Source organism: Hyperolius riggenbachi, chromosome 10 (assembly GCF_040937935.1).
Source record: "Hyperolius riggenbachi isolate aHypRig1 chromosome 10, aHypRig1.pri, whole genome shotgun sequence".
NCBI lineage: Eukaryota > Metazoa > Chordata > Amphibia > Anura > Hyperoliidae > Hyperolius > Hyperolius riggenbachi.
The window spans coordinates 252,858,786-252,930,874 of NC_090655.1; the positions used below are offsets into that span (position 1 = coordinate 252,858,786).

Below are 72,089 nucleotides of genomic sequence, written 5' to 3' on the forward strand. Positions count from 1 at the left end.
AAACAGCCCAGATACCCCCACAATCAGAAGCTCCACCCCCCCTGTCTCCCCCAGTATATATATATATATATATATATATATATATATATATATATATATATATATATATATATATATATACACAGTGGTGTGAAAATCTATTTGCCCCCTTCCTGATTTCTTATTCTTTTGCATGTTTGTCACACTTAAATGTTTCTGCTCATCAAAAACCGTTAACTATTAGTCAAAGATAACATAATTGAACACAAAATGCAGTTTTAAATGATGGTTTTTATTATTTAGTGGGAAAAATAACTCAAAACCTACATGGCCCTGTGTGAAAAAGAAATTGCCCCCTGAACCTAATAACTGGTTGGGCCACCCTTAGCAGCAATAACTGCAATCAAGCGTTTGCGATAACTTGCAACGAGTCTTTTACAGCGTTCTGGATGAATTTTGGCCCACTCATCTTTGCAGAATTGTTGTAATTCAGCTTTATTTGAGGGTTGTCTAGCATGAACTGCCTTTTTAAGGTCATGCCACAACATCTCAATAGGATTCAGGTCAGGGCTTTGACTAGGCCACTTCAAAGTCTTCATTTTGTTTTTCTTCAGCCATTCAGAGGTGGATTTGCTGGTGTGTTTTGGGTCATTGTCCTGCTGCAGCACCCAAGATCGCTTCAGCTTGAGTTGACAAACAGATGGCCGGACATTCTCCTTCAGGATTTTTTTGGTAGACAGTAGAATTTATGGTTCCATCTATCACAGCAAGCCTTCCAGGTCCTGAAGCAGCAAAACAACCCCAGACCATCACACTACCACCACCATATTCTACTGTTGGTATGATGTTCTTTTGCTGAAATGCTGTGTTACTTCTACGCCAGATGTAATGGGACACGCACCTTCCAAAAAGTTCAACTTTTGTCTCGTTGGTCCACAAGGTATTTTCCCAAAAGTCTTGCCAATCATTGAGAGGTTTTTTTAGCAAAATAGAGCTGAGCCTTAATGTTCTTTTTGCTTAAAAGTGGTTTGCGCCTTGGATATCTGCCATGCAGACCGTCTCTTTCTTATGGTGGAGTCATACACAATGACCTTAATTGAGGCAAGTGAGGCCTGCAGTTCTTTAGATGTTGTCCTGGGGTCTTTTCTGGCCTCTCGGATGAGTTTTCTCTGCGCTCTTGGGGTAATTTTGGTCGGCCAGCCACTCCTGGGAAGGTTCATCACTTTTCCATGTTTTTGCCATTTGTGGATAATGGCTCTCACTGTGGTTCGCTGGAGTCCCAAAGCTTTAGAAATGGCTTTATAACCTTTACCAGACTGATAGATCTTAATTACAGTACTTTGTTCTCATTTGTTCCTGAATTTCTTTGGATCTTGGCATGATGTCTAGCTTTTAAGGGGCTTTTGGTCTACTTTTCTGTGTCAGATAGCTCCTATTTAAGTGATTTCTTGATTGAAACAGGTGTGGCAGTAATTAGGCCTGGGGGTGACTACAGAGATTAAACTCAGGTGTGATAAGCCACAGTTAAGTTATTTTTTAACAAGGGGGGCAATCACTTTTTCACACAGGGCCATGTAGATTTGCAGTTTTTTTCCTCACTAAATATTAAAAACCATCATTTAAAACTGCATTTTGTGTTCAATGATGTTATCTTTGACTAATAGTTAACGGTTGTTGATGAGCAGAAACATTTAAGTGTGACAAACATGCAAAAGAATAAGAAATCAGGAAGGGGGCAAATCGTTTTTCACACCACTGTATATATATATATATATATATATATATATATATATATATGTGTGTGTGCATGTGTGTGTTTTCAACATTTCAACATTTCGTCATGTTACTGCCAGAAACATGAATCAATTTTATTGGAATTCCACATGAAAGACCAATACAAAGTGGTGTACACATGAGCACTAGCGTCGTGCGGGGGGTGCGACCCCAGCCGCCCTAGAGGGGGTGCGCTGAAATGGAGAGGAGAGCCGCAGCCGCGGGGAGGGCAGCCCGACTTCTCCCAGAGCTGCCCTCCATGCTCCCCCCTCCAGACTGCAGAGTAATGCGCAGGGAAGCCTGTACTAAACTACTCACCTCCCTGGTTGTAATCGCCGCTCACTAGCCGCCAGTCTCCTCTCTGCATAGACGCTGATATACATGCTGCTTCCGGCTAAACAGGAAGCAGCGTGTGTATCAGCGTATGCAGAGAGGAGACTGGCGGCTAGTGAGCGGCGATTGGAACCAGGGAGGTGAGTAGTTTAGTACAGGCTTCCCTGCGCATTACTCTGCAGTCGAGTGGGGGGGAGCACGGAAGGCAGCCCTGGGAGAGGTCGGGCTGCCCTCCCCGCGGCTGCGGCTCTCCCCATCATTAGGGGGGGCACCTACCTAATACTGGGGGCAGCTATCTAACCTATACTGGGGGCACCTACCTAATCTAACCTATACTGGGGGGCAGCTACCTATCTAACCTATACTTGGGGAACCTACCTAATCTAATCTATAATGGGGGGCACCTACCTAATCTAACCTATACTGTGCAGCAGCTACCTATCTAACCTATACTGGGGGGCACCTACCTAATCTAACCTATACTGGGAGGCAGGTACCTAATCTAACCTATACTGGGGGGCAGCTACCTAATCTAACCTATACTGGGGGGCAGCTACCTATCTAACCTATACTGGGGGGCAGCTACCTATCTAACCTATACTGGGGGGCAGCTACCTATCTAACCTCTATTGGGGGCAGCTACCTATCTAACCTATAATGGGGGGCACCTACCTAATCTAGCCTATACTGGGCATCAGCTACCTATCTAACCTATACTGGGGGGCAGCTACCTATCTAACCTATACTGGGGGCAGCTACCTATCTAACCTATAATGGGGGGCACCTACCTAATCTAGCCTATACTGAGGGGCACCTACCTAATCTAACCTATACTGGGGGGCAGCTACCTAATCTAACCTATACTGGGGACAGCTACCTAATCTAACCTATACTCGGGGGCATCTACCTAATCTAACCTATACTGGGGGGCAGCTACCTAATCTAACCTATACTGGTGGGCACCTACCTAATCTAACCTATACTGGGCAGCAGCTACCTATCTAACCTATACTGGGGGCAGCTACCTATCTAACCTAAACTGGGGGCACCTACCTAATCTAACCTATACTGGGGGGCACCTACCTATCTAACCTATACTGGGGGGCACCTACCTATCTAACCTATACTGGGGGGCAGCTACCTATCTAACCTACACTGGAGGCACCTACCAATGTAACCTATACTGGGGGCAGCTACCTACCTAGCTAGCCTATACTGGTGGCAACTGTACTGGCTACCTATATTGGAGGCACCTACCTAACTAACCTATACTGGGGGCACCTACCTATATAACCTATGCTGCGGGCAACTTCTGGCTACTTATATTAGCCCACTGCCTTACTGTTACAGTTACATTAACCTCCTTGGTGGTTTGATTTTTTGCATTTTTTTATCATGTAGCTAGCTTAGCACTATCTACATGATTCCCCCCTCCCTGCGGCGTCCCACCCACCCCTCCGATCGCTGCCGGCACCTATGCCCGTCAGGAAATCCCGTTCTGAATGGGATTTCCTTCAGGGCTTCCCCCGTCATTATGGTGACGAACGGAGTGACGTTGTGACGTCACAGGGAGTCCCGATCCGCCCCTCAGTGCTGCCTGGCACTAATTGGCCAGGCAGCACACGGGGTCTGGGGGGCCCTACTATGCAGCCGGTAGCGGCGCATCGGTGGCGATCGTAAGTAACACGCAGCTAGCAAAGTGCTAACTGCGTGTTTAAAAAAAAGATTATTAAAATCGGCCCACCAGGGCCTGAGCGTTGACCTCCGGCGTCTGTGAGCTCGTCCAGAACGCTAGGGAGGTCAAGTTACCCCCACCTATGTGATGTCATGTCCACAGCCATTTTTTGGCCGCTGCGCGCTTCGCTTTTTTTTTGGGGGGGGGGGGGGAGGGGGGTGTCGGTAAATTATCCGCACCGGGTGTCAAACACCCTAGCTACGCCCCTTTTGGTCTGAGTGCAGTCAGTTGCCCATAGACATTGTCTGATGAGTGCTAATGATTAAATAAAGTGCACCTGTGTGTAATCTAATGTCAGTACAAATACAGCTGCTCTGTGAAAGCCTCAGAGGTTGTCTAAGAGAATCTTGGGAGCAACAACACCATGAGGTCCAAAGAACACACCAGATAGGTCAGGGATAAAGTTATTGAGAAATTTAAAGCAGGCTTAGGCTACAAAAAGATTTCCAAAGCCCTGAACTTCCCACAGAGCACTGTTCAAGCGATCATTCAGAAATGGAAGAAGTATGGCACAACTGTAAACCTACCAAGACAAGGCCGTCCACCTAAACTCACAGGCCGAACAAGGAGAGCTCTGATCAGAAATGCAGTCAAGAGGCCCATGGTGACTCTGGACGAGCTGCAGAGATCTACAGCTCAGGTGGGGAAATCTGTCCATAGGACAACTATTAGTCGTGCACTGCACAAAGTTGGCCTTTATGGAAGAGTGGCAAGAAGAAAGCCATTGTTAACAGACAAGCATGAGAAGTCCCGTTTGCAGTTTTCCACACGCCATGTGGGGGACACAGCAAACATGTGGAAGAAGGCGCTCTGGTCAGATGAGACCAAAATAGAACTTTTTGGCCAAAATGCAAAACTCTATGTGTGGCGGAAAACTAACACTGCACATCACTCTGAACACACCATCCCCACTGTCAAATGTGGTGGCAGCAACATGCTCTGAGGGTGCTTCTCTTCAGCAGGGACAGGGAAGCTGGTCAGAGTCGATGGGAAGATGGTTGGAGCCAATTACAGGGCAGTCTTGGAAGAAAACCTCTTGGAGTCTGCAAAAGACTTGAGACTGGGGCGGAGGTTCACCTTCCAGCAGGACAACGACCTTAAACATAAAGCCAGGGCAACAATGGAATGGTTTAAAACAAAACATATCAATGTGTTAAAATGGCCCAGTCAAAGTCCAGATCTAAATCCAATCAAGAATCTGTGGCACGGTCTGAAAACTGCTGTTCACAAACGCTGTCCGTCTAATCTGACTGAGCTGGAGCTGTTTAGCAAAGAAGAATGGGCAAGGATTTCAGTCTCTAGATGTGCAATGCTGGTAGAGACATACCCTAAAAACTGGCAGCTGTAATTGCAGCACAAGGTGGTTCTACAAAGTATTGACTCAGGGGGCTGAATAATTACACACACCCCACTTTGCAGTTATTTTTTTTTAAATGTTTGGAATCATGTATGATTTTTGTGCCACTTCTCACGTGTACACCACTTTGTATTGGTCTTTCACATGGAATTCCAATACAATTGATTCATGCTTGTGGCAGTAATGTGACAAAATGTGGAATACTTTTGCAAACCACTGTATCTATCTATCTATCTATCTATCTATCTATCTATCTATCTATCTATATATATATATATATATATATATATATATATATATATATATATATTATCTACCTATATATATATATAATATATATATATATATTATATATATTTTATCTATATATATATATATATTTTATCTATCTATATATATATATATATTTTATCTATATATATGTATATATATATTTTATCTCTATATATATATATCTCACCAGATCGGGGACACTTTGGCGCAGTTGGTGAGCTTAAACGCGTTAAAGCGTAACCAAGAGCCCCTGTCACTATTTTCCTGTTGTGTGCTGCAGCACCCTCTGTATTTATATATTTCTTATGGGGATTGGGGTTCTCCAGTGCTGCGTGCATGCTTTGCATAGTATTGCATAAAAATCGGTTTGTGCTGCTCATCCCTTGGCTTATATTATTTTCCCCTGTGAGCGTGCATAACCACACCCATCTCTAGCACAGTTAAGCATATAAATGAGCGGTGCTCATAGTTCAGTTAGTAGCTAGTAGAAGGTGAGGTGTTTTTAATTTCATTTCTCCCATTTAGCTGACCCCTGGGCTTTTGGCATGGTTCCCACTAGAACGCTGATAAAAACGAGCATTTTTGCCTGGTTAGAGTAGGACTCACCAGATCGGGGACACTTTGGCGCAGTTGGTGAGCTTAAACGCGTTAAAGCGTAACCAAGAGCCCCTGTCACTATTTTCCTGTTGTGTGCTGCAGCACCCTCTGTATTTATATATTTCTTATGGGGATTGGGGTTCTCCAGTGCTGCGTGCATGCTTTGCATAGTATTGCATAAAAATCGGTTTGTGCTGCTCATCCCTTGGCTTATATTATTTTCCCCTGTGAGCGTGCATAACCACACCCATCTCTAGCACAGTTAAGCATATAAATGAGCGGTGCTCATAGTTCAGTTAGTAGCTAGTAGAAGGTGAGGTGTTTTTAATTTCATTTCTCCCATTTAGCTGACCCCTGGGCTTTTGGCATGGTTCCCACTAGAACGCTGATAAAAACGAGCATTTTTGCCTGGTTAGAGTAGGACTCACCAGATCGGGGACACTTTGGCGCAGTTGGTGAGCTTAAACGCGTTAAAGCGTAACCAAGAGCCCCTGTCACTATTTTCCTGTTGTGTGCTGCAGCACCCTCTGTATTTATATATTTCTTATGGGGATTGGGGTTCTCCAGTGCTGCGTGCATGCTTTGCATAGTATTGCATAAAAATCGGTTTGTGCTGCTCATCCCTTGGCTTATATTATTTTCCCCTGTGAGCGTGCATAACCACACCCATCTCTAGCACAGTTAAGCATATAAATGAGCGGTGCTCATAGTTCAGTTAGTAGCTAGTAGAAGGTGAGGTGTTTTTAATTTCATTTCTCCCATTTAGCTGACCCCTGGGCTTTTGGCATGGTTCCCACTAGAACGCTGATAAAAACGAGCATTTTTGCCTGGTTAGAGTAGGACTCACCAGATCGGGGACACTTTGGCGCAGTTGGTGAGCTTAAACGCGTTAAAGCGTAACCAAGTCACTATTTTCCTGTTGTGTGCTGCAGCACCCTCTGTATTTATATATATATATATATATATATATATATATATATATATATATATACATACACACACAATACTGCCCTTAAAGAGAGTCTGAAGTGAGTTGAAACATGGCTTTCAAGCTTATAGTCAACCGGGGCATGTTTGCCCCTGCTAAAACGCCGCTATACCGCAGCAGAACGAGGGGTCTTTACCCTCCAAATCCCCTCCGTGGTGTCCGGGGATCGCTTCCTGTTGAGGCAGGGCTAATGGCTGCAGCTCTGCCTCTCAGCGTGTCTGTCAGCCCGGATCGGCGCCTCTCCCCCGCCCCTCTCAGTCTTTCTTCACTTAGAGGGGTGGGGGAGAGGCGGAGATCCGCCGCTGATAGACGTGCATGGAGGCAGAGCTACAGCCGAAAGCTCTGCCTCCATGAGCAGCAAAATCTACGACCAAGTTGGTCGTGGATTTTGCAGGGGGGGATTTGGGGGGGAAAAGACCCCTCGTTCTGCCGCGGGATAGCAGCGTTTTAGCATGGGCAAACATGCCCCTGTTGAATATAAGCTAAAAAGCCATTTTTCAACTCACTTCAGAGTGTCTTTAATGATTCATACCCCTGGCAAATTTTGACTTACAGTTATTTTTATTCAACTAGCAAGTAACTTTTTGCTGGGAAATGACATAGATGTCTCCCAAAAGATAATAAGATGATGTACAAGAGGCATTATTGTGAGGGGGAAAACATTTCTCAGCTTTTATTTACATTTGAGCAAAAAGTGTCCAGTCCAAAATTATTCATACACTTCTCAATAATCAACAGAAAAGCCTTTATTGTCCATTACAGCAATCAAACACTTCCTTTAATTACAGACCAACTTTTTGCATGTCCCCACAGATATTTTTTTTCCATTCATCTTTAGCAATGAGCTCCAAATCTTTCAGGTTGGAGGGTCTTCTTGCCATCACCCTGATTTTTATCTCCCTCCACAGATTCTCAATTTGATTCAAGTCAGGACTCTGGCTGGGCCACTCCAAAATGTTAATAATGTTTGCTAGCCATTTTTCACCACTTTTGCTGTGTATTTTGGGTCATTGTCATGCTGAAATGTCCACTGGTGCTCAAGGCCAAGTTTCTCTGCAGCCTGCCTGATGTTGTCATTGAGAATCCTGATGTATTGCTCTTTTTTCATGGTGCCGTTTACAGTGATTAGGTTTCCTGGTCCTTTAGCTGATAAACACCCCCAAAGTATTAGGTTCCCTCCACCATGTTTGACAGTGGGGATGGTGTTCTTTGGGTTGAAGGCATCTCCTTTTTATGCTAAATGAAGGAAACATAATTGTGACCAAACATTTTTTGTTTCATCTGACCGTAACACAGAAGACCAGAAGTTCTCTTCTTTGTCCAGATGAGCATTTGCAAAAGCCAAGTGAGCTTTTGTGTCCCTTATCTGGAGAAGTGGCGTCCTCCTTGGTCTGCATTCATGGAACCCAGCAGTGTGCAGTGTCTGTTGGATTGTCCGCCTTGAGACATTGCCACCAGCAGAGCCCAGATTCACCCAGGATAGCCTTGGTAGTGATCCGTAGATTATTTATTACCTCTCTCACTATCCTCTTGGCCAGCACAGGTGTCACTTTTGGCTTCCGACCCTGTCCTCTGAGATTTTCCACAGTGCAGAACATCTTGTATTTTTTAATAATAAGTCACTGAAACTTGAAAACATTTAGAAACAGCCTTGTAGCCCTTTCTTGACTTGTGAGCAGTCACAATGCACAGCCACAGGTCCTCACTGAGCTCCTTTGTCTTCGCCATGACTTCACAAACTAGCTGCAGAAAGCTGCTGTTTTTCACCCGTTGAGTTGATTAAAACAGCTGTTCCCAACTAATCAGGGTAATTATGATGCTTTAGAACAGCTAGGACGATTTGCAATGGTATAGAACTTTGGATTTTCCCACAGACTGTGACAGTTTGTGAAAGCTATTTTGAACTGGACACTTTTTGCTCAAATGTAAATAAAAGCTGAGAAATGTTTTTTCCCCCCACAATAATGCCTCTTATTATCTTTTGGAAGACACCCATGTCATTTCCCATCAAAAAATAGATGACATTCCTATGGGGTGGATTGGAGGAGCACTGTGCTGCACTAGCCTCTGTATCCAGACATCCTAGGTAGGGAGTCCACTTTAGTTTATGATGCTCTATGATAGAGTGACCAGACGTCCCGGATTGCCCGGGACGCGTCCCAGATTCGGGGTCCGCTGTCCCAGGCAGCATGAGGTCCCGGGAAACGTCCCGCTTTCAGCAGCGGGACGTCCCGGCCTCGGGACTCTGGCCACTCTCTCTTCATGAACTGGCAGCGGCGTCTATAGACGCCGTGCCAGTTCATTTCCTGCAGCCCCGCTCCAGCCTCCTCTTCCGGTGTCTGTTCCGACACCGGCAGGCGAGCAGGGCTACGGCAAGATGGCCGAAGCCCTGTACTGGAGACCTATTTGTGTCTCCAGTACTGGGCTTCGGGCGCCATCTTGCCGTAGCCCTGTCAGCGCGGGAGACCAGAGAGAGCAGGAGGAACAAGACGGTCCCGGGACAGAGCAGCGCGCCAGAGGAAGACTTCTGCCAGGTGAGTAAATGGTTTTTTTCCAGGTGTACTTTGCCCGCATTGCGTTTCATTTGTGGTGAAATGTTTGCCCACATTATGTTTCATTCCTGGTGAAATGTTTGCCCGCATTGCGTTTCATTCCTGGTGAAATGTTTGCCCGCATTGCGTTTCATTTCTGGTGAAATGTTTGCCTGTATTGCGTTTATCTTCTGGTGAAACGTTTGCCCGCATTGCGTTTCATTTCTGGTGAAATGTTTGCCCGCAGTGCGTTTCTTGTCTAGTGAAATGTTTGCCCGCAGTGCGTTTCTTATCTGGTGAAATGTTTGCCGCAGTGCGTTTCTTGTCTGGTGAAATGTTTGCCTGCAGTGCGTTTCTTTTCTGGTGAAATGTTTGCCCACATTGCGTTTTATTTTCTGGTGAAATGTTTGCCTGTATTGCGTTTATCTTCTGGTGAAATGTTTGCCCGCAGTGCGTTTCTTTTCTGGTGAAATGTTTGCCCGCAGTGCGTTTCTTGTCTGGTGAAATGTTTGCCTGCAGTGCGTTTCTTTTCTGGTGAAATGTTTGCCCGCAGAGCGTTTCTTTTCTGGTGAAATGTTTGCCCGCATTGCGTTTATTTTCTGGTGAAATGTTTGCCCGCATTGCGTTTCTTTTCTGGTGAAATGTTTGCCCGCATTGCGTTTATTTTGTACTGACATGTTGCCCGCATTGCGTTTATTTTGTACTGAAATGTTTGCCCGCATTGCGTTTATTTTGTACTGACATGTTGCCCGCATTGCGTTTATTTTGTACTGACATGTTGCCCGCATTGCGGTTATTTTGTACTGACATGTTTGCCCGCATTGCGTTTATTTTGTACTGACATGTTGCCCGCATTGCGGTTATTTTGTGCTGACATGTTGCCTATTGCGTTTATTTTCTGGTGTCCGGGGTAACTTTTACTGCATTTATTATTTAATGGTCATAGATGGCTATGTTTGCTGTTTTGTGGTTACGGTATACTATTAGCATCACACAGTTTCTGCACACCCATGATGCAAAGTCTCGTTTGTCCACATCATGGTGTAAACACTGCTTTCTTATGCCTCGCTGTTACATCATTACATTAGCTCCGCCCATACAATGTCATGGCCACGCCCATTTTTCGCCGCTGCGCCGCAAACCCCCCTGCCCCCACGCCCCCCTCCCCGTCCCAGGTTGGACCCACAAAAATATGGTCACTCTATCTATGAGGGGACAGATAATTGTACCTACATGTGTACAGATATGCTTTCAGGCAACTTCAAATAAATTTGACATTATCTACATCATAGAGCAGTGGACATGCTTACCACAATCTGTTTCCTCTCTTACTTCTTTCCCATCTCTAATTTCTGATGCCTGCATGAAGCTTGCCACCTGAATGGTCATGTCTGTCCAATAGTGTCCATTGTATTCTACATCTGAGCTGTCACCCATCCAGTCACCTGATTTCCAGGATACTTTTCATAAGCTCAGTAATGGTGGAGGGAGGAGAGGGCTTCCATTTCTGATAGCTGCTGGGGGGAGGAGCTCGGCCAGAAGAGAATGGGAGTCCCAGGAGAGATATGGAGGAATTAAGTGGACATCCCAGTCCAGACGATTTCTCCAGTAATTCTGCCTCTTCCACTGACACTTCCTGTAACTATGGAGCCACATCCATATGGCAGCTCAACCTCTCCAGGAATAAGATGTGTCTGTAAATGAGGATGTTGTTAAGCAAAAGCGTACAATGATTATGATATTCAAAAGTTTGGCTGAGTGCAGTTAGCTTACTGACCACAAGGTGGCGAAGTCACATCTCCTAGGTGGAACGCACATCTCCCAGGTGGAACGCACAAACAAGCAGTAATGATGAAGCCACAGACAGGAAGTAATGTAACCCAGCACAAAGAGAAGTTGCAGAAAGAGGAGAGGATACGTTGTTAGAAGAGGTAATTGTGTGGTTGTTGTTATATATTGATCAGAGCAGAGGTCGGGGTGGACATACTGTGTTACAGGGGAGGTCATAGTACACCTGTCAATTGCCAGTTTTCTAGTGGTCCCCCCTATATAGATTATGGCTGGCATCTTACCTTCCTAGTAATAATTCACACCACAGAACGAATACAATATGTCCATCCAATATAGCCATGCCTCCCCGTCCCCCAGCATTGCCACTATCCTCCAGTATACACCCCCCCCCTCCTACCCAGTAATATAATTCCTTTCCCAGTATAACCATGTCCTCCCTGTATCCCCCAGCATTGCCATTATCCTCCAGTATGTAATGTCCACCACCCCAGTAATGCCATTTCCTTCCCAGTATAGCCATATCCCCCCTGTATCCCCCAGCATTGCCATTATCCTCCAGTATGTAATGTCTCTCCACCACAGTAATGCCATTTCTTTCCCAGTATAGCCATGTCCTCCCTGTATCCCCCAGCATTGCCATTATCCTCCAGTATGTAATGTGCCCCCACCCCAATTATGCCATTTCTTTCCCAGTATAGCCATATCCCCCCTGTATCCCCCAGCATTGCCATTATCCTCCAGTATGTAATGTCTCTCCACCACAGTAATGCCATTTCTTCCCCAGTATAGCCATGTCCTCCCTGTGCCCCCAGCATTGCCATTATCCTCCAGTATGTAATGTCCACCACCCCAGTAATGCCATTTCCTTCCCAGTATAGCCATATCCCCCCTGTATCCCCCATCATTGCCATTATCCTCCAGTATGTAATGTCCCCCCACCCCAATTATGCCATTTCTTTCCCAGTATAGCCATGTCCATGCTCCAGTATTGCTCCCTCCCCCCACCTCCATGCTTAGTAAAAGGAAGGATTTACATTAGTTTATAGCTAGCTGTCATAGTATGCTCCAGTCCTCTGCTCCCATTGGCCTCAGTCTCCTCATATCCGCATCCATCTACCACTACCAGAACTGCTGTAACATCACAGGAATGGTAGCAGTGGGAGGTGGGTGTAAGGAGAGGAGGCCAGCTGGTGAGGTGGCAGAGGGAGGACAGGACTGCAGCATGCTGTGAGTATAGTGCACAGGTGGCTATAAACCGAATTTGTATGCTTTCCTGTGATACTCTGCATGGCCCTACCACCCACAAGTGACAGCAATGGGGAGTGCTGGGTGAAGGGGGATCCTATATCAGTAGTTTCACCACTGATAACTGTACAACCTAGATTATCCTCCCCTTATTATCTATCAAAAGGCAGCAGCATCCTGTCCAGATCACATGACCACACCACTGAGAATGGATGAGGACCAGAGTCACATGACTGAGAGGATATTCAACCTCACCCTGGAGATCATATATTTGCTGACTGGAGAGGTGAGGAGGATTCTGGGAGGTCACATGACATCACTCTAATCTCTAATAATAAAACACACAGCTGACTGGAGAGGTGAGGAGGATTCTATGAGAGTCATGTGACATTATTCCGGTCTTTCTATACAGAGTTTTCTTCCAGTGAAGTGTGGTAATTATGTGACCGTCATGGTGCCCCCACATCACTCCCTGATATCTGATGGACACAACAAGCAGAGGATTCTAGAAATCACCAGGAAGATGATGGAGCTGCTGACAGGAGAGGTGAGCAGTGCTGGGAATTATGGGACATTACGTAGTAACAGCAAGGGGTGTGTCTGTGTGGTGACTGTATCATTCTATGTGTCAGGTTCCTATAAGGTGTCAGGATGTCACCATCTATTTCTCCATGCAGGAGTGGCAGCATATAGAAGGAAACAAGGACCTCTACAAGGACACCATGATGGAGAATCAGCTGCCCCTCACATCACCCGGTAAGAGGAGACTAATTTCTTGTATTGTAGAGAGCAGTATTGAGGGTCCAACTAGATCCCCCCCATCATCTGATAATCACATAGAGACAATGTATTCAGTTAGTGTGCGTGTTTCCTACAGATGGATCCAGTAAAATAAACCCACCAGAGAGATGTACAGGTCCTCTTTATTACCAGGATTGTTCACAAGCAGATCATACCACCCCCCACCATTATCAGGTAGGTGGGGCTGAGGGTCCCCAGAGACTCTAAACTGTGTGACATTTTTTTCTTCTTATCTGTGTTTCATTTTAAATTATCTCTCACTTTGTGCACTTAGGGTGGAGAACTGAGACATGTGGGTGTTGTGGTTGTAGAGGAAGTAGAAGAAGAGATGTTTATGCAGAGTGATCAGCAGTCTATGGAGGATAGCATCAAGATGAGGGCAATTAAAGAGGAGGAAGAAGAGACGTATGTGAGGAGTGATCAGCAGTCTATGGAGGTGGGTGTGAAGATGAGGACAATTAAAGAGGAAAAAGAGGCATATGTGAGGAGTGATCAGCAGTCGATGGAGGAAGGGGACATGATGAGGACAAGTAAAGAGGAAGAAGAAGAGACGTATGCGAGGAGTGATCAGCAGTCTATGGAGGAGGGTGACATGATGAGGACAAGTAAAGAGAAGGAAGAAGAGACATATGTGAGGAGTGATCAGCAGTCTAAGAAGGAAGGTATCATGATGAGGACAATTAAAGAGGAAGAAGAAGAGACATATGTGAGGAGTGATCAGCAGTCTATGGAGGAGGGTGACATGATGGGGAAAAATAAAGAGGAAGAAGAGACATATGTGAGGAGTGATCAGCAGTCTATGGAGGAGGGTGACATGATGAGGACAATTAAAGAGGAAGAAGAGACATATGTGAGGAGTGATCAGCAGTCTATGGAGGAGGGTGGCATGATAAGGACAAGTAAAGAGGAGGACACTGTTACAGAGGGCAGAACAGGTGAGTAATCAGCAGTAAATATAGAATAAGTTGTGTATCTGTATGCCTGGTATGACTGTCACTGCTCACAGACTGGCCATATTAGGGGCGATGCTATGTGCTCATGTTAGATTTTTGCCATCTAAACAAACTATTATGCATGATTGTATTTGGTGACAGCTTACTAACAATAACTGTGCAGACACCCTGATGGCTTTGGAGTGCCCTGTTCTGTTCTGTGGAGAGGGGAGGTGGCGGATGAGTGAGAAGCATCCAGCTAAATCTCACAGTAGAGATACAATGCTGATCAGACGAGGACTCTGCCTCTGAGAGGAACTATTTTGTCACATGTTTATTTCAACCTATTTGAATCTACTGTACAGTCATATGAAAAAGTATAGGAACCCCTCTTAGCCTACATAATCATTTACGCTACTGTCTACAAAGATCACAGTGGTAGGCCTTTCATTGCCGGTACATATGTGCACTGTGGTGGTGTCCAAAGATTTCCAGTTAAGCAATATTTAGTTGTATGGTATGAAATCAAGTATGAAAAACTGGCTGGACAAAAATATGGGTCCTCTTGTCATTTTGCTTTACTTGAATGCAATTCATCAAGGTTTTAACGCATTCGGTAATGCTGAAAACAGCTGACTTTATCGAGCACTTAGGGAATTGTCAATTAATCAAGGCTGTTACCGCATGAAAAGCTGAAATTACCGGGCAGTGAGGTAAATTACCAACTTGTGCGGTAATTACTTCAACACATGTCAGTAAATGTCAATTCTTGAAGGTTACAGCATGCGGTAAAATACAGTTACATTCGGTCATTACCAGCAGTTCTCCTCTGTCAGAAACATTGCAGGACTCACAGAAGCAGAGATGAATTACCTATGACTGGCAGGAACAGAGCCAATAGAAACAGCCCCCTGTCTCCTGTAAGTCCCGCTGATTGAATGCTGATAGGCTGCGCAGGCTTTTTGGGAGGGTCAAGCTTTTCTACCCCTCCAGGTAGTGAGCAGAGAGATCAAATCAAAAGAGTCTTCCCCTGCAGCCCTTTGGCCATAAAACCCCATAGGTTCCTTTTTGAAGATGGGGAGGAACTAGTGGGGAAATCACCTTAGCATGGTGTGTGCAATATCTCTTGGAGTTCATCTAAGCTGTGGCAATTAAATAAAATGTTGGGAAAGACTAATGGACAGTTTCACAGGGAGCAGAGGGCGTGTAACAAACAGTATAATAAACATGTACATCTAAAGGGATGTTGAGATGCCTCTTACCATTGTAATGCTGCCTCTGCATGGAGAACAGCATGTAACAACATAGACAAATACACAGTCTCCTCCTTTTACAGAACACGTTTTTGTCATTGGCCTTTGGTAAATTACCAAACTTCTACCTCACCTGTGAAAATATTGATGAATTAGCAAAAAAAAAAAAAAAAAAAAGTCTAAAATACAGAATGCAGTATATTCCCGACTTTTTTTTTTTTTTTTTTTAATCGAACAGCCTTTGATGAATTGACACCTGTGTGGCATGGATTGCTAATTTGAAAGCTCAGCCAATGATACGCAAAAAAAAAAAAGAAAACACTAAGAAGCTTTTTCATATGGCTGTATGTAGTTTAATCTTGTTATACCAGCGTGCAATAAGCTGATAATGGTCACTGTATATTACTGTACACAGATCTTAGTAGGGCTTACTCAGAGAATGCAAATTTAGATCTTGGGAAACCAGCAGATGTAGTATGTTACTTGGAATTTGCAAAGGCTTTTGGCACTGTTCCCCACAAATAGCCTGATGCAGAAGCTGAGGATACAGGGACTAGAAAAAAATGTGAGTATGTGGATAGAGAACTAGTTAAAGTGGACCTAAACTCTTGCACAGGAGACAAAGGATACAAAGAGAAATGCACCCTGTGTGTATTTAGAGAGAACAGCCTGTCTAATTTCCCTTTATCTGCAAGTACTTACATGTGTATTTTGAGTGGTCAGCTCTGTCTGAACTATGCTGGGGTGTGTTTTGTGCTAACATGTAAACAGAGGAGGTTAACTCTTTCAGTGCTCCCGTGAAACCAGGTAGCAGACACTGCAGATTTATTGTAGGAGTTTTGTAAGCTGTAACAAAGAAATGTTTTTTATTTAAAGGTTATTATGCTGTTGCTTACTTTTAAGAGCAGTGAGGAAGTTCTGGGTTTAGGTTTGCTTTAACCTCCTCCCGACCGCCTAACACCGATCGGCGTCAAGTCCTGGGGCGTAGATTAGCAGGGAACGCTCGCATGCATGCGCGATTGTTCCCTGCCGAGACATGAAGCTGAGCTCCATGCTCAGCCTGCCAGCTGCGATCGCGGCTGACAGGCTGTAAAAGAGGAAAAAAACAGTTATTTGTATGTACAGCGCTGCGACCTCCTGCAGCGCTGTAAGGGGACAGCTCTGTCACTGAGATGTCCCCTCAAGTGCCTCAAAAACTGATCACGCTCATAGGCTGATGCCTATAAAAGCCGATCACTCTGATTGGCTCTTGGGGGAGGGAGGGAGAATGGGGTAAAAAGACTTTTTTATTTAAAAAATAAATAAATTAATAATAATAATAAAAAAAACATTGCAGCAGCAATTGGATGCCACCAACAAAAGGCTCTATTGGTGGCAAGAAAATGAGGCAAGATTAATTTGTGTGCTGAGTTGTATGGCCATGCAGCACACCGTTAAACCTGCAGTGTGCTGAATTGTAAAAAATGGCCTGGTCACTAGGGGGTGTAAGCCTGTTGTCCTCAAGCAGTTATGGGGCAAAAGGAAAAGAGAGGTTGGTAAAAAGATCATTCTCACAAATGGAAAATGTTTGCACTCGGGTCCTACAAAGGTTTGTTCTAGGTCCAAGCCTTTTTAATTGATTTATCAGTGATCTACTGGATGGCATACAGAGTAATGTTGCCGTCTTTGCGGATTATACAAAATTATGCAGGATCTTGACAGTATGGCCATTTGGGAAGACAGATGGCAGATGATATTTAATGTAGAAAATTGTAAGGTCATGAACCTTGGATGTGCCAATGGTAGAGCATAGACATATAAGATGAATGGCATACAGGTGGGAATGTCAGACTTGGAGAAAGACTAGGGAATACTTGTTGATAACAAGTTAAACAGCCATATTCAATGCCAAGAATTAGCAGCTAAAGCAAATAAAATTCTGGGATGTATAAATTAGGAAATAAAATCTTGAGATGCTAGTATACTACTCCCTCTGTATAAATCACTTGTGAGGCCACATCTGGAGTATTCATCCACGGCAACTAGCACTCACGACAGTACAGCAAAGTCCAGGTGGGTCCAACCCTGATGGATGGAACAACTCCTGTGTCCTCCGCTGTGACAATCCAGCCCCGCAATCCCGTCTAATCTGCTCCCGTTAGTGTACGCAGGAAGTACGGTGAGCAGACGGACAACAAAGACCGGTTTCTGGATCGTCAGAGGAAGAAGGTTAATGCGACAGAGAGTGCCAATCCCGTCTAATCTGCTCCCGTTAGCATACGCAGGAAGTACGGTGAGCAGACTGACAATAGAGATTGGTTGCGCAGCTGCCAACAATATGTAATGGGACAATCACTCACCAATCCCATATTACTAGGCCACTGTTGCCATGCAGGTCTCATGCACTAGAGACTCCTGGAGACAAATTCACTGTGTGCGTAGTAAACGTTTAAGATTGGTTGGCGGTGCCCATACATGTACAATCACGATTGTATGTACAATCGGTAAACTAAAAATATCGATTTCGCGCTGGAAATAGGGTAAATTCACTGCCACCACTGTCTGGTTGAATGGAGCGGACAGTCTCCAACTAGCTACTCCTAAAAGGGAGAAATGGTTATTTACAACCTAGCTAGCAAATCAACAATTTATAAGAAAATAATAAAACAATGTGGTAGTATGACTGACTCTTCAGAGGGCAGATTTGTTGTAGCAACAATCAGATGACCAGAACAGACACAAGACTGAACGATAAAATTGTTCGTTTTTATTCTAAAACTACATACACACAGCCTAATTTAGCCCACAGATAGATATACCTGTCCGGCAGAACAGATTGGTTTGAGAGTAGAGATGAAAAGAAACAGAATGTCTTATTGTATAGTTCAAATACCGTTATTGGTAGTCCATGCGGCAATCAAAGTCCAGAATGGCCGATTGCCATGCGGCCTGAGGCCTTTGTGAGAAATAATCCAAGATAGAGGTTTTGGCCCGTGTCCTAGCGGGCTGGTCGATTTGATGTTAATTCGACATCAGATTAAAGGTGAAGGACGCTGGACCTTTCTGTCATTGGAGTTTTAATCCTCACTGTAGATAGGAGTCATGACACGTCAAAGTCCAGCCTTGTGCAGTTTGAATAAGGCAGTGCCCCCTTAGGCAGGGAGAGATTTTGGGCCAATTCATGTTTTGCCCGCTCTCTCCGTGCCCATAGGTCACATCAAGAACCTGAATGAATATTCATAATCAGCGTTATTGTGTGAATCTGGTAATACCAAACACGAGGATCAGATATGACTCATAACACCGTTTTTTACTTCCTCCCTTTGTAGCCTGGGTTTGGAAGCTTCTAGCTTGTCCAAACTCTCTCAGCACCGGCACCAAGTTGAACCTCAGAACTTGTGCACTTTTCAGTGGCCTAGGAACTTTCTATGCCATGAATTATGAAGAAAATGTGAAGGAAATATGGATTTTGGGGATTCCTGGGTCACAGTAAGTCAGCTGCTTCCAGAGAGACCCTGATAAAATCTGTGCATTTGCTAGCTCTGTGTGAAGGTGTGAAAGCTGAAGCCTGCTTGTCTCTCTTTGCTCAGTTTTATTAGATTCTGTCAGGCAAAAACTAGATTGATGGCATCGTCACACAGCAGGGGACTATGTCCTTCTAGGACACAGCTTGTCACACTTAGGTCAAAGGTTCTGTAATTAGAAGCTATCAAAGAGCCAGGGAGAAGAGAAAAAAAAAGTGGATTTCAAAAGAAAATTACATTTCTACTATTTTGCAATGGAATTTGCATTTGCAACTTGAATGGCGCACACACGGTTTTCTTGGGAACCGTGTGAGTGTCACATCCACCAAGTCCTGCCCGCTTGGAGACATGCTAGCCGCTGGTCTGATTAGGATTAACCAGGAAGTCAGCCCCATGCTTTGCCGGTACTCGGTGGAGAGGCGAGCCGGTGGTGGGGTCTGCGGCAGATCTTTCCTTACTCCCATTGATGTGCCGGTTACAAAGCATTTGGAATGTAAATGTAATGACCGCCACGTCCAGTCAGCGGCGGAATGCCGAGACCCGGGCTGCATCTCTGACTTCTGGGTCTTGGCAAGCTGCTGACGTCAGTGGAGCTCAAAGGGCTCCGCAGACCTCATTGAATAGGCGGAGGATGTGCTCTTAGTACGTGCTCCGCCCATGTAAACAGTAACTCTCATGTGCATGCTTGCGTGTTAACTGATCAGCTGACACGCAGAACTACTATTGGTTTGTTTTCAATTCTGCCTTTTGTTGATTGGTTAGTCCTAGTATTTAATCCGGTGAGCGCCCCCAGTCATTGCCTGTGATAGCATTTAGCTTTGGCTTGTTGCTGGGTAACGCTCACTGTCTTGCTTGATTCCTGTTGCAGACTATTGCCTTGTTGTACCTTGACCATGATTAACCTCTGCTTGATTCTTGTTGCCGACCACTTCCTTGAACTGACCACGCTTATACCTGCTGGATTCCTGTGGCCAACCTTGCCTTGAACCTGGACTATGCTTTGCTTGCTGCCTGGATTGACCCTAGTTTGGACACTGATTGCATAAACTCTGCCTGGACTGCCTTTGGCCAGTCTTGACTACGATACCTCTGGAAAGTTCCTTTCTTGGACCTGCTTACTGTTTCCTGGCTCTACTGCATCTAGGATTCACTTGCCTGGGTAGCCTCACCCACTAGGCCCTGATTGCATTGCTAAGTATTCAGGTTCTGTCTGGTGATTAGCTATCTGTTCTTCTCCTCCTTAAAATGATTATTTTACATATCTTAAAGTTTTATTTTATGTATAAACATTTACAAAGCAGATTTAATGTTTTATAGTCCCTGCTAAATTGCAGTGTCTCAAGAGTCCCAGAAAGAAAATACATGAACTATTAATCTTTTGATCTTTTCCTCTCACAGTAAAAAGCCCAGGTATCTGCTTAGGAAAGTGTTTTACAGCTGTAATTTGTCATCAGTGAGCCGACTGAGTCCTGTCTGGAGAAAAACTGTCAGTTCCATAGCTAATTATAAACTTTTTCAGGCAGGAAAAAAGGAAAGGAGCACAGCACAAGTGTCTGTATGCCACTGTATATACTCTTGTCTATTTCATTATGTCACATGTCATCTCTGGTATACTTTAAGGTTGTGGGCACACGCTATCTTTTGCAGTGGTCACGTGGTGTATGTGACATGGCAGTTTCAGGCACTATGTGCGCTTGTTTATATTTCTCCTAAGGAGACGTTCTAGCAGGACACAGGAGTTGTTCCATCCATCTGGGTTGGACCCACCCAGACTTTGCTGTACTGTCCTGAACACTGGTTGCTGTGGTTGAATTTTGGTTTGGGATTGATTGTGGTCCGTGCAACAGCTGCACCACACCATTGCAAATTTAAGGAGGAGTGTGGGATCATTTCTATTGATTCCCTGGTGTTGTGGAGTGCAATTATATCTGACGTTCACATCTGGAGTATGGGATACAGTTTTCGGCACCGTACTATATGAAGGATATTGACAAATTAGAATGGGTACAAAGATCGGTAACAAAATCAGAGGGATGGAAGGTCACTTATCTAGATAGGTTGGAGAAACTGGCCTTATGCAGCTTGGAAGAGGGGTGACCTGATAAACCTATATAAACACAACAGAGGGTAATACATTACCTTGGCACATGAGCTTTTTGTGCTTAGGCTTGTACAAAGGATAAGGAGACATAATCTGCATGTGGAGGAAAAAGTTTTGGCTTCTTTTTTAGAAAAGGGGTTCCTTACGGCAAGAGCGGTAAAATGGTAACATACAATGCAAGGGGGCACTTCAGCTGAAATAGAATTTAAAAAGATGTTTTAAGAAATGTCAGAAAAATTACAAGACTCAGTTAAAGCGGACCTGAACTCATAACTTCCTGTCTGCTCTAAAAGATAAGCAACAGCATAATCACCTTTAAAGAAAAAAAACATTTCTTTGTTACAGCTGATACAAATCCTACAATAAATCTGCAGTGTGTCTACTTCCTGCTTTCATGGAATTAGACATATTGTTAACATCCTGTGTTTACAAATTGGCTTCTCTGCCATGGCAAAGGAGATTACTGAGCTAACACATCTGACATCAAATTACAGTGATGGTTAGTCACAGATGAGGGGGAATTAGACAGGCTAAACTCTCTGAATACATACAGGGTAAATTTCTATCTGTTTTCCTTCTGTTCAGGTCCACTTTAAGGAGGTAATTGAAACGTCAGTGACTGAGCCCATTAGAGCCGAGATGAATCCCCTGAGAGAGGCTATTATAGACCTTACAGAAAGGAAGGAAGCTGATACTCAAGCCATGGGTAGGAACACTCAAATCCAAGTACTGACCATTAAAATAGGTGATTGAGAAAACCGCTGAAGGCTGAACATTAAGCTAAGGGCAATGCGTCAGAAATCCCATTTTAGCAACTAGATAGCACAGTGCAGGGGATTTCTCCTCTGCGGTAGCCATAGAACTGGACTGGGTGCTCACAATAGGAAGGGAAAGGCTGACAAGACAGGCACAGTCCATTTCAAACAATAGAACACTGGAATATTTCAGGATGATGTTTCAAAGCATACTACAGGTAGTCCCTGATTCATGAATGAGGTAGGCGCACTGTAGCTTTGTTCTCAACCTAAAATCTGTTCATAAGTTGAAATACAGTGCCATCTCTGTCCTCTGTACCTCTTCTATGGCCCCCTGTGCCTTCAGTGTCCCCTTATGTGTCATGTGTCACCTCTATGCCCCTGTGCCTACAATGTCCCCATCTTTGTCACTTCTATTCCCCTGTGTCTCTCTCTCTCTGTCACCTCTTACCCCCTGTGCCTCCAGTGCCTCTATTCCCCTGTGCCTCCAGTGTCCCCCTCTGTGTCACCTCTATTCCCCTGTGCCTCCAGTGTCTCTCTGTGTCACCTCTATTCCCCCGTGCCTCCAGTGTCCCACTCTGTGTCACCTCTATGCTCCAGTGTCTCTCTGTGTCACCTCTATTCCCCTGTGCCTCCAGTGTCCCCCTCTGTGTCACCTCTATGCCCCTGTGCCTCCAGTGTCTCTCTGTGTCACCTCTATTCCCCTGTGCCTCCAGTGTCCCCCTCTGTGTCACCTCTATTCCCCTGTGCCTCCACTGTCCCCCTCTGTGTCACCTCTATGCCCCTTTGCCTCCAGTGTCTCCCTCTGTGTCACCTCTATTCCTCTGTGCCTCCAGTGCCCCCCTTTGTGTCACCTCTATTCCCCTGTGCCTCCAGTGTCCCCCTCTGTGTCACCTCTATGCCCCTGTGCCTCCAGTGTCTCCCTCTGTGTCACCTCTATTCCCCTGTGCCTCCAGTGTCTCTCTGTGTCACCTCTATTCCCCTGTGCCTCCAGTGTCCCCCTCTGTGTCACCTCTATTCCCCTGTGCCTCCAGTGTCCCCCTCTGTGTCACCTCTATTCCCCTGTGCCTCCAGTGCCCCCCTCTTTGTCACCTCTATTCCCCTGTGCCTCCAGTTTCTCCCTCTGTGTCACCTCGATTCCCTTGTGCCTCCAGTTTCTCTCTGTGTCACCTCTATTCCCCTGTGCCTCCAGTGCCTCTATTTCCCCGTGCCTCCAGTGTCCTTCTCTGTGTCACCTCTATTCCCCTGTGCCTCCAGTGTCCCCCTCTGTGTCACCTCTATGCCCCTGTGCCTCCAGTTTCTCTCTGTGTCACCTCTATTTCCCTGTGCCTCCAGTGTCCCCCTCTGTGTCACCTCTATTCCCCTGTGCCTTCAGTTTCTCTCTGTGTCACCTCTATTTCCCTGTGCCTCCAGTGTCCCCCTCTGTGTCACCTCTATGCCCCTGTGCCTCCAGTGCCCCCCTATGTGTCAACTCTATTCCCCTGTGCCTCCAGTGTCTCTCTGTGTCACCTCTATTCCCCTGTGCCTCCAGTGTCCCCCTCTGTGTCACCTCTATTCCCTTGTGCCTCCAGTGTCTCTCTGTCACTTCTATTCCCATGTGCCTCCAGTGCCTCTACTTCCCCATGCCTCCAGTGTCCTTCTCTGTGTCACCTCTATTCCCCTGTGCCTCCAGTGTCCCCCTCTGTGTCACCTCTATTCCCCTGTGCCTCCAGTGTCTCTCTCTGTATCACCTCTATTCCCCTGTGCCTCCAGAGTCCCCCTCTGTGTCACTTCTATTCCCCTGTGCCTCCAGTGTCCTTCTCTGTGTCACCTCTATTCCCCTGTGCCTCCAGTGTCCCCCTCTGTGTCGCCTCTATTCCTCTGTGCCTCCAGTGTCCCCCTCTGTGTCACCTCTATTCCCTTGTGCCTCCAGTTTCTCTCTGTATCACCTCTATTCCCCTGTGCCTCCAGTTTCTCTCTGTATCACCTCTATTCCCCTGTGCCTCCAGTGTCCTCTGTGTCACCTCTATTCCCCTGTGCCTCCAGTGTCCTTCTCTGTGTCACCTCTATTCCCCTGTGCCTCCAGTGTCCCCCTCTGTGTCACCTCTATTCCCCTGTGCCTCCAGTGTCCTTCTCTGTGTCACCTCTATTCCCCTGTGCCTCCAGTGTCCCCCTCTGTGTCACCTCTATTCCCCTGTGCCTCCAGTGTCTCTCTGTGCCACCTCTATTCCCCTGTGCCTCCAGTGTCCCCCTCTGTGTCACCTCTATTCCCCTGTGCCTCCAGTGTCCCCCTCTGTGTCACCTCTATGCCCCTGTGCCTCCAGTGTCTCCTTCTGTGTCACCTCTATGCCCCTGTGCCCCCAGTGTCCCCCTCTGTGTCGCCTCTATTCCCCTGTGCCTCCAGTGTCCCCCTCTGTGTCACCTCTATGCCCCTGTGCCTCCAGTGTCCCCCTCTGTGTCACCTCTATTCCCCTGTGCCTCCAGTGTCCTTCTCTGTGTCACCTCTATTCCCCTGTGCCTCCAGTGTCCCCCTCTGTGTCACCTCTATTCCCCTGTGCCTCCAGTGTCTCTCTGTGCCACCTCTATTCCCCTGTGCCTCCAGTGTCCCCCTCTGTGTCACCTCTATTCCCCTGTGCCTCCAGTGTCCCCCTCTGTGTCACCTCTATGCCCCTGTGCCTCCAGTGTCTCCTTCTGTGTCACCTCTATGCCCCTGTGCCCCCAGTGTCCCCCTCTGTGTCGCCTCTATTCCCCTGTGCCTCCAGTGTCCCCCTCTGTGTCACCTCTATGCCCCTGTGCCTCCAGTGTCTCCCTCTGTGTCACCTCTGTGCCCCCAGTGTCTCTCTCTGTATGACCTCTATTCCCCTGTGCCTCCAGTGTCCCCCTCTGTGTCACCTCTATTCCCTTGTGCCTCCAGTGTCCCCCTCTGTGTCACCTCTATGCCCCTGTGCCTCCAGTGTCTCTCTGTGTCACCTCTATTCCCCTGTGCCTCCAGTGTCCTTCTCTGTGTCACCTCTATTCCCCTGTGCCTCCAGTGTCCCCCTCTGTGTCACCTCTATTCCCCTGTGCCTCCAGTGTCTCTCTGTGCCACCTCTATTCCCCTGTGCCTCCAGTGTCCCCCTCTGTGTCACCTCTATTCCCCTGTGCCTCCAGTGTCCCCCTCTGTGTCACCTCTATGCCCCTGTGCCTCCAGTGTCTCCTTCTGTGTCACATCTATGCCCCTGTGCCCCCAGTGTCCCCCTCTGTCGCCTCTATTCCCCTGTGCCTCCAGTGTCCCCCTCTGTGTCACCTCTATGCCCCTGTGCCTCCAGTGTCTCCTTCTGTGTCACATCTATGCCCCAGTGTCCCCCTCTGTCGCCTCTATTCCCCTGTGCCTCCAGTGTCCCCCTCTGTGTCACCTCTATGCCCCTGTGCCTCCAGTGTCTCCTTCTGTGTCACATCTATGCCCCTGTGCCCCCAGTGTCCCCCTCTGTCGCCTCTATTCCCCTGTGCCTCCAGTGTCCCCCTCTGTGTCACCTCTATGCCCCTGTGCCTCCAGTGTCCCCCTCTGTGTCACCTCTATTCCCCTGTGCCTCCAGTGTCCCCCTCTGTGTCACATCTATGCCCCTGTGCCCCCAGTGTCCCCCTCTGTCGCCTCTATTCCCCTGTGCCTCCAGTGTCCCCCTCTGTGTCACCTCTATGCCCCTGTGCCTCCAGTGTCCCCCTCTGTGTCACCTCTATTCCCTTGTGCCTCCAGTGTCCCCCTCTGTGTCACCTCTATTCCCCTGTGCCTCCAGTGTCTCTCTGTGTCACCTCTATTCCCCTGTGCCTCCAGTGTCCTTCTCTGTGTCACCTCTATTCCCCTGTGCCTCCAGTGTCCCCCTCTGTGTCACCTCTATTCCCCTGTGCCTCCAGTGTCTCTCTGTGCCACCTCTATTCCCCTGTGCCTCCAGTGTCCCCCTCTGTGTCACCTCTATTCCCCTGTGCCTCCAGTGTCCCCCTCTGTGTCACCTCTATGCCCCTGTGCCTCCAGTGTCTCCTTCTGTGTCTGTAATATTGATAGATAGCGCTCCACTTCAATTCAGTTGCATCAATAAGCAGTAGATAGAAAGAAATCCCCCCTTGGGGCCGCACTCACCCGACCTGTGTGACCACTGTGAGACTGGTCAGTTTGCACACTGTAGTCCTTCTATGGCCGACTGCCCGTCCTGACTCAGATGATTCCTCCTTTGAGTGGTTCCTCTTTCAGGTGGATGCCGTTGGTGCAGTCCTTCCGCTTTGTTTGTTTCTTTTTGTGTGCCAACCTCAAATACAATGAGCCTCACATAGCATAACTCCGTTAAGTTTAAAAGAGGTTTTATTAAAAATAGGTACTCACAAACATGTATGTATATCAGCGCGTAGAGTGTTTAAAACGGGCTCTCCCCCGTGCCTCTCCGGATAGGCTCGCCTGGGGCTCCGCTTTGCTCCGCTGAATGGTTACCAGATCGTCCTGTGGGTTGCTAGCTCCTCCCGACGCGTTTCGTCACGTGCGCGTGACTCATCAGGGGCGTGGCTAGCCCCAGGACGTCTGGCTGTATATATACGTAAGGGTAGTCAGGCTCCCTCTGCGCATACTCCCCGCGCGCACTTCCGCGTTCCACGCGCGTGTCCTACGCGTGCGCGTCCGCATGCACGCAGTGACGCTGAAGGCCCAACCCAACGTGTGCCCCCGCCCCCTGCGTGATGCAAACCGCGCATCCCAGGGCTAAGGCAAGAGGGAGTCCCATACATTTAAAAGCATGCTAATACATAGTGATTCCTATATATAAAATAATAATTATAAAATACATGCATCATAAGCATCATAAGCATGCTAATACATAGTGATTCCTATATCTCCTTCTGTGTCACCTCTATGCCCCTGTGCCCCCAGTGTCCCCCTCTGTGTCGCCTCTATTCCCCTGTGCCTCCAGTGTCCCCCTCTGTGTCACCTCTATGCCCCTGTGCCTCCAGTGTCTCCCTCTGTGTCACCTCTGTGCCCCCAGTGTCTCTCTCTGTATGACCTCTATTCCTCTGTGCCTCCAGTGTCCCCCTATGTGTCACCTCTATTCCCTTGTGCCTCCAGTGTCCCCCTCTGTGTCACCTCTATTTCCCTGTGCCTCCAGTGTCCCCCTCTGTGTCACCTCTATTCCCGTGTCTCCAGTGTCCCCCTCTGTGTCACCTCTATTCCCCTGTGCCTCCAGTGTCCTTCTCTGTGTCACCTCTATTCCCCTGTGCCTCCAGTATCCTTTGTGTCATCTCTATTCCCCTGTGCCTCCAGAGTCCCCCTCTGTGTCACTTCTATTCCCCTGTGCCTCCAGTGTCCTCCTCTTTGTCACCTCTATTCCCCTGTGCCTCCAGTGTCCCCCTCTGTGTCACCTCTATTCCCCTGTGCCTCCAGTGTCCCCCTCTGTGTCACCTCTATTCCCCTGTGCCTCCAGAGTATCCCTCTGTGTCACTTCTATTCTCCTGTGCTTCCAGAGTCCCCCTCTGTGTCACCTCTATTCCCATGTGCCTCCAGTGTCCCCCTCTGTATCACCTCTATGCCCCTGTGCATCCAGTGTCCCCCTCTTTGTCACCTCTATTTCCCTGTGCCTCCAGTGTCTCCCTCTGTGTCACCTCTATTCCCCTGTGCCTCCAGTGTCTCCCTCTGTGTCACCTCTATTCCCCTGTGCCCCCAGTGTCCCCCTCTGTGTCACCTCTATTTCCCTGTGCATCCAGTGTCCCCCTCTTTGTCACCTCTGATTCCCTGTGCCTCCAGTGTCTTTCTCTGTGTCACCTCTATTCCCCTGTGCCTCCAGTGTCTCTCTGTGTCACTTGCATTCCCCTGTGCATCCAGTGCCTCTATATCCCCGTGCCTCAAGTGTCCTTCTCTGTGTCACCTCTATTCCCCTGTGCCTCCAGTGTCCTTTGTGTCATCTCTATTCCCCTGTGCCTCCAGAGTCCCCCTCTGTGTCACTTCTATTCCCCTGTGCCTCCAGTGTCCTCCTCTTTGTCACCTCTTTTCCCCTGTGCCCCCAGTGTCCCCCTCTGTGTCGCCTCTATTCCCCTGTACCTCCAGTGTCTCTCTCTGTGTCACCTCTATTTCCCTGTGCCTCCAGTGTCCCCCTCTGTGTCACCTCTATTCCCGTGTCTCCAGTGTCCCCCTCTGTGTCACCTCTATTCCCCTGTGCCTCCAGTGTCCTTCTCTGTGTCACCTCTATTCCCCTGTGCCTCCAGTATCCTTTGTGTCATCTCTATTCCCCTGTGCCTCCAGAGTCCCCCTCTGTGTCACTTCTATTCCCCTGTGCCTCCAGTGTCCTCCTCTTTGTCACCTCTATTCCCCTGTGCCTCCAGTGTCCCCCTCTGTGTCACCTCTATTCCCCTGTGCCTCCAGTGTCCCCCTCTGTGTCACCTCTATTCCCCTGTGCCTCCAGAGTATCCCTCTGTGTCACTTCTATTCTCCTGTGCTTCCAGAGTCCCCCTCTGTGTCACCTCTATTCCCATGTGCCTCCAGTGTCCCCCTCTTTGTCACCTCTATGCCCCCCTGTGCCTCTTGTGTCCCCTCTGTGTCACCTCTATTCCCCTGTGCCTCCAGGGTCCCCTTCTTTGTCACCTCTATTCCCCTCTGCCTCCAGTGTCTCCCTCTGTGTCGCCTCTATCCCCCTTTGCCTCCAGTGTCCCCCTCTGTGTCACCTCTATTCCCCTGTGCCTCCAGTATCCCCCTCTGTGTCGCCTCTATTCCTCTGTGCCTCCAGTGTCCCCCTCTGTGTCGCCTCTATTCCCCTGTGCCTCCAGTGTCCCCCTCTGTGTCACCTCTATTCCCCTGTGCCTCTAGTGTTCCCCTCTTTGTAACCTTTATGCCCTCCTGTGCCTCTAGTGTCCCTCTATGTGCCACCTCTATTCCCCTGTGTCTCCTATCTCCTCCTCTGTTTGACCTCTATTTCCCTGTACCTCCAGTGTTCTCTGTGTCACCTCTGTCCCCCGTGCCTCCAGTATCCTTCCCTGTGCCACATTTGCCCCCACTGTGTTATGTCTGTTTCCCCATGGCTTCAATGTCCCCCCACTATCTTCCCATGTCACCTCTGTCCCCCTGTGCCTTCAGTGTACTGCAGCAAAATGCAATTTTACCTTTTTTAAAACCATTCTTTCTTTTCTTGAACAATAAAATCACTTGTTCCCACAGAATCAAATATCACATTTTTGGGCTCTTTATATTGGCGGGTCATGCATAAGTAGGGTGTTGGTAAGTCGGGGACTACATGTACAAGAAGGGGGACTGCTGAACCCAAGCCTAAGTAAACGAAGAGAGGGGAATTAGCAGTAATTATGGGCTTCCCTCTGACCCTGACAGTCACCTCTAAGTTGGGTGCCTTTACATTAAAAGATGGGAAACCCCTGGATGTTTTCTTGCATGTCTTTAACCTTCCATAAATGGAGATAGCTGGCAGTTCCCTGGCTGAGGTTGGGCATGGAAGATACCTGGAAGGGGGGGCAGGGGTGAGGCGGATCGGATGTAGATTCTAATCACCTACCCTTAATAATGTACGGTGGGTTGGAAATCTGGATTACCATAGCCTTATATCGGTTAACGTTATACGGGCCATAACTCATACAGGTGACACTGCTGAGGCCCTTTTCTATGTTTTTACTCACCTCGCATACACAGGTTCCTCAGAAGGCGGGGGGGGGGGGGGGGTTGCGGTGGGGGGTAGTCTGAGGTTTTTTTGCTAGTTTCTGCACATATTATTATAAATAAAATCTAAACAATCAACATGAGAGGGGCAGCTAATTCCTGCAATAAATGGGGTTGAATAAGTGAGGAGTAACAAAATCAACATTACATTCTTACAAAAGACTTACTTAAAGAGACTCCGTAACAAAAATTGCATCCTAGACCCAAATTGCTGGAGATGTAAAACGGCTGTGGGTTCGCTGGTTCATGTTCTGTGGGACTGCGCACTAATAGGCCCCTTTTGGAAAAAGATTGAGGGGTTGCTCGGGGAGATGTCAGGCAGAGATATCCCATTTAATGCTCAATTCTACCTATTGAATTTAAACACCTGGAGGATGAAGTCCTTTAAAGGGTCTGTGGTAAGACATATTTTAAATGCTGCAAAAACAGTACTTATGAGAGCGTGGGGAACAAACAGGATTCCCAGGCTTTCAGAAATTGTTAAAGAACTTGACCTTATCTACGATCTAGAGAATACAATTTACACGCTTCAAAACAGAACCGAAAAATTCAACAAAACATGGAGAATTTGGGTTATGTATAGATACTCACCTGAATTCAGACAAGCAATTGATGCAGATAGACGGGCCGGATGACCCTCATAGGGGCATCCGCCTAACATACCCTGGCATTGGTTGATCATACAGGTAGCCGAATACTGTCGCTTCTGTAGGCTGAACCCTCGTGTCCCGGAGTTTGTTTAGTAACCAAAGTTGGTTGCTATCAATAGTTACTTTAATACAAAAAATGTGAGTAAACTATACTTAATGCCATTAAACCTGTGGATGTAATTATCAGTAGATTAATACAACTTTCCTATGTGCACTATATATAACTATGTACATCCATGGTTGCTGGTTATATGTTTGCTTTATATATGCTTTCTCAAAATAAAAGTATTTGAAAAAAAAAAATTGCATCCTGTTTTTTATCATCCTACAAGTTCCAAAAGACTGAAGCAAAAAAAAGAAAAGAAACAAAAAACTTTATGATGTAATGAATTGTATGTTTAGTACAGATAATGAAGAGAGCATTAGTAGCAAAGAAAAGTGTCCCATATTTTTATTTTCAGTTATATGTTTGTTTTTTTGTTGTTGTTGTTGTTTTTTTTTTTTACAACATTGCATCATTCTTTAATATTTGCAGTTTACAAACTATACTCTGCATTTTAAACTATGACACAGAGCAGGAAAGTTCAAAGGATCATTAGCTATGCAGTAAAACCTTAAACCAATCGAGAAACAGTAACAGACAGGTTGAGATAATTGCTTCAGAAAACAGCGTTGTCTTTCACCCAAGTTGGGTTGGAGAGTTCAGATAAGCTCTTTAGCATAGATAATGTTAGATTTGTATCTGTTGAGAGAGGGAAGACCAGGAGCCCGATAGTGCAGTACCATTAGTGCCACCTAAAGGTTACGAATTCAAAAGAGTTGGATACTCACAAACATGGGTTGCAATCCTGCAACCACCTTATAAGCCTGCGGGAGAATTCACTGTTCCTGCTCGGCGTTCCTGACTGCCCTGGAACTGGGTGGTCGCTCTCCTCTTTGGGTCCTCTGTACCGATGGACTCATCCACCTCCACAAAGGATGTCACCTCTAGGGGTGTAGAGTTACTAGGATCGGGTTGTGAGGAGGTGCCCAAAGTGTGTATGATCTTCTGACTAGTTGGTTGTTGCACGTAAAACAAAACAAGGTTTCTTACCTCTGTGGAGGCTCACAAGAACGTTTTATCAAGGAGCTTTTAATAAAAGGATAGTTATACTGTTGACAATGTGTTTTATGGGACCAAGCCCACTTCCTCTGGTCAGTTACAGAACATTCAACCTTAAAATAGAGCCATGTGAAGCACGGGCGCCGAAGTAAAAAAAGGTTTTTACTTTGTCGCCCGCGCTTCACACGGCTCTATTTTAAGGTTGAATGTTCTGTAACTGACCTCAGAACGCAGGCTTGGTCCCGTGAAACGCATTGTCAACAGTATAACCATCCTTTTAATAAAAGCTCCTTGATAAAACATTCTTGTGAGCCTCCATAGAGGTAAGAAACCTTGTTTTGTTTTACATGCAACAACCAATTAGTCATAAGATCATACACACTTTGGGTGCCTCCTCACAACCCGATCCTACTTCTTGTACTAGAAACAATATGAGACTCATATGTCATATGTATTACAGATGTTTTATTTCTTAGCTGTACTACACATACAAGTCATTATATCATAACTTTACTTTCACTTCAGATTCCCTTTAAAAAAAGAACAACATTCTGAGCTTGATCACATTTGTCAAGAAATGCAATTGACTGACCAAATTCTAAACTGCATAAACCAGGGCTCTGGATTCGGTTCAAAAAAAAAAAAAAAAAAAAGTCTCCAACCGCAATTCCAACTCCTCAGTTTATGAAACCTCTGACTCTATGTACCCATAATTGCCCCAACTCCTCGACTCCACAGCCCTGGCATACACTTTGTATTGACTTGGAATTATCAGTAGCTCACTGACCCTCCCTAATGATAATTATTCCTCCCCTCAGAATTATCTAACAGGAAGTGATGATGTTTCTCTATTTGCAGGGCAGAGTCCCGGCATCAGGAACCTCTCAGAGACTCGTCTCTCTGTATCCACAAACTGTACAACGGATGATGATGTCACTGGACAAGAGTCTCCTGCAGATATCCTGGTTACCCCAAATATTCCCCCAGACTACACTCACCTGTCTAACACCAAGGGGCCTCATACCCAGCACAGCTTTCTCCCTGCTCGAGGGTCCTATTCCTGTCCCAAATGTGGCAAATATTTTGATAGGAAATCAAACCTTGTTAGACATGAGAGATCTCACACTGGTGAGAAGCCCTATTCATGTACTGAGTGTGGGAAATGTTTTGGACAGAAAGGAAACCTTGTCCAACATGAGAGATCTCACACTGGTGAGAAGCCCTATTCATGTGCTGAGTGTGGGAAATGTTTTGTTCAGAAATCAAACCTTGTCATACATGAGAGATCTCACACTGGTGAGAAGCCCTATTCTTGTGCTGAGTGTGGGAAATGTTTTGTACAGAAATCGCTGCTTGTTTTACATAACAGATCTCACACTGGTGAGAAGCCCTATGCATGTGCTGAGTGTGGGAAATGTTTTGGACATAAATCAAACCTTGCCAAACATGAGAGATCTCACACTGCTGAGAAGCCCTATTCATGTGCTAAGTGTGGGAAAGGTTTTGTTCGGAAAGCACATATTGTCAGACATGAGAGATCACACACTGGTGAGAAGCCCTATTCATGTACTGAGTGTGGGAAATGTTTTGGAGAGAAAGGAGACCTTGTCAAACATGAGAGATCTCATACTGGTGAGAAGCCCTATTCATGTGCTGAGTGTGGGAAATGTTTTGGGCATAAAGCAAACCTTGTCAGGCATGAGAGATCTCACACTGGTGAGAAGCCCTACTCATGTGCTGAGTGTGGGAAATGTTTTAAGTGTAAATCACTGCTTGTCGGAGAATTGTGTTGATTTTGGGAAATGTCTTGGCCTTAATTGTTATTTTACAAAGTTTATTTTATTTCCTGCATAGTGCATATGGAAGCATATTTATACAGAATCCTTAGGACTCTTTCTTACTACTCAGTGCATTGGTTATAAAGTGGAAAAGTCCCAGAACCAAGGCGACAGGATGAGATAAACATGGATGCATATAGTATGTTTTATATTTTTTCTATTACAAGGGATAAACCAGGTGCTTTATCCATGCAAATGTGGCAGTATGTGCAGCCACAGCTCTCCTGAAGTGTAAATAAAATCCAATACACATACTTCGTTACAAACAGGTCACTAATGGGTCAATTATCTCTCAAGCTGCTTTACTAATTACAATCTCTTTGCTGATTGAGGATCTAAACAAACCTCAATATACTGTAGTAGCTCTAAAAAAAAGGATTTATTAATTATAAAATACTAGTAAATACTGGTAAAACACAACATACAAAGGTAGTTGCCACAAGATTCACTCCTTCCTTGCAAGCGCACATGCCTACATGTTGTTCCTCTTTAACCACTTGAGGACCCACCCTTTACCCCCCCTTAAGGACCAGCGCTGTTTTAGCTGATCTGTGCTGGGTGGGCTCTGCAGCCCCCAGCACAGATCAGGGTGCAGGCAGAGCGACCAGATCGCCCCCCTTTTTTCCCCACTAGGGGGATGATGTGCTGGGGGGGTCTGATCGCTCCTGCCTGCCGGGTGTTGCGGGGGGGCACCTCAAAGCCCCCCTCCGCGGCGAAATCCCCCCCCTCCCTCTCCTACCTGGCCCCCCCTGGTGAACCGGGCTGCACAGGACGCTATCCCTCCTGTGCAGCCAGTGACAGGCTGTCCCCTGTCACATGGCGGCGATCCCCGGCCGCTGATTGGCCGGGGATCGCCGATCTGCCTTACGGCGCTGCTGCGCAGCAGCGCCGTACAATGTAAACAAAGCGGATTATTTCCGCTTGTGTTTACATTTAGCCTGCGAGCCGCCATCGGCGGCCCGCAGGCTATTCACGGAGCCCCCCGCCGTGAATTGACAGGAAGCAGCTGCTCGCGCGAGCGGCTGCTTCCTGATTAATCAGCCTGCAGCTGGCGACGCAATACTGCGTCGCTGGTCCTGCAGCTGCCACTTTGCCGACGCACGGTATAAGCGTGCGGTCGGCAAGTGGTTAAATGGCTTTGCTTACCGTACAATGTAAACAAAGCGGATTATTTCCGCATGTGTTTACATTTAGCCTGCGAGCCGCCATCGGCGGCCCGCAGGCTATTCACGGAGCCCCCCGCCGTGAATTGACAGGAAGCAGCTGCTCGCGCGAGCGGCTGCTTCCTGATTAATCAGCCTGCAGCTCCTGCAGCTGCCACTTTGCCGACGCACGGTATAAGCGTGCGGTCGGCAAGTGGTTAAATGGCTTTGCTGTCTAATTAGGTTTAACCACTTGACCACTGAGGGGTTTTTACCCTTTTAGGACCAGAGCAATTTTAACCTGTCTGCTCCTCCCACTCTTTTGCCAATAACTTAATCACTAGTAATCACAACAAAATGATCTATATCTTGTTTTTTTTCACCACCAATTAGGCTCTCTTTGGGTGGTACATTATGCTAAGAATTATTTTATTTAAACACATTTTTTTTTCATTATAATCCAAGTTTTATTGTTTTAACTCGTAGACAAACATGCATATCAACAAGATAGGATTTCCAAATATAATGGTATACAGAACAGTATAACAATACTCTAGACATACACTAGAGGGTATGGATTCTAGATTCTAGTAAACCGAGTTTCTCTTGTTATAAATACAGAACATATGCAGAAGTCCGAAGTACCTGATACTGTCATACATAACCTCAAAGAGGCTGACAGACACATGGTAGTGGAATAATATACCTAACTGTTCAACCCAGATGGACCTTAGGAAAGGACCTTAGAACAGCTGGTAGCCTTTGGAGTTCTGTGAAAGGCTTGCAGTATGTCGTTAGCTAACTATGTACATTAACATAAACCAGAAATAACCTATGCTTCAGGATGTAGGAGAATAATACACATGCGGCAGAGCAGTATAAAGGAACGGCAAAGCCATTTGCTTGTGCGACCTAAGGGGGGGGGGGGGGGGGGTGAGGATGAGAGAAAGTTCTAAGAGGGTATCTTCTTACGGGGTAAAAGACGACCATTCCTCCGGCAGCATATAACCCTTGCTATTATTAGTGGTTCTATTCCTGATTCTGATCTCCATATCTAGGTTCTTTTTGACTAGTGATAATAGATGCGGGAAGGAAAATTCTTCTGTAGATTTCCAATTTGAAGTAATCAAATGCAGAGCTGCAAGTATTGTATGGTAAATGATGGGTTGTGTCGTTTTGGGTATTTTATGGAACTCCAGCATTAGTAAAACTAATTGGGGGGATAGGCGGAATTCAGGGAGTATCAGGGATGTGATTAATTTCTCGATGCTGCGCCAAAGTCTGGCAATGATGGGACAGGCCCAGAACATGTGGAGATAGGTGCCTATATCAGAACCACATTTCCAACATGTAGAGGAGGAGTTTTTGGAGTAGGACGCTACTTTTCTGGGGGTTAAGTACCACCTGTATAAAATGTTTCTCATCAGTTCCCAGTGGGAGTTACACTTAGAGACTTTGAGTGAGGTGGAGCAAGCAGAGATTAATTTATCCGCGGAGATCTCCATATCTAGATCATGAGACCAAATCCGCGCGTATTTTTCAATAGGGGATGAGGGATGTCTTATAAGCTCCTCATACCAGATTGAGATGCCTCCTTTAAAATGTCCCTTATAATTAAGCATCGCTAGAATGGGAGAGGTTGTTTGAGGAAGGGTTACTCTTTTGGAGTGAAGGAAATTGTAAATCCTATGGTACGTGAATAGTTGGTTTGTGAGAAGGTTGAAGGATCTTGTCAGGTCGGCAAAGGTCCGAATATTATCCCCTTCATATAGATGATTCAGTGATTTTACACCCGCATCTATCCAAATGTGGAGATCAAGATCAGCTATAAATAATTTTAAGACTGTTAGGTTAACGTTGAGTGTGGAGAGGTCTTTTTTATTAGGGGGATGTTTGATGAAGTTTTCCCATGCTTTAAAGGTGGCAGTAATGCTCGGGTATTGTTTGGAATTGGGAGAAGTTCTATGACCAAGGAATAAAGCTACCAAAAGGTTGCGTAGGTTGGATCCTAAGATCTTTTGTTCCAATTGGACCCACGGTTTGTGGAGTGAAGAGTCCCACCAGTGTTTGGACATGTCTAGTATTGAGGCCATGTGATATGACCAAATACACGGCAAAGCCATGCCACCTTTCTTTCTTGTCTGGGTCATAATATGATAGGAAGTTCTAGCTTTTTTGGTGTTCCAAACAAATTTGTGAACACACTTTTGTAGATCTAATATAAAAGACTTGCTAAGGGGAATAATTAGTGTCCTTAATAAGTATAGGATTTTGGGGAGTATAAAGAGTTTGAAAGCGGCAATCCTGCCAGACCAAGAAAGCCAATGTTTTGATAGCTCTGTACACTCCGTTTTCAAAAGTGAGAGCATAGGGATATAATTTGTTTTAAACAGGTCCGAGGTTCTATTGGTAATTTTAATCCCTATTTTAATTGGAATAATAAGAAAAAAATTGAAAGAAAATTCATTCTTTCTCAGTTTTCAGCCATTACAGTGTTAAAATAAAACGTTCTACTGTGGATAAAACCTACACATTTTATTTGCTCATTTGTCACGGTTATTGCAACGTTTAAAATATTTCCCTAATATGATGTATAGTGCCAATATTTTATTTGGAAATAAAGGGTCACTTATTTGTAGTGGAACCGCACTCAAACGGCCAAATCCCTAAGACCAGGGACTAGATGTGCTGGACCTTCCCTCTGGGTACCGCCAGAGTATATACAGCAAAGCAAACGATTGAGGTCCGCACAATCTTCCAGTCGTTTTTCAAATCTTTATTATCAAAAGTAATAAAACATAATGCTATCAGCAGCAACAGTCAGCTGTTTCGGCCTCCTGCCCTTTTTCTAGCCGCCCAGCATTAACTACATAAAACATGACATGCACTATATATATATATATATATATATATATACATGATCAGCAAATCATTGCACAGAATGCCAAAAGCGGACCTGATGGGGAACTCCTAATTAATATGCACAGAGCTCACCACCTGACTTATCTCAAGTATCCTATTGGTCCTCACACGTTTAAACACACTACAATTGTAAACATATACAGATACACGGATCAAGCATCCGCATCAACTTACAGTGCGAGGTATACAACAGGGATATGCATCCACCTAGTGTGACATTGGTCCGCTCTCCCGCAGACAGCTCCGATCGCCAGCGCAGTCAGGGTAAGCCGCACATAGCCTACGAGCGGCAATCAAAGCCACGCCCCTCCATGACGTCAACCCACGTGTTGACACTGACCAATGGAGTGGCGCATAACATCTTACCCCTCTCTATGACGTCCACGCGTCCCATCACCTAGGAGACGCTAGTACACATCAAAGGGGGCCAATGGTAATTAAAGCTATGCGCAACTCACCCCATCTAGCCGCGCAGGAGACCGGAGGCGTCCACTGGAGTAAAGGCATAATCTGTAAACATGAAAAGAAATCAAAACGACATAAGGAACAAATAAATAACACAAACAACTTATACTGCTACAAATTGAAATTAAGGTCATACTCCTTGTTGAGACCTGTTCTAATGGTGTCAAGTTCTCGTATCCACCTGGCCTCAGTTTTTAACAGTAATCTTTCTCTGTCACCTCCCCTAACAGTACGGGGGACACCCTCAATCACCATGACCCGCAACTGGCTAACATTATGTCTAGCACGCGTAAAGTGTTCCGATACCGCCTGATCCATACACTTGTTGCGTATGGCTGACTTATGCGATGACATTCTTTTCTTTAAGCTTTGGGTGGTTTCACCCACATAACATTTGCCACAAGGGCTTCTAATCATGTATACCACCCAACTTGAGTCGCAAGTGAATCTGCCCCGCGCCTTATACTGATTACCTCTAGCCGGGTGATTGAAGGTATCCCCTTTAATAATACTGTTACAGAGGTGACACGACAGGCAAGGGAATGTGCCACATGGACCTCTGACAGCCTTTCTCGAGCTCACGTCAGAATGTACGAGTTTACTCCTCAGAGAAGGTGCTCTTTTGTATGAGAAAAGTGGAAATTGATTAAATTCTCTGATGGCTGGAAGGGAATCACTTAATATATTCCAATTGCGACGTATGCATTTTTCTACCTCATTACTGATGGTACTGAAAGTGGACACAAAGGCCACTTTACCATCAGCACGTTGTCTCTTTCTATCTCTGATAGGCCTTTTGCATTTATGAAGCTGCTCTGTCAAAATATTCTCAGGGTATCCCCGATTTTTAAATCAATCAACCATATTGAGTAAACTTCTGGATTTGTCCTCCTCCTCCTTCACTATTCTATCAATTCTCTGGCATTGGCCACCTGGGATATTATAAACTGTATGTCTAGGGTGGAAACTCTGAAAATGAAGAATTGAATTCCGATCCGTTTCCTTTCTAAACAGGTCAGTTACCAATCTGCCATCCCGCCTCAACACCATAGTATCCAAATAGGAAATTTTATCCAAATTGCAATTAATAGTAAGTCTGATGGTGGCGCATCTGGTATGGAGGGAATTAATAAATTCGACAAGGGTCGAGTGCGGCCCCGCCCACACACAAAAAACGTCATCGATGTAACGCCACCAACATTTGGCGTATTTTTGAAACATCGGTGACGTATAAACAAATGCCTCCTCGTAGAGGCCCATGAATAAATTAGCATAGGCCGGGGCCACACTCGACCCCATCGCCGTCCCCCTGCGCTGTAGTAAAAAATAACCATCAAAATAAAAATAGTTGTCACGTAAGATAATATTCAACAGTTTCAGCAAAAATGATCTTTGTATGGTGTCAAAGTCAGAGTAGGCAAACAAGTAATGTTCGACCGCCTCCACACCCCCATCATGTGGGATGGAGGTGTAGAGGCTCTCGACATCCAATGTTACTAAGAGCCAATCCTCACCTATATTCCCAAGGCCATGCAGAAAATCGAGAAACATACCCGTATCTTTAATATATGATGGTAGGCTAGTGACAAACGGCTGAAGGATTCGATCAAGAAATTGTGCCAAAGGGGAAAAAACAGAATTTACTGCAGCAACTATTGGCCTACCAGGGGGGCGTGACAGATTTTTGTGATGTTGATTAATCAAAAATTGTCGAAGATCACTACCAATGATCCCTTGTCTATGTGACTCAACAACTAAAGTTTCAATTTTCTGCATGATCTGGAACAGGGGGTCCCCCACAAGTTTCTCATACACCTCCTCATTATTCAATTGGGAATAAACCTCTTCCTTATAGTAATCAAGATCTAAGATTAGTTTGATTTGGAAATAAAGGTGCATTTTTTTCAGTTTTGCGTCCATCACTAATTACAAGCCTGTAAGTTAAAAAATAAAATGAATATACCCTCTTGACATACCTATTAAAAAAAGTTCAGTCCCTAAGGTAACTACGTATTTTTTTGTAATGTAAATTTTTGGTTGTTTTTCTACACACAAAAAAAAATGTTTGGGTACTATGGGAGAGTGTGGGAGGGAAAACATTAATTTTAGATGGTAAGTGTTATTTTTATTTAATAAAATGTATTTAGATGTAGTTTTACTATTTGGCCAAAAGATGTCCTCACTCATTATTTCTGATTTGCGTACGTAAGTAAGTAATGTGTGGCACTGTAACTCCAGGAAGATACAATGATGCTGGCATCTAATAGATGCCAGCATTCATTGACACAGGGACTTAGATTAATGAATGGGAACTGCGTTACCATTTATTCATCTCCCTGCTAACGAGCGGCAATGGGAGTGTGCGCACGGGAATGAGCGGCGGCCGCCTGTCGCTGAAAACGTGTATGCACGGCCCTGGGACTTCAAGTGAAGTTTTCCCAGACCGTGATTATACTGCACCAGCTGCCATATTATTTTCTTTTTAAACAATACCAGTTCCCTGGCTATCCTGCAGATCCTCTGCCTCAATACTTTCAGTCATAGACCTTGAACAAGCATGCCATGGAGCAGATCAGGTGTTTTTGACATGATTGTCAGATCTGACAAGATTATCTGCATGCTTGTTTCTGGTGGTACTTAGACACTACTGCAGCCAAATAGATCAGCAGGGCTGCCAGGCAACTGGTATTGCTTAGAAGAAAATAAATATGGCAGCCTCCATATTCTTCTCACTTCAGTCCTTTAAAGTCTCTAATCTAAAACCTGTGGGGTGAATAGTCTCCTGTGCATAATGTTCTGTTTTTATGCAGTCCAGGCTGATATCCCAAAGTGAAAAAGAAAGTAATTTGAACATAGTAAATAAAAATACACTTCTCCACTGCCCCCCCAAAAGAAAATCTAATTAGATGAAAGTGCACTGAGCCCCCTGTCACCGGTGTATAGCGAGAGGTGACTGATACTAGCAGGAGAGGTATGCAGTAATAAGTGTGGTGGGTAATAGGTGTGGGGTCAGGCCAGTAACCCCTATACTCACCTATACTCACTGCTCTGATGGTTGTTGGAATTGCTCATGTGAGATGAAAGTGCGCTGAGCCCCCTGTCACTGGTGTATAGCGAGAGGGGGGCTGATATTAGCAGGAGTGGTATGCAGTAATCAGTGTGGGAGGTAATAGTTGTGGGGTCAGGCCAGTAACCCCTATACTCACCTATACTCACTGCTCTGATGGTTGTTGGAATTGCTCATGTGAGATGAAAGTGCGCTGAGCCCCCTGTCACCGGGGTATAGCGGGAGGCGGAGCTGATATTAGCAGGAGAGGTATGCAGTAATCAGTCTGGAGGTAATAGTTGTGGGGTCAGGCCAGTAACCCCTATACTCACCTACGCTCACTGCTCTGATGGTTGTTGGAATCGCTCATGCGAGATGAAAGTGTGCTGAGCCCCCTGTCACCGGTGTATAGCGAGAGGTGGAGCTGATATTAGCAGGAGAGGTATGCAGTAATCAGTGTGGTGGGTAATAGGTGTGGGGTCAGGCCAGTAACCCCTATACTCACCTATACTCACTGCTCTGATGGTTGTTGGAATTGCTCATGTGAGATGAAAGTGCGCTGAGCCCCCTGTCACTGGTGTATAGCAAGAGGGGGGCTGATATTAGCAGGAGTGGTATGCAGTAATCAGTGTGGGAGGTAATAGTTGTGGGGTCAGGCCAGTAACCCCTATACTCACTGCTCTGATGGTTGTTGGAATCGCACATGCGAGATGAAAGTGCACTGAGCCCCGTCACCGGGGTATAGCGAGAGGGGGGCTGTTATTAGCAGGAGTGGTATGCAGTAATCAGTGTGGGAGGTAATAGTAGTGGGGTCAGGCCAGTAACCCATATACTCACCTATTCTCACTGCTCTAAAGGCTGTTGGAATCGCTCACGCAAGATGAAAGTGCACTGGGCCTCCTGTCACCGGTGTATAGCGAGAGGGGGGCTGATATTAGCAGGAGTGGTATATAATCAGTGTGGGAGGTAATAGTTGTGGGGTCAGGCCAGTAACCCCTATACTCACATAGGTGGCACAGTACAGGATCCCCTTCCTCCTGCAGTGTCTCTCTCCCTCGGCAGTGATAGGGGGCAGCTGGTGCTGTTACTCACCATGCCCCTCTCCTGTGCAGATCGCACCACCAGTTCTGGTTTTCTCTGTCTACAGTATTGGGGTGCAGCTTGATGACATTATCAAGCTGCAGACCCCGGTATTGTGGACAGAGTAGACCGGAGCTATAGAAAAGTTGTGTAAATGTTGCTTTCTGCAGCTCACCATGCTCTGTACATGCATCATAAACTTATACACAATATAAACTTTACAAATACTGTTGTTTGGTGTGTATTTATTTAGCCAAATCACCACCCAGAACCTACAGGAATAGATATTATTGTATTTATTGATGTCTCACATAAAGAGTGGGCAGCACGGTGGCGTAGTGGTTAGCGCTCTTGCCTTGCAGCACTGGGTCCCCGGTTCGAATCCCAGCCAGGTCAACATCTGCAAGGAGTTTGTATGTTCTCCTCGTGTCTGTGTGGGTTTCCTCCGGGCACTCCAGTTTCCTCCCACATCCCAAAAACATACAGATAAGTTAATTGGCTTCCCCTCGAAATTGGCCTTAGACTACAATACATACACTACACAATATATACAGTACATATGACTATGGTAGGTACAAGATCAGGCATGGGCAAACTTGGCCCTCCAGCTGTTACAGAACTACAAGTCCCACAATGCATTGCAGGAGTCTGACAGCCACAGTCATGACTCATAAAGGCAAATGCATTGTGGGACTTGTAGTTCCGTAACAGCTGGAGGGCCAGGTTTGCAGATGCCTGTACTAGATTGTGAGCTCCTTTGAGTGACAAGACTATATATACTCTGTACAGCACTGCGGAAGATGTCTGCGCTATAAAAATACTAAATAATAATATATTTTCAACAATATGAATTAATTATGCCTACATATTATTATATGAGGAACTCTGCTTCACAGGGGTCTCCCATTCATCCACCAATGCTAATTCGCTCCTCCAAAAATACAAAGAACTCCATCTCACTGTTTAGCCCACCAGGTACCAATGAACCAATGTTGTATATCCACTTGGATTTGCACGTTAACATCTGGGCTGATAGTTTCTAGTGATATCACAAACAGTCCTTCCCTTGGTGAAAAGACTTATAGAAGTCTCCCGCAGACACCCGGTGCTCAAACAAAACAATGAGGTGACCATCACCACCTACAACTGAAACACTGTTAGTGTCAAATCCAAGCAGAAGCTATTGATTGAATAAAATAAATCATGAAAACATAAAAAACTCACATTGTGGGTCCTGCACAACAGGGACCTAGAATAAATCACCTTGAGGCACTACAAGTGGCAGCATACCACCAATAGGTGAAACCTTTTTGAGATACCCAATGTGACAATCCAGCCCCGCGATCCCGTCTACAAGACGTTAAAAGACCGGTTGCTGGATCGTCAGAAGAAGAAGGTTAATGTTACAAAGCATGCCAATCCCATCTAATCTGCTTCCGTTAGCATTAGCAGGAAGTACAGTGAGCAGACTGACAATAAAGATTGGTCCCATAACAGCCGACAATATGTAATGTGACAATCACTCCCCAATCCCGTATTACTAGGCCACTGTTGCCATGCAGGTCTCATGCACTAGAGCAGCCTTTCTCAACCTTTTTACCCTGGAGGAACCCTGCAAATACGTTTTGGATCTCAAGGAATCACTGCAAACAATTTTTGGTCTCGAGGAACCCCTGCATTTATTTCACTACCTCCTATTACACTGCCACTCATTATGCTGTTCTTAGTATTATTCTGACCCCCAATTTAGTGCTTCTTTTTGCAGTACCCCCTATTATAATGTTCTCTATTATACTTCCCTCATGATGGGGTAAAATGCCAAGGAACCCCTGCAGAGTAGAGATGGCCCGAACCTCCGATTTTAGGTTTGCAAACCCGGTTTGCGAACCTACCACAAAAGTTCGGTTCACGCACACTTTCGCAAACCACAATAGACTTCAATGGGGAGGCGCACTTTTAAAACTAGAATCATTTATGCTGGCCAGAAAAGTGATGGAAAAGATGTTTCAAGGGGTCTATATGGTACTGAACAACACCATAATTAGGCAGCAATGTTTCCTATATAACAATTGGGTAGCATCATAACCCCGAATAACTATTAAATGTTATTTAGGGCAGCCACATAACCAACCTCAAATAATATTACACAGTATGGGCCTGATGCACTAACTTGCAGTAATATTGGTGTGCACAGACAGCTCATAGAAATATTACTATTACTAGCAGCAGTGTGTACCGCACGTTACGCTATTAGTGCCTCCCACAGTACTGAAGTAGCCGGAGTATTGCTTCAGTAACCAGAGTTACTAACTAACAGTAGAGTAGTAATGCATGTTACGCGTTGCTGGTAGGAATGGTAATATTGCTGTGCGCTGTCTGTGCACGGCAGTATTACCGCAAGTTAGTGCATCAGGTCCTATGTCTCTAAATAATATAGGCAATGGTGTGTCCTGCATTATTTTTTTATCATTATTGATGATCACTTATATAATGCCCAAATATTACCAAAAAGAAAAAAGTAAAGGGATTACGTTTGTAGCGCGATACAATTTTCATTAAGTCCATAATCAACAGCGAACATATAAAATACAAACAATTAAGAACAAAGCAGAAGTACTTAATCCATGTAATTTTAATAATTAATAATGAACATTGGTCACATGTCAGGGGTAGGGGGTGTCATAAAACCAGAGAAAAATACAAAGCATCACTATTCATGTTGCAAAAGTCATTGAGGTGCAAAATAGATGTATAATTAGCTTTGGCTATGAACTAATGACGATACACTCCTTGAATATACTGTAAATAAAAAATATATAAAATACAATAAATGTGAAGATATGAGCAATACCCCCAAAGAGGTCCAAAAAGATAAGATAGATAGATAGATAGATAGATAGATAGATAGATAGATAGAGTGCTGCCCATAATAATTCATACCCCTGGCACATTTTGACTTAAAGTTACTTTTATTCAACCAGCAAGTACTTTTTTGACAGGAAATGACCTGGGTGTCTCCCAAAAGATAATACGACGATGTACAAAAGAATTATTGTGGAAATAAAACCATTTTTTCAGCTTTTATTTACATTTCAGCAAAAAGTGTCAAATTATTCATACCCTTCTCAATAATCAATAGAAAAGCCTTTATTAGCTATTACAGCAAGGTATTTTTGCCCATTCATCTTTAGCAATGAGCTCCAAATCTTTCAGGTTGGAGCGTCTTCTTGCCATCACTCTGATCTTTAGCTCACGCCACAAGTTCTCAATTGGATTCAAGTCAGGACTCTGGCTGGGCCACTCCAAAACGTTAATGTTGTTGTCTGCTAACCATTTCTTCACAACTCTTGCTGTGTATTTTGGGTCATAGTCATGCTGAAATGTCCATTGGTGGCCAAGGCAAAGTTTTTCTGGAGACTTCCTGATGTTGTCATTGAGAATCCTCATATATTACTCCAGTGTTCTCCCCAGATTTTTTTTCCAGCCAAGTGGCATGAAAAAGTAGCCGAGTGGCATAAAATGGGCGTGGCCATGACATGTGTCAGAAAATGGGCATGACCATGACAGGGCGTAGCTAAAAGTAATGTAACAATGTAATGCAAAAGGGCCCTGATTTTTTTCCCAAAACACAGTTAGGCAAATTGTCCATAAAAGCAATTACACAACGGTTTTCCCCAAAAGCCACATATATAAGAAGGCAGCAACACACACACACACACACACACACACACACACACACACACACACACACACACACACACACACACACACACACACACACACACACACACACACACACACACACACACACACACACACACACACACACACACACACACACACACACACACACACACACACACACACACACACACACACACACACACACACACACACACACACACACACACACACACACACACACACACACACACACACACACACACACACACACACACACACACACTTTCCCTCAAGATGTGGTGGACTCATGATGCATTCATGCCACTATGACCAAAATCTGAGGAATGTCACAAAGAATGAAGGTACTAAAGTGTTGAAAATGGTCTCCACAGGGATGAAAAGATGTGCAGTTGGACAATTTACAGCACTGGAAACATTTTATAAGCTGTGATTTGACAGCTGTGATTTCAGCCATTTTGACTAAGCAGAACCAGGCTCTGGTGTAAGTGGGCCTGTACAGGCCCATGTATGGCGAGTCTTACTGTAAATAAAATTATAGTGGTGACAGAGCTTTTTGGTGGCTTCCTGCTTGTACAGGGTACACATTTTCATAAATGCCGGGGTTTCTACTCTTTTTAACAACAGAAAACTTTTCATATACACAAGAATCTTAAGCCAATGGTAACAAATGTATATTGGATTTCTTGTTCCACACAATGGCAATATAGATGTCAGCTAATTAGGTTGTCTACCACTAGATTGAGCTATTCCACGACAAACTTCGACAAAGGGGAAAGAGAACACTTGAATTTGTAAAATGGAGGCCTGGCATTAATTCAGAATCAGAATCTATTTCCGCCAAGTACAACCGGTGGGTTGTACCCGGAATTGGTTTTAGCGCATACAGGGTCGTTGATGAAAAACAAGAAAATAGCACGGTTAAGCATGATCATACATAGACATGGGACAAGCACACATAGGACAACATTACAGCTTGTGCGTACAATTAAGCAGAGCGTCGTGTACAGGTAAGCATGGTACAAACGTATAAACAATAAAGCAAAAATAGAAAGCAAAAACAGAGAACATTACAGCATACACGTACAGATTAACGTAAGCCAAACAGAGCAAAACGTACACTGATAGCAGGAACAGAAAAGAGTGGGACTGGAGGAGCAGCCTGAGAGCTGATCTGAGCGCTGCCATTTTCGGCACTGGACGCTACACAGCGACACGCTCCAACAAGACAGGTGCTCCGAATGTCCACGAAAAGTAGAGGAAAGTGATGGAGGCGGACAGCAGAGTGTCCTGGTAGAGAGTGGATAGAGAAGGAGAGAGATAGAGAGAGAAGGGACAGCTAAGAGAAAAAGCGGAACCAGAGCGAGAGAGCCAAAAGCGAGAGGAGAGAGGCAGAGGCAGGGACTTTTTTGTGCTGCAGATTGAACACCCCTGGTACAGTCTGTTATTCAGTCCCAAGATGTCCATATGCTGGTGGTTGCAGGCAGAGGGGGCCCAGTGATGATGGTTGCTCCACGTGGATTGCGGCAGCTGTTCAGGTCAATCAGGCCCAGGCTGATCAGGGCAGCAGCTATGTGCCCCCTGGATTGTTGTGGTCTCCTGAGTGTGCCCGAGGTGGCTTCCAGGCAGCGGTGGTATGCGACACAGAGGCAGGGCGAAGCAGTGTAGTGCCTGGGCGTATGGTCGCTCCACGTGGGTGGCGGTGGCCGCTTCAGCTGATCGGCCCTTTGGTGTCCTGGCAGTCGCGTGATGCGACTGCGTGCCGAGAGGGAGCAACTCACCGACGGAGATGTGGCGCGGTGAACGGATGGCCTGGCTGTGGGGCTGCAGCAGCAGATGGGCTCACAGTGAGCGAATGGCGAATGGAGGGGGACGGCCCCCTGATGGCCACCGATATCTGGCGATCCCGATGCACCCCTCATGCGGCGTCCTGGTCTCCTGGCAACTGGCGCAGTGGCCCGCCTCCTCAGCCTGCCCAGAATGCAGAAATCGGGGCGCGTCCTCCTCGCTCACAGATCCCGGCGGACGGGGTCCATGTGGCATGTGCTAGAGTCCATGAGAGCGCACACTGGGGTCAGTTCCTCGGCGGCAGAGCGGCCGAACAGCCGATGCCAGCCTGCGTGCACGTCTGTGACCCCTGCATCTCCCTCAGGCGGATGGAGGCTGTTGGTGAGAGCAGGTGGGAGAAAGTTAAAAGAAAAGAAGAAAAAAAGACCGGAGCCCTGTGGCCGTGGCGTCCGCACCCGGCGCCATCTTAGTTTCTTAATTCATGTAACTTTTAAGAATATTATTTATTTACTGTATTATTTTCCTTAATTCATTTTTTTTAAAGAGACTCTGTAACATTAAAAAGATTCCCTGGGGGGTACTCACCTCGGGTGGGGGAAGCCTCCGGATCCTAATGAGGCTTCCCACGCCGTCCTCTGTCCCACGGGGGTCTCACCGCAGCCCTCCGAACAGCCGGCGACTGTGCCGACTGTCAGTTCAATATTTACCTTTGCTGGCTCCAGCGGGGGCGCTGTGGCGGCTTTCCGTTCCGAACTACACGGAAATACCCGATCTCATTCGGGTCCGCTCTACTGCGCAGGCGCAGGAAACTTGCGCCTGCGCAGTAGAGCAGACCCGACGGCGATCGGGTATTTCCGTGTAGTTCGGAGCCGACAGCCGTCAGAGCGCCTGCGCAGGAGCCAGGAAGGTAAATATTGACGTCACCACTGCCCGGACTCCACGGAGGGCTGCAGCGAGACCCCTGACGGATGGAGGACGGCGTGGGAAGCCTCATTAGGATCCGGAGGCTTCCCCCACCCGAGGTGAGTACCCCCCAGGGGATCTTTTCATGTTACAGTTCCTCTTTAAAGTCAATGTGAATTGAAATAAGAATAAAAAACAGATTCTCACCAGTCTTCCCATTCCTTGCTCAGGCACCTCGTTCCAGCGTTGTCACCCCTGCAAAAGCTTTTCGACCAATTGTTCAATTGCACCTCTGATCATTTTCTAAAGCTCTCGGAACCCCAAGAGCTCTTGAAGAGTTTTGTACTTTTGTGCGCACTCACGCATAGGCAGTATGGAGCTGCCCATCTTTGGGATTACTCAAGCTCCCAAAACCTCTCATGGTGGCAGATATAGACATGGCTGGAACGAGGCGACCGTAAGCGGAACAAGAAGGTTATATATGACCCAAAGCCTTAACTCTCCATCGGTATTTTTATTTTTTTTATTCTAATTTCACTTCACATTTGCTTTAAATTGTTAACTCTTCTGTAAATGGAGGTACATGTAACCCTGCAGTAAAATCATTACAAGAAGATATTCACAGATAGAAAATTGTAAAGCAAACACTTTCATTTCTTTCATTGACAAAATACATTTTCTAAACATATTTAAAACTTGTTATCAGTTTCCATATTCTACAGCTTCCTCGGGCAAACACATTGAAGACTGACGGACCTTTGTAATCATCCAGTTTAGGTCATTGGAGGTATGGGAGAGGAAAGAGGATAAAAGCATTGTTAATCAAAGATACGCCTGCTCCTTTTTCATAGCTCCTGTATTAGAAAGGGGAGGGATGTAGTAGCCAACTGCCCATTTAATCCAATGATAAGGTGGTCTTCCAAAAAGGGAAATGGGGTTCAGTAGATGGTCTTCAATTTCATCTTCCATTACTTTTCCTGAAATAAAACACTGAAATGCACACTTTATTTATCTCGGACTCACCTGTGCTGCCTTCTATCACCATCTTCTTTTTTCTAGTCTTCCACCTCATCTTCTGTCACCTTTCCTGAAACGAAACACTGAAATGCACATTTTAATTATCTCAGACTCACCTGTGCTGTCTTCTATCACCATCTTCTTCTTTTTTTCCAGTCTTCAGCCTCATCTTCTGTCACCTTTCCTGAGACAAAACACTGAAATGCATATTTTAATTATCTTGGACTCACGTGCGGCCTTCTATCACCATCTTCTTCATTTATCCATTCTTCCACCTCATCTTTTGTCACCTTTCCTGAAAGAAAACACTGAAATGCACACTTTATTTATCTCAGACTCACCTGTGCTGTCGTCTCTCACCATCTTCTTCGTTTTTTCCAGTCTTCTGCCTCATCTTCTGTCACCTTTCCTGAAACGAAACACTGAAATGCATATTTTAATTATCTCTGACTCACCTGTGCTGCCTTCTATCGCCATCTTCTTTTTTCCAGTCTTCCACCTCATCTTCTGTCACCTTTCCTGAAAGAAAACACTGAAATGCACACTTTATTTAATCCCGGACTCACCTGTGCTGTCTTCTAGCACCATCTTCTTTTTTCCAGTCTTCCACCTCATCTTCTGTCACCTTTCCTGAAACGAAACACTGAAATGCACACTTTATTTATCTCAGACTCACCTGTGCTGCCTTCTATCACCATCTTCTTCTTTTTTTCCAGTCTTCCGCCTCATCTTCTTCTGTCACCTTTCCTGAAACGAAACACTGAAATGCATATTTTAATTATCTCAGACTCACCTGTGCTGTCTTCTAGCACCACCATCTTCTTTTTTTCCAGTCTTCCACCTCATCTTCTGTCACCTTTCCTGTAACGAAGCACTGAAATGCACATTTAATTTTTCTCTGACTCACCTGTGCTGCCTTCTATCACCATCTTCTTTTTTCCAGTCTTCCACCTCATCTTCTGTCACCTTTCCTGACAGAAAACACTGAAATGCACACTTTATTTAACTCGGACTCACCTGTGCGGCCTTCTATCACCATCTTCTTCATTTATCCATTCTTCCACCTCATCTTTTGTCACCTTTCCTGAAAGAAAACACTGAAATGCACACTTTATTTATCTCAGACTCACCTGTGCTGTCGTCTCTCACCATCTTCTTCGTTTTTTCCAGTCTTCTGCCTCATCTTCTGTCACCTTTCCTGAAACGAAACACTGAAATGCATATTTTAATTATCTCTGACTCACCTGTGCTGCCTTCTATCGCCATCTTCTTTTTTCCAGTCTTCCACCTCATCTTCTGTCACCTTTCCTGAAAGAAAACACTGAAATGCACACTTTATTTAATCCCGGACTCACCTGTGCTGTCTTCTAGCACCATCTTCTTTTTTCCAGTCTTCCACCTCATCTTCTGTCACCTTTCCTGAAACGAAACACTGAAATGCACACTTTATTTATCTCAGACTCACCTGTGCTGCCTTCTATCACCATCTTCTTCTTTTTTTCCAGTCTTCCGCCTCATCTTCTTCTGTCACCTTTCCTGAAACGAAACACTGAAATGCATATTTTAATTATCTCAGACTCACCTGTGCTGTCTTCTAGCACCACCATCTTCTTTTTTTCCAGTCTTCCACCTCATCTTCTGTCACCTTTCCTGTAACGAAGCACTGAAATGCACATTTAATTTTTCTCTGACTCACCTGTGCTGCCTTCTATCACCATCTTATTTTTTCCAGTCTTCCACCTCATCTTCTGTCACCTTTCCTGACAGAAAACACTGAAATGCACACTTTATTTAACTCGGACTCACCTGTGCGGCCTTCTATCACCATCTTCTTCATTTATCCATTCTTCCACCTCATCTTTTGTCACCTTTCCTGAAAGAAAACACTGAAATGCACACTTTATTTATCTCAGACTCACCTGTGCTGTCGTCTCTCACCATCTTCTTCGTTTTTTCCAGTCTTCTGCCTCATCTTCTGTCACCTTTCCTGAAACGAAACATTGAAATGCATATTTTAATTATCTCGGACTCACCTGTGCTGCCTTCTATCGCCATCTTCTTTTTTCCAGTCTTCCACCTCATCTTCTGTCACCTTTCCTGAAAGAAAACACTGAAATGCACACTTTATTTAATCCCGGACTCACCTGTGCTGTCTTCTAGCACCATCTTCTTTTTTCCAGTCTTCCACCTCATCTTCTGTCACCTTTCCTGAAACGAAACACTGAAATGCACACTTTATTTATCTCAGACTCACCTGTGCTGCCTTCTATCACCATCTTCTTCTTTTTTTCCAGTCTTCCGCCTCATCTTCTTCTGTCACCTTTCCTGAAACGAAACACTGAAATGCACACTTTATTTAATCCCGGACTCACCTGTGCTGTCTTCTAGCACCTTCTTCTTCTTTTTTTCCAGTCTTCCACCTCATCTTCTGTCACCTTTCCTGTAACGAAACACTGAAATGCACACTTTATTTATCTCTGACTCACCTGTGCTGCCTTCTATCACCATCTTCTTTTTTCCAGTCTTCCACCTCATCTTCTGTCACCTTTCCTGAAATGAAACACTGAAATGCACACTTTATTTATCTCTGACTCACGTGTGCTGCCTTCTATCACCATCTTCTTCTTTTATCCATTCTTCTACCTCATCTTCTGTCAGCTTTCCTGAAACACTGAAATGCACACTTTATTTATCTCGGACTCACCTGTGCTGCCTTCTATCACCATCTTCTTCTTTTATCCATTCTTCTACCTCATCTTCTGTCAGCTTTCCTGAAAGAAAACACTGAAATGCACACTTTATTTATCTCGGACTCACCTGTGCGGCCTTCTATCACCATCTTCTTCATTTATCCATTCTTCCACCTCATCTTCTGTCACCTTTCCTGAAAGAAAACACTGAAATGCACACTTTATTTATCTCAGACTCACCTGTGCTGCCTTCTATCACCATCTTCTTCTTTTATCCATTCTTCCACCTCATCTTCTGTCACCTTTCCTGTAACGAAACACTGAAATGTACACTTTATTTATCTCTGACTCACCTATGCTGTCTTCTAGCACCATCCTCTTTTTTTCCAGTCTTCTGCCACCTTTCCTAAAAGAAAACACTGAAGTGCACACTTTATTTATCTCAGACTCACCTGTGCTGCCTTCTATCACCATCTTCTTTTTTCCAGTCTGCCACCTCATCTTCTGTCACCTTTCCTGAAACGAAACACTGAAATGCACACTTTATTTAATCCCAGACTCACCTGTGCTGTCTTCTAGCACCTTCTTCTTTTATCCATTCTTCCAGCTCATCTTCTGTCACCTTTCCTGAAACGAAACACTGAAATGCACACTTTATTTATCTCTGACTCACCTATGCTGTCTTCTAGCACCATCCTCTTTTTTTCCAGTCTTCCACCTCATCTTCTGTCACCTTTCCTTAAAGAAAACACTGAAATGCATATTTTAATTATCTCAGACTCACCTGTGCTGTCTTCTAGCACCATCTTCTTCTTTTTTTCCAGTCTTCCACCTCATCTTCTGTCACCTTTCCTGTAACGAAACACTGAAATGCACACTTTATTTATCTCTGACTCACCTGTGCTGCCTTCTATCACCATCTTCTTTTTTCCAGTCTTCCACCTCATCTTCTGTCACCTTTCCTGAAATGAAACACTGAAATGCACAATTTATTTATCTCTGACTCACGTGTGCTGCCTTCTATCACCATCTTCTTCTTTTATCCATTCTTCTACCTCATCTTCTGTCAGCTTTCCTGAAAGAAAACACTGAAATGCACACTTTATTTATCTCGGTCTCACCTGTGCGGCCTTCTATCACCATTTTCTTCATTTATCAATTATTCCACCTCATCTTCTGTCACCTTTCCTGAAACGAAACACTGAAATGCACACTTTATTTAATCCCGGACTCACCTGTACTGTCTTCTAGCACCTTCTTCTTTTATCCATTCTTCCAGCTCATCTTCTGTCACCTTTCCTGAAATGAAACACTGAAATGCACACTTTATTTATCTCTGACTCACCTGTGCTGTCTTCTAGCACCATCTTCTTATTTTTTTCCAGTCTTCTGCCTCATCTTCTGTCACCTTTCCTGAAACGAAACACTGAAATGCATATTTTAATTATCTCGGACTCACCTGTGCTGCCTTCTATCACCATCTTCTTTTTTCCAGTCTGCCACCTCATCTTCTGTCACCTTTCCTGAAACGAAACACTGAAATGCACACTTGATCTCAGACTCACCTGTGCTGCCTTCTATCACCATCTTCTTTTTTTTTTCCAGTCTTCCGCCTCATCTTCTTCTGTCACCTTTCCTGAAACGAAACACTGAAATGCACACTTTATTTAATCCCGGACTCACCTGTGCTGTCTTCTAGCACCTTCTTCTTTTATCTATTCTTCCAGCTCATCTTCTGTCACCTTTCCTGAAACGAAACACTGAAATGTACACTTTATTTATCTCTGACTCACCTGTGCTGTCTTCTAGCACCATCTTCTTCTTTTTTTCCAGTCTTCTGCCTCATCTTCTGTCACCTTTCCTGAAACAAAACACTGAAATGCATATTTTAATTATCTCAGACTCACCTGTGCTGTCTTCTAGCGCCATCTTCTTTTTTTCAGTCTTCCACCTCATCTTCTGTCACCTTTCCTGTAACAAAACACTGAAATGCCCACTTTATTTATCTCTGACTCACCTGTGCTGCCTTCTATCACCATCTTCTTTTTTCCAGTCTTCCACCTCATCTTCTGTCACCTTTCCTGAAATGAAACACTGAAATGCACATTTTATTTATCTCTGACTCACCTGTGCTGCCTTCTATCACCATCTTCTTCTTTTATCTTGGAACAATATGAAGGAAGAAACCGAGAGCCCAATATAGTGCAGTAAGTATTGACAAATGGAACAAAATAGAATAACAATAAGAAATATACTCACAAGTCCGGGTTACCACATAGGCAACCACTGACAAAGCAGGTGGGGAGTATTATAACCTGACCCCACTCAGGTATAAGAAGTCGCTCTCTGTAGATAGGAAAAAACGGGGATACACCCCTCCACCAAGGGTGGACTGAATCAACAAATAATGAGGAGTAACAGAGGCGCCAGATTAGTGTAAAAAGTTTAAAAACCGTTTAAAAAGAGGGGGGTTGGTGGTTACCACCCTCAAATAAAGAGTGACCAGCCAATGAGTCATATATAAAAAAATAGAATTTATTTTGAAATCTCCAAGCAAACAACGCGTTTCACGGGTCAAGCGCCCGCTTCATCAGGCAATCAATCAGGAGATACACTAAAGAGACAAAAGAGAAAAAACTATACAATACATAGACAAAAAAATTCAACAATGCGCAAAGAAAAAATGTTTTTCACAACTACTCTACATAGGATGTAACAATAGGCGCTAAATTCTATCCAATTCAAATCAATTTGTGATTAAAAGTAAGCTAAAAACAACATGAGTGCAACAATGGGCTGCCTATAAAAAAAGCTTTTCGCATATATTAAATTGTGCAAGGCGGAGTGTCACAAACAAGTGGTCAATAATAGATGCTTGTAGACATCACGGAAGAGCCCTTTGTATACAATATGCATAAGAAAAACAAACACCCTGAATCATTATACTGCATGAAAATTAAGTGAACATCAAAGTACATTTGTCTGCAAATCTCTAAAACGTGAAGGGCATATAGCGCTGCGTGATGGAATCTCTATAGATGAATTGGTACTCACCACGACTGTGTCAGCTGCAGGAATAGCGCCTACTGTAGTGGGACGCTGTCTCACCTTGGGGTTTTAAATGAAAAAGGGGTGTGGAAGTGGAGAGGTGTCTATCCGGAAGTAAACAGCGCGTCGCTGTTTCCGGTAGTGCAAATTGACAAGAGGGGAAATTGACGTCATGACGCTGTACGCGTGTACAGGGCGGACGCAGACTAATGGTCGCGTCATGCGCTGCTAGGAATGGAGGCATGCGCATTGCAAAGTATGAGTAAAGCGCCGCCATATTGGAAGAGGCAAAAATGTGTTCCTGTATAAAATGAAATGAATCAGCATGATAGTTTGTAACTGATACAAGCGGTTGATAGGGAAATTTTGCAGAAATACGTTTTATATTTTATATGTTGTATATATGTATATATACAACTGCACGGTTGCCATGATAACTTGGACATCGTTATGAAAGTGTTCACAATGAGAGGAATCTGTTGCCCTCTAGTGGCTGGTCATGATAAACCAGCTCATCTAAGAAAGGCTGTAGACAAAACAGTGTTGTTGTATGTGCTAATATTAGAAATTGATTATTAGTATTGGATTAATTGGGCGGGGAAAACGGGGTGGGCGGGGAAAAAAGGGGGGGGGGAAGAGTTGTTCTGGGGGGGAGGAAGGACAGGAGATGGTGGGAGACAGCATGCTGTCTCCCACCATCTCCTGTCCTTCCTCCCCCCCAGAACAACTCTTTCCCCCCCCCCCTTTTTTCCCCGCCCACCCCGTTTTCCCCGCCCAATTAATCCAATACTAATAATCAATTTCTAATATTAGCACATACAACAACACTGTTTTGTCTACAGCCTTTCTTAGATGAGCTGGTTTATCATGACCAGCCACTAGAGGGCAACAGATTCCTCTCATTGTGAACACTTTCATAACGATGTCCAAGTTATCATGGCAACCGTGCAGTGGTATATATACATATATACAACATATAAAATATAAAACGTATTTCTGCAAAATTTCCCTATCAACCGCTTGTATCAGTTACAAACTATCATGCTGATTCATTTCATTTTATACAGGAACACATTTTTGCCTCTTCCAATATGGCGGCGCTTTACTCATACTTTGCAATGCGCATGCCTCCATTCCTAGCAGCGCATGACGCGACCATTAGTCTGCGTCCGCCCTGTACACGCGTACAGCGTCATGACGTCAATTTCCCCTCTTGTCAATTTGCACTACCGGAAACAGCGACGCGCTGTTTACTTCCGGATAGACACCTCTCCACTTCCACACCCCTTTTTCATTTAAAACCCCAAGGTGAGACAGCGTCCCACTACAGTAGGCGCTATTCCTGCAGCTGACACAGTCGTGGTGAGTACCAATTCATCTATAGAGATTCCATCACGCAGCGCTATATGCCCTTCACGTTTTAGAGATTTGCAGACAAATGTACTTTGATGTTCACTTAATTTTCATGCAGTATAATGATTCAGGGTGTTTGTTTTTCTTATGCATATTGTATACAAAGGGCTCTTCCGTGATGTCTACAAGCATCTATTATTGACCACTTGTTTGTGACACTCCGCCTTGCACAATTTAATATATGCGAAAAGCTTTTTTTATAGGCAGCCCATTGTTGCACTCATGTTGTTTTTAGCTTACTTTTAATCACAAATTGATTTGAATTGGATAGAATTTAGCGCCTATTGTTACATCCTATGTAGAGTAGTTGTGAAAAACATTTTTTCTTTGCGCATTGTTGAATTTTTTTGTCTATGTATTGTATCGATTTTTCTCTTTTGTCTCTTTAGTGTATCTCCTGATTGATTGCCTGATGAAGCGGGCGCTTGACCCGTGAAACGCGTTGTTTGCTTGGAGATTTCAAAATAAATTCTATTTATTTATATATGACTCATTGGCTGGTCACTCTTTATTTGAGGGTGGTAACCACCAACCCCCCTCTTTTTAAACGGTTTTTAAACTTTTTACACTAATCTGGCGCCTCTGTTACTCCTCATTATTTGTTTCTTCTTTTATCTATTCTTCTACCTCATCTTCTGTCACCTTTCCTGAAAGAAAGCACTGAAATGCACACTTTATTTATCTCGGACTCACCTGTGCTGCCTTCTATCACCATCTTCTTCTTTTATCCATTCTTCTACCTCATCTTCTGTCAGCTTTCCTGAAAGAAAACACTGAAATGCACACTTTATTTAATCCCGGACTCACCTGTGCTGTCTTCTAGCACCATCTTCTTTTTTCCAGTCTTCCACCTAATCTTCTGTCACCGTTCCTGAAACGAAACACTGAATGCACACTTTCTTTATCTCGGACTCACCTGTGCTGCCTTCTATCACCATCTTCTTCTTTTTTTCCAGTCCTCCGCCTCATCTTCTTCTGTCACCTCTCCTGAAACGAAACACTGAAATGCACACTTTATTTAATCCCGGACTCACCTGTGCTGTCTTCTAGCACCTTCTTCTTTTATCCATTCTTCCAGCTCATCTTCTGTCACCTTTCCTGAAACGAAACACTGAAATGCACACTTTATTTATCTCAGACTCACCTGTGCTGCCTTCTATCACCATCTTCTTCTTTTATCCATTCTTCTACCTCATCTTCTGTCACCTTTCCTGAAAGAAAACACTGAAATGCACACTTTATTTATCTCGGACTCACCTGTGCGGCCTTCTATCACCATCTTCTTCATTTATCCATTCTTCCACATCATCTTCTGTCACCTTTCCTGAAAGAAAACACTGAAATGCACACTTTATTTAATCCCGGACTCACCTGTGCTGTCTTCTAGCACCTTCTTCTTTTATCCATTCTTCCAGCTCATCTTCTGTCACCTTTCCTGAAATGAAACACTGAAATGCACACTTTATTTATCTCTGACTCACCTGTGCTGTCTTCTAGCACCATCTTCTTCTTTTTTTCCAGTCTTCTGCCTCATCTTCTGTCACCTTTCCTGAAACGAAACACTGAAATGCATATTTTAATTATCTCAGACTCACCTGTGCTGTCTTCTAGCACCATCATCTTCTTTTTTTCCAGTCTTCCACCTCATCTTCTGTCACCTTTCCTGAAACAAAACACTAAAATGCACACTTTATTTATCTCAGACTCACCTGTGCTGCCTTCTCTCACCATCTTCTTCTTTTATCCATTCTTCCACCTCATCTTCTGTCACAGTTCCTGAAACAAAACACTGAAATGCACACTTTATTTATCTCAGACTCACCTGTGCTGCCTTCTCTTACCGTCTTCTTCTTTTTCCCAGTCTTCCGCCTCAGCTTCTTCTGTCACCTTTCCTGAAATGAAACACTGAAATGCACACTTTATTTATCTCAGACTCACATGTGCTGCCTTCTATCACCATCTTCTTCTTTTTCCCAGTCTTCCGCCTCAGCTTCTTCTGTCACCTTTCCTGAAACGAAACACTGAAATGCATATTTTATTTATCTCAAACCCACCTGTGCTGCCTTCTCCTACCATCTTCTTCTTTTTCCCAGTCTTCCACCTCATCTTGTGTCACCTTTTCTGAAACGAAACACTGAAATGCATACTTTATTTATCTCGGACTCACCTGTGCTGCCTTCTCTCACCATCTTCTTCTTCCAGAATTTCATCTCAATTTCTGTCACCTTTCCTGAAACAAAACACTGAAATACACACTTTAATTATCTCGGACTCACCTGGGCTGCCTTCTCTTACCATCTTCTTCTTTTTCCCAGTCTTCCACCTCAGCTTCTTCTGTCACCTTTCCTAAAAAGAAACACTGAAATGCATATTTTATTTATCTCAGACTCACCTTTGCTGTCTTCTAGCACCATCTTCTTCTTTTATCCATTCTTCCACCTCATCTTCTGTCACCTTTCCTGAAACAAAACACTGAAATGCACACTTTATTTCAAACTCACCTGTGCTGCCTTCTCTCACCATCTTCTTCTTTTTCCCAGTCTTCCGCCTCAGCTTCTGTCACCTTTCCTGAAACAAAACACTGAAATGCACACTTTATTTATCTCGGACTCACCTATGCTGTCTTCTAGCACCATCCTCTTTTTTTCCAGTCTTCTGCCTTATCTTCTGTCACCTTTCCTGAAACAAAACACTGAAATGCACACTTTATTTATCTCAGACTCACCTGTGCTGCCTTCTATCACCATCTTCTTCTTTTATCCATTCTTCCACCTCATCTTCTGTCACCTTTCCTGAAACAAAACACTGAAATGCAAACTTTATTTATCTCAGACTCACCTGTGCTGCCTTCTCTTACCGTCTTCTTTTTTGTCCCAGTCTTCCGCCTCCTCTTCTGTCACCTTTCCTGAAACAAAACACTAAAATGCACACTTTATTTATCTCAGACTCACCTGTGCTGCCTTCTCTCACCATCTTCTTCTTTTATCCATTCTTGCACCTCATCTTCTGTCACAGTTCCTGAAACAAAACACTGAAATGCACACTTTATTTATCTCAGACTCACCTGTGCTGCCTTCTCTTACCGTCTTCTTCTTTTTTCCAGTCTTCCGCCTCAGCTTCTTCTGTCACCTTTCCTGAAATGAAACACTGAAATGCACACTTTATTTATCTCAGACTCACATGTGCTGCCTTCTATCACCATCTTCTTCTTTTTCCCAGTCTTCCGCCTCAGCTTCTTCTGTCACCTTTCCTGAAACGAAACACTGAAATGCATATTTTATTTATCTCAAACCCACCTGTGCTGCCTTCTCCTACCATCTTCTTCTTTTTCCCAGTCTTCCACCTCATCTTGTGTCACCTTTTCTGAAACGAAACACTGAAATGCATACTTTATTTATCTCGGACTCACCTGTGCTGCCTTCTCTCACCATCTTCTTCTTCCAGAATTTCATCTCAATTTCTGTCACCTTTCCTGAAACAAAACACTGAAATGCACACTTTAATTATCTCGGACTCACCTGTGCTGCCTTCTCTTACCATCTTCTTCTTTTTCCCAGTCTTCCACCTCAGCTTCTTCTGTCACCTTTCCTAAAAAGAAACACTGAAATGCATATTTTATTTATCTCAGACTCACCTTTGCTGTCTTCTAGCACCATCTTCTTCTTTTTCTCCAGTCTTCCACCTCATCTTCTGTCTCCTTTCCTGTAACGAAAACACTGAAATGCACACTTTATCTCAAACTCACCTGTGCTGCCTTCTATCACCATCTTCTTTTTTTCACAGTCTTCCACCTTCTGTTCAGTGTTTTGTTTCAGGAAAGGTGACAGAAGAGAAAGTGGAAGACTGTGAAAAAAAGAAGATGGTGATAGAAGGCAGCACAGGTGAGTTTGAGATAAAGTGTACATTTCAGTGTTTCGTTTCAGGAAAGGTGACAGAAGATGAGGTGGAATTCTGGAAGAAGAAGATGGTGATACAAGGCAGCACAGGTGAGTCTGAGATAAATAAAGTGTGCATTTCAGTGTTTTGTTTCAGGAAAGGTGACAGAAATGCACACTTTATTTATCTCAGACTCACCTGTGCTGCCTTGTATCACCATATTCTTCTTCCAGAATTCCACCTCATCTTCTGTCACCTTTCCTGAAACGAAACACTGAAATGTACACTTTATCTCAAACTCACCTGTGCTGCCTTCTATCACCATCTTCTTTTTTCCCAGTCTTCCACCTTCTCTTCTGTCACCTTTCCTGAAACGAAACACTGAAATGCATATTTTATTTCTCTCTGACTTACCTGTGCTGCATTCTATCACCATCTTCTTCTTCCAGGATTCCACCTCATCTTCTGTCACCTTTCCTGAAACAAAACATTGAAATGTACACTGTATTTATCTCTGACTCACCTGTGCTGCCTTCTATCACCATCTTCTTTTCTCCAGTCTTCCACCTGATCTTCTGTCACCTTTCCTGTAACGAAAACACTGAAATGCACATTTTATTTATCTCTGACTCACCTGTGCTGCCTTCTATCACCATCTTCTTCTTTTATCCATTCTTCCACCTCATCTTCTGTCACCTTTCCTGAAACAAAACACTGAAATGCACACTTTATTTCAAACTCACCTGTGCTGCCTTCTCTCACCATCTTCTTCTTTTTCCCAGTCTTCCGCCTCAGCTTCTGTCACCTTTCCTGAAACAAAACACTGAAATGCACACTTTATTTATCTCGGACTCACCTATGCTGTCTTCTAGCACCATCCTCTTTTTTTCCAGTCTTCTGCCTTATCTTCTGTCACCTTTCCTGAAACAAAACACTGAAATGCACACTTTATTTATCTCAGACTCACCTGTGCTGCCTTCTATCACTATCTTCTTCTTTTATCCATTCTTCCGCCTCCTCTTCTGTCACCTTTCCTGAAACAAAACACTAAAATGCACACTTTATTTATCTCAGACTCACCTGTGCTGCCTTCTCTCACCATCTTCTTCTTTTATCCATTCTTCCACCTCATCTTCTGTCACAGTTCCTGAAACAAAACACTGAAATGCACACTTTATTTATCTCAGACTCACCTGTGCTGCCTTCTCTTACCGTCTTCTTCTTTTTCCCAGTCTTCCGCCTCAGCTTCTTCTGTCACCTTTCCTGAAATGAAACACTGAAATGCACACTTTATTTATCTCAGACTCACATGTGCTGCCTTCTATCACCATCTTCTTCTTTTTCCCAGTCTTCCGCCTCAGCTTCTTCTGTCACCTTTCCTGAAACGAAACACTGAAATGCATATTTTATTTATCTCAAACCCACCTGTGCAGCCTTCTCCTACCATCTTCTTCTTTTTCCCAGTCTTCCACCTCATCTTGTGTCACCTTTACTGAAATGCATACTTTATTTATCTCGGACTCACCTGTGCTGCCTTCTCTCACCATCTTCTTCTTCCAGAATTTCATCTCAATTTCTGTCACCTTTCCTGAAACAAAACACTGAAATGCACACTTTAATTATCTCGGACTCACCTGTGCTGCCTTCTCTTACCATCTTCTTCTTTTTCCCAGTCTTCCACCTCAGCTTCTTCTGTCACCTTTCCTAAAAAGAAACACTGAAATGCATATTTTATTTATCTCAGACTCACCTTTGCTGTCTTCTAGCACCATCTTCTTCTTTTTCTCCAGTCTTCCACCTCATCTTCTGTCTCCTTTCCTGTAACGAAAACACTGAAATGCACACTTTATCTCAAACTCACCTGTGCTGCCTTCTATCACCATCTTCTTTTTTTCACAGTCTTCCACCTTCTCTTCAGTGTTTTGTTTCAGGAAAGGTGACAGAAGAGAAGGTGGAAGACTGTGAAAAAAAGAAGATGGTGATAGAAGGCAGCACAGGTGAGTTTGAGATAAAGTGTACATTTCAGTGTTTCGTTTCAGGAAAGGTGACAGAAGATGAGGTGGAATTCTGGAAGAAGATGGTGATACAAGGCAGCACAGGTGAGTCTGAGATAAATAAAGTGTGCATTTCAGTGTTTTGTTTCAGGAAAGGTGACAGAAATGCACACTTTATTTATCTCAGACTCACCTGTGCTGCCTTGTATCACCATATTCTTCTTCCAGAATTCCACCTCATCTTCTGTCACCTTTCCTGAAACGAAACACTGAAATGTACACTTTATCTCAAACTCACCTGTGCTGCCTTCTATCACCATCTTCTTTTTTCCCAGTCTTCCACCTTCTCTTCTGTCACCTTTCGTGAAACGAAACACTGAAATGCATATTTTATTTCTCTCTGACTTACCTGTGCTGCATTCTATCACCATCTTCTTCTTCCAGGATTCCACCTCATCTTCTGTCACCTTTCCTGAAACAAAACATTGAAATGTACACTGTATTTATCTCTGACTCACCTGTGCTGCCTTCTATCACCATCTTCTTTTCTCCAGTCTTCCACCTGATCTTCTGTCACCTTTCCTGTAACGAAAACACTGAAATGCACATTTTATTTATCTCTGACTCACCTGTGCTGCCTTCTATCACCATCTTCTTCTTCCAGAATTCCACCTCATCTTCTGTCACCTTTCCTGAAATGAAACACTGAAAACCACACTTTATCTCAGACTCACCTGTGCTGTCTTCTATCACCATCTTCTTTTTTTTCCCCGTCTTCCGCCTCATCTTCTGTCACATTTCCTGACACAAAACACTGCAATGCACACTTTATTTATCTCAGACTCACCTGTGCTGCATTCTATCACCATCTTCTTCTTTTATCCATTTTTCCACCTCATCTTCTGTCACCTTTCCTGAAACAAAACACTGAAATGCACACTTTATCTCAGACTCACCTGTGCTGCCTTCTCTCACCATCATCTTCTTTTTCCCAGTCTTCCGTCTCAGCTTCTTCTGTCACCTTTCCTGAGACGAAACACTGAAATGTACACTTTATTTATCTGAGACTCACCTGTGCTGCCTTCTATCACCATCTTCTTCTTCCAGAATTACACCTCATCTTCTGTCACCTTTCCTGAAACAAAACACTGAATTGCACACTTTATTTATCTCGGACTCACCTGTGCTGCCTTCTCTCACCATCTTCTTCTTTTTCCCAGTCTTCCACCTCAGCTTCTGTCTCCTTTCCTGTAACGAAAACACTGAAATGCACACTTTATTTATCTCAGACTCACCTGTGCTGCCTTCTATAACCATCTTCTTCTTTTATCCATTCTTCCACCTCATCTTCTGTCACCTTTCCTGAAACAAAACACTGAAATGCACACTTTATTTATCTCAGACTCACCTGTGCTGCCTTCTCTCACCATCTTCTTTTTTCCAGTCTTCCACCTCATCTTCCGTCACCTTTCCTGTAACGAAGACACTGAAATGCACACTTTATTTATCTCTGACTCACCTGTGCTGCCTTCTATCACCATCTTCTTCTTCCAGAATTCCACCTCATCTTCTGTCACCTTTCCTGAAACGAAACACTGTAATGTACTCTGTATTTATCTCTGACTCACCTGTGCTTCCTTCTATCACTATCTTCTTTTTCCAGAATTCCACCTTATCTTCTGTCACCTTTCCTGAAACAAAACACTGAAATGCACACTTTAATTCTCTTGGACTCACCTGTGCTGCCTTCTATCACCATCTTCTTCTTTTATTCATTCTTCCACCTCACCTTCTGTCACCTTTCCTGAAAGAAAACACTGAAATGCACACTTTATTTATATCTGACTCACCTGTGCTGCCTTCTATCACCATCTTTTTTCCCAGTCTTCCACCTTCTCTTCTTTCACCTTTCCTGAAACAAAACACTGAAATGCACACTCTATCTCGGACTCACCTGTGCTGTCTTTTATCGCCATATTCTTCTTTATTTCCAGTCTTCCGCCTCATCTTATGTCACCTTTCCTGAAACCAAACACTGAATTGCACACTTCATTTCACTTCTCAAATATCACGGTGTGTGTATCCTATATGATATGTTTAACTGACATTTTTATCTTAACAACCAACAATATATACAGGAAAATCAGGACGATTAAGAAGGTTGTCCAAACTTTGGCATCCCACTGCTGTATTGCATAACTAACAAAAGCAGGTGCCTTAGTGTATTATAGCTTTGGGACCAGTCGCGTAGGTGAATGAGCTGCAACATAAGTAAACAGTGCATTGTACTTAAATTTAACTCACTGAAATGCTCAGTATGAACCAGCCCTAGTAAGCACCTCATAGGTGGCAGCACAGAATAAGATGTTGATTTATTAACCAATAATAATAATAATCCCCCTCACATAACAAGTAGCATGTCTACCAAATAACATCAGTATGTCATTCAAATCTTATTATTAAACAGCTATTACCATGACCACAAATACCATAATTTAGTAACATGTCCTCAAATGACAGAATTAGGCAGCATGATGTCCCCAAATAACATTTAAAAAGCAGCATATTCCCAAATAACAAATTAATAGGGCTGCATGATCCACAATACCATATTTAGCCAGCATGTCTACAAATAACACGGTTCAATAGGTTGTATGTCTTCCCCCACATTCCTTTATATTGTAAGCTTGCTTGTAACACATACTAAAGTACACGGAAATGCACAACATCTTGGAGAGAAGAACAACTGATCAGTTAAAACATGTCAATTGTTATCAGCTGCCAGTGTCAACTCAGCCATAGGGCAAGGTTCACACTGGGCGCAATGGGAAAGTTGCTGCATACAGTGAAGTATACAGCCAATAAAATATATTTACAGTGCGGGCAGTGACGCTACAATGTGGTCATTTCACTCTATCCCAACACTCCTCTGTGAGCATAGCCAGAGGGAAACACAGAAAGCTCCTTTGCCTGTGCTGCACATGAGTTGTCCCTTGCTGACAATCATTCAGTGTAAATCTGATCTAAAGCCTGTTACACACATCCAATTTTCCATAATTGTTAAAGAGAACCTGTAACAAAAAAAAGTTCCCCTGGGGGGCTCGGTCATGTTGTGGGAAAGTGGGCGTGGTCATAGGTGAGGCCAAATGTTCATGAACATAGCAGTAGTGTAGCAAATATATTAAATAGGCACTATTTTACATAAATAATCCCCTCACCTGGCTTCTGTTTTGTCTTCAGCTGGCTGGCCTGTGTGCTGTACTTGGTTGGCGGTTATGCTGGGCTTGGTGGTGATGATGATGGGCTGGCATTGCTGGCGTTGATGCTGTGGTCTGGCTGGTGGTGATGCTGTGCCGGCCTAGCTGGCGGTGATGCTGAGCCGGCCTGTCTTTGATGGGTGCTGGGCCTAGCGCTTTGCTGGGCAATTTGCTTGGGGCTTTGCTGGGGTTAGGGCTTTACTGGGCTGGGGGCATTTTTGGACGCTTTGCTGGGCTGGGGGCTTCATTAGTCTTTGCTGAGCTGGAGGCTTTGCTTGGATGTATGTTTTTCTGGGCTGGGGCCCGGGAGCTTTGCTTTGTTGGGGACCAGGGGCTTTGCTGGTCTGGGGGCGTTGCTTTGGCAAAGGGGCTTTTCTGGTCTGGGGCTTTGCTGGGGCACGGGGGCTCTGCTTTGCTAGACTGGACTGGGTGTTTTTCTGGGCTGAGGGCTTTGCTGGTCTGGGCCCCGGGGTCTTGGCTTTGCTGGGCCTGGGGGCTTTGCTAGGCTGGACTGGGGGCTTTTCTGGGCTAGGGGCTTTGCTTTGCTGGGCCCTGGGGCTTTTCTTTGCGGTTCTGGAGCCCAGGGTCTTTGCTTTGAAGGGGGCAATGCTAGGCTGGGGGCTTTGCTTTGCTGGGCCCTGGGGCTTTGCTGGGTGGGAGAGCTGGCAGCAGCGCTACAGACCTCAGATCATGGCAACTGGGGAAGGCGGAGCTGGACTCACATACAGGAAGTGACTAGTGACGTCACTTCCGCATTTGAAGTGCGTCCTGCTCTGCCTTACCCATAGCTACCAACTGTCCCTGTTTTGGAGGGACAGTCCCTCTTTGGGAGCCCTGTCCCTCTGTCCTCCTCATTTGTCCCTCTTTCTATGTAAACAGAATTAAATATATATATTTATCTACTAAAAAATGTGTTTGACTGACTCTAAACTTTATTCCCATCCTTTAAAGAGGAGCTGTTAGATATAAGGTCTCAGAGAAAAAAAACACATATATCAGTAGCTAAATACTGGCTGTACTTACATTGCATATGCATTTCACTGTCCACGTTTGGATTTCACAGAATCTTTATATAGTATTTGCAGAGAATGATGCTCCTGACAGCTCATGGCAGGTTCCATGTTTGTCTGTCTCCTATGAAGCCAAATGTGTCGTCATGTCCTGCCTGCTTCCTGATAATTAGACTCACACAAAAGATCGGTAATGTAAAACACTACTCTGCAGTGAATATTAATTAGTCATGTGGCTAGGAACAATAGCGGACTCCTGCAGTGTACTCTGCCGGGAGTTTTTTCAGTGCTGTGGGCTGCTGCTTTTGTAACATGAGCCCTGTAACTTATCACTAGCAGCCGAGGGGAGGGCCCCAGAATGCTTTGCTGTATGGTATGCGGCTCTCGGCTTCTTAAGAGCTTGGGTCTAACATCCTTGCTGATAAGCACACATCAAAACTAAGAGAGATTTTTAACTTAAGTGTTGCCTTTTTGGCTTCCTTCTAAACTGTTTAACACAGGAGAATAGAGGTTTAAATTAGCTTTTGCAGCCTGACAGTTACTCTTTAAATTGATAGATTACTAATTTTGAAACGTTAATATGAAGGAAAATGCACCATGATAGAAAGGACCAGTGTGGTTTGAATTATAAACAACATATTTTTCTAATGAAATCTTTATGGTGTTCGTGACTAGGGGTGTGGCATAAGTGTCCCTCTTTCTCATCACAAAAAGTTGGGAGGTACACTTCCTTAGTCGCCACGATCTGAGGTCATATCATGGCAGGAGCGGGGAGTCGGCACACTACGGGGGGAGGGATGCTCACGGGGAACCCGACAATATTGCATCCGGGGCACCATGGCAACAGGTTCGTAGGCAGATAAAAACCCCTAGCGACGTACCTGAGTTAATTCTATTCCAGCTCTTCTATAGAGAATAAGTCTAAATTCAATTTAGCAGTATTTCTTTCAGGCCCCGTTTCCACTACAGCGAATCTGCATGTGTTTTCTGCATGCAGATTGGCATAAATAATGTAACTAAACGGGCTCGTTTCCACCAGCCAAAAAATCTGCGCAGTTTGTTGTGCAGAAAAAATCTGCACAGCAGAACCATTAGAATTCACTCGCCGCACACCTGGGCGTGTTTCGACGCAAATGTAACTAATTGGAAAATCGCAAGCAGTTTACTTTTGCAATTTTCCATGCGTTTTCTTTCAAAAACCTATGTCAATGCTTACCAGCATTGACATAGTTAAAATCGCAAACCGCGTGCGTTTTCACGTTAAAAATGCATGGAAACGCGAACGAATCCGCAACCGCATGCGGATTCATGCACACGTTTTCCATGCTGGAATCGCGCCGAACAAGTGGAAACGAGCCCTCAAACATTCCCTTGTCTCCACCCCGCAGTTACTGCTTTACATACCACCCAACTTTTTGAGATGAGAAAGAGGGACACTTAAGCCACACCCCTGCCACAGCCCTGCCCACGCCCCCGGCACACCCCCTAGTAACGCGTACCATTAAGATTTCATAAGAAATAACCTGGTGTATTTTCCTTCATATTAACATTTGAAAATAAGAAATTAATCAATTTAAAAGATGGTAATAAAGTCTAGAGGCGATTAAACACATTTTTCAGTAGAGAAATACATATATTTACATAGAAAGAGGGACAACATCGTGAAAGAGGGACAACTAAGGAGGAAAGTTGGACAGAGGGACAGGGCTCCCAAAGAGGGACAGTTGGGAGCTATGCACTTTACCTAACAGTCACCTTTATGATTAAACCCCCCATTGTATGCAGGACACATTTATTTACCTATGTAGACTGTCATTTGCAGCAGCAGCGCCCCTGATCACCTGCAGCTCTGTAAGCAGCAGCCGCCATTACAGCCTTACTTTTCAGCAGCCTTACATGCAGTAATTCTCACATGCAGAAATCAGAATACACTCTCTTCCTCTGATCGAACTGGCTTCTATCGATTTTTATTTTCATCTTCAAAACATGTCAATAGGGACACTTTCACAGTAAGATTGCTTTATAACGGCCACAAGGGGGAGCTCCGCACACTACTAATGCTCTCCTCTGGGCTGGTGTATGGTCTTCTGGTTCCTGGCTGCTCCGTGTTGATGCCTCTAGTGGGTAGCGGACTCCCTGTCTGGTGTCAGCTTGTGTACAGCACAGACATGTGACTCTCGTGCAGCGCAGAGACTCCTTAGCCCGTCCATTGATCGTGTTCCCGCGGAGCAGCAGCTGTTCTGATGTCATGTTGTGGATGCTCGAGCCTGTGACACGAGCACTTCTGGCCAATGTACTTTATGCAATACAGTATATACCATATATAACATATATATTACTGGATAGTAATACTAGTAGAGCATCTATTGTATTTTCTACAACTAGATCATCATTACTGTTTAGCTATTACTGAGGAGTAAAGCTTCATAGTAAAGATAGATAGGAAGTGCATGGCTAGACATATATCTTTATATAAACAAGGGGGCTGTATAGTTGCTCACATTGGACATGTATCCCTATGGCTGCTGCTGGTGCTTATTGTGGCTGGAGGAGGAGGGAGAGGAGTGCACTGGGGAGGATTATACAGAGGCGAGCAGGAGACACAAGCTGCAGGTTACAGCCTGTCTCTCTCTCGCTGCCGTCTCCTCTGCTTCCAGTGCGGTGCTCGGGGGTTTATTATCACCTCTCCGTCTCCTGCTCTATCTCCCCCAGCTGGATGTGACCGTGTATTATCTGCTGGCTGCCGGGAGAAGGAGAACAAGGGGGAGGAGTGATCTGTATGCCGCTGCCTCCCTAACAGATTTTCCTATAGACTAATGGTCACCTTACTGACGGCCACACGGTGGCGCTCCGTACAGGAAATTGTCTGCCATGCGCACTGCTGATCCATCGGTCCTCAGATGATTGTAGCAAGTAGGCGGCTCTTTTTACACAGGAATGTATGTGTGGTGGGGGAGAGTCCGGAGATGCGTCCGCTTCTGCTGCTCGTACCGCCGCTAGTGTGTCCGCACGTGAGGTTTACCACGCAACCCACATGGCGCGCTTCCTGCAGAGCGGGAGACGATCAGGTGACGGTGCCGGAGACGATCTGCGGGAGGTGATGCGGGGGACACGCGGCGTCCCATCACTTGCCCAAAGTGCTTTACCTCACATAGACTTGTTATTTACCTAGATTTGGCTACACGGCTTTCTGTACCTCTGCCACCTCCAGCTACCAGCACATTCCGCTCACACATAAGAGCACCTGTCATGTCTGCATGGCCTGGCCTGTCATTAGTGCTTCAGCAGATATTGTTTCTGATTATTAGTGTGTTGCTGTTACACTCTGCAAATAAACGACTATTGTTAAAAATGGATTTTAAAAGTAGTTCCACTTTCATGCTTTCCTCTGCACTGACTGATATAACTGACGCAGTTGCTATGGGCAGCATTTCTACTTTCATTTGCCGCACCGCCACATGCATTATGTTCGCATAGGATAGATTAACCTCCCTGGCGGTATGATTCCCGCGGCCGCAAGGTTTTTTTTTTAACCCCTCCCTGCGGCGCCCTCCACCCCCCCCCCCCCCCCCCCCCCGTACGCACCGCTCGCTGCCGGCGCGTATGCCCATCCGGAGATCCTGTTCTGAACGGGATTTCCATAAGGGCTTCCCCCGTCCAGCACTGGCTTACCGCTAAGGAGGTTAACAAAGTACCAGTATGAGCCGTGTAGGACTGCCTAACGCCAATCAGCATAAGGTTCTTGGGGCGTGGTTTGCAGACGATCGCACACGCTGATGCGCATTCCCGCTCTGATGGCGGAGCTCCGCCTTCAGTCTCCTATCGGCAATCGCCGCTGGGAGATTGTTAGACGGCGAAACTGCCGTCTTTTATTGCTGTACAGCGCTGTGATCTAAGGCAGCGCTGTACTGGCGACAGCCGTGTAACACAGCTGTCCCCTCCAGAGGCAGGAAAATGATTGGCTGTCATAGGCTGAAGCCTATAACAGCCGATCACGCTGATTGGCGGGGGGGGGGGGGGAGGGCTGGGGACAAAAAGGTAAAAAAAAAAATAGAGAAATGTATAAACAAAATAGACTAACAATTATTTAAAAAAAATAAACATTGGGGGAGCGATCAGACCCCAACAATAGAGAGCTCTGTTGGTGGGGAGAAAAGGGAGGGAATCACTTGTGTGCTGAGTTGTGCGGCCCTGCAGCAAGCCCTTAAAGCGAACCTTAAGTCAACTAAAAAAAATGAGATTTACTCACCTGGGGCTTCCCTCAGCCCCCAGCAGCCGATCGGTGCCCTCGCAGCTCCGCTCCGATGTCCCAGGACCCGCCGGCGACGACTTCCGGTTTCGCCGTCACCGGCCGACAGGCATGGGAACGCGAGTGATTGTTCGCGTTCCCAGCCTGTATATTGCCCCCTATGCTGCTATTGCGGCCAGGAGGCCGCAATAGCAGCATAGGGGGCGATATACAGGCTGGGAACGCGAACAATCACTCGCGTTCTCATGCCTGTCGGCCGGTGACGGCCAAACCGGAAGTGCTCGCCGGCGGGTCCTGGGACATCGGAGCGGAGCTGCGAGGGCACCGATCGGCTGCTGGGGGCTGAGGGAAGCCCCAGGTGAGTAAATCTCATTTTTTTTAGTTGACTTAAAGGGATACTGTAGGGGGTCGGGGGAAAATGAGTTGAACTTACCCGGGGCTTCTTATGGTCCCCCACAGACATCCTGTGTTGGCGCAGCCACTCACCGATGCTCCGGCCCCGCCTCCCTTTCACTTCTGTAATTTCTGACTTTAAAGTCAGAAAACCACTGCGCCTGCGTTGCCATGTCCTCACTCCCCCTGATGTCACCAGGAGTGTACTGCGCAGACACAGACCATACAGGGCCTGCGCTGTGCGCTCCTGGTGACATCAGCGGGATCGAGGACACGGCAACGCAGGCGCAGTGGTTTTCTGACTTTAAAGTCAGAAATTCCAGAAGTGAACTGGAGGCGGGGCCGGAGCATCGGTGAGTGGCTGCGCCAACACAGGATGTCTGCAGGGGACCATTAGAAGCCCTGGGTAAGTTCAACTCATTTTCCCCCGACCCCCCTACAGTATCCCTTTAAGGTTCGCTTTAAAGCTGCAGTGGTCAATTTACAGAAAATGGCCTGGTCTTTAGGGGGGTTTAACACTGCGGTCCTCAAGTGGTTAATATACTCAGGTGTACGGCCTGGAGAGAGGGGGTTAATTACCCAGATCTCTGGCGCTTCTATGCGTATCACACCCTCACACGCAATACCGCGCACTTCCTCCTTCCGGCCGGAAGAAGAAAGTGCACAGTATTGAGTGCGAGTGAGCGCGGTATAGAGTGCGTGTGATACGCATAGAAGCGCCGGACATCTGGGTAATTAACTCTCTCTCTCCCAGTTGAACACCTGAGGCTATTAGGCCTCATTAGAATCACAAATTTGGCTAGTAATGTACTCGTAAGCCCATCACTATTGGACAGCTTCTTCCTGTGCAGTGGCCACAGTCCTCACCTTTTCACTGCCTCGTGCCTAGATTTAGGAGCAAGTAAT

The 72,089-nt window shown here is 45.1% G+C and overlaps 1 protein-coding gene across 1 annotated transcript; it reads left to right on the forward strand.

The window, feature by feature from the left end:
* The first annotated feature begins 11,416 nt into the window (after positions 1-11,416).
* On the forward strand, positions 11,417-21,945 carry LOC137535832 (uncharacterized). Its single transcript, XM_068257720.1, has 9 exons — positions 11,417-11,497; positions 12,769-12,888; positions 13,015-13,149; positions 13,280-13,358; positions 13,480-13,577; positions 13,678-14,140; positions 18,897-19,056; positions 20,490-20,544; positions 21,778-21,945. Exons 2-9 carry the CDS (start codon positions 12,793-12,795, stop codon positions 21,943-21,945), a joined length of 1,254 nt encoding a protein of 417 aa, XP_068113821.1. The 5' UTR covers positions 11,417-11,497; positions 12,769-12,792.
* Positions 21,946-72,089: the final 50,144 nt, after the last annotated feature.

Bases quoted from the DNA above. Each gene is read 5' to 3' on its own strand.
- LOC137535832 (XM_068257720.1), top strand. From the start codon at position 12,793: ATGACCACACCACTGAGAATGGATGAGGACCAGAGTCACATGACTGAG. The intron at 12,889-13,014 runs GTGAGGAGGATT...CTTTCTATACAG, and splicing joins TATATTTGCTGACTGGAGAG to AGTTTTCTTCCAGTGAAGTG. The intron at 20,545-21,777 runs GTGAGCCGACTG...CCTTCTGTTCAG, and splicing joins ACAGCTGTAATTTGTCATCA to GTCCACTTTAAGGAGGTAAT.